The following is a 60,948-nucleotide window of genomic DNA, read 5'->3' as shown; positions in this document are numbered from 1 at the left end:
ATGATTCTATGGTTATTACACCAGGTATTGGTACTGTTGGCAGTGTGGGCAGGTGCCAAGTCGTGCTGGAAAATTAAATCACCATCTCCATAAAGCTGTCAGCAGAGGGAAGCATGAAGAGCTGGGAAATGTCCTGTAGATGCTGCGCTGACTCTGGACCTGATATAACACAGTGACCGGCACCAGCAGATGACACGGCCCCCAAACCATCACTGACTGCGGACACTTCACACCGGAGCGCAGGGCACTTGGACTGACGCCTCTCCGCTCTCCCTCCAGACTCCGGGACCTTCCAGATGAAATGCAAAATTTACTTCCACCTGATAACAGGACTGTGGACACGGAGCAGCAGACCCGTCCTGGTAAAGACTTAGGAAACCTTTGCGGGTGTTTTGTGTTGATTCGCTGATTAGAGCGTCACCAGGAGGCGACAAGCTGCAACTAACACCCAATATTCTCATTTTCTGAGACACTAAATTTAGGTTTTTCAGCAACTGTTCCCATAATCAACATTAAAAGAAAAAATGCTGGAAATAGATCCCTCTGTGTGTAATGAATCTATAGAATATACGAGAGACACTTCTTGAATTGAATTACTGAAATAAATTAACTTTTTGATATTCTAATTAGTTGAGAAGGACCAGTATATACACACACAAATTTTTTTTTATTTTTTTTTGTTGTGATAGTCAATGGACAACCTTTTCAATGTGGACAGAGCCTGAAATGACAAAATGAAGGCTTTTTTCACATCCGAACTAAGTATTTCCTTTCTCCTATTCCATCACAGGAACAGGACGGAAAAAAAAACGGAAATGCTGAAGCCATTGCATCAGGGACAATAACGGCACCCAATGAAACCCATTGACTGAGTTCTGTTGGGTTTCCACAAAGGCGTCCGTCTTACCGAAAGAAATAGCGCTGCATGCCGCCCTATTTCTTCCACCATTAATCATTGGAACTGCGACCAAGACCCATAACGAGACCTCTGACGCAGATGTGAACAGAGCCTAATATAGAGAAGAAGAAACAGTCTGGGAAACTTAAATCTGTGCTTTAAAAAGTTACTACAAAGTATATAACACAGAATATCAATGGCTGTAACCCCAGCATCGGTAGATAAAGTTACAACATACAAAAAACACAACAGGCACGAGTACATATGACATTATTTTATTGATCTCCAAGTACCTTTTAAAAAAATTTACAAGACATTATCTGTGGGGTTTTGATCAGCGACCGGTGTGTTCAGGAAAGCTGCTGGATTTATTTATTTTTTGCTAAAGACAATGTACATATTTACAAAGGAAACCTCTAGAAAAAGTGAAAAACATGAATAAAAAAACCTTACACATCCCCTGGATAAAAAGCATTATGTTGAAGATTCATTGAAGTACATTTCAAGGCACTCTGTGACATACTAAGTAGACGAAACGCGTTACACTCAGATACACGTGTAGAATAGATATTTCCCCCACAGACATAGCACAAATGACATTTTCAGCAAAAATTCTGCGGCTAACATAACATACTTTGGCTTTAAATCTGATGTATTCTAACGTACGGATTATAACAAAGCAAAAGAGGTATGTTAAAAAAAAAAAAGTGAGCCATACATATTTTCTATTATCTAAACTAATTTATGTACGTCCAAAAGTTAAAAAAAAAATAAAAAAATTGGAAAATAAAAATGACTGATATGACCACAATGATCGTATTAAGTTAGAGAAAAAAAGAAACTGGTTAAAAGGCCACTAAAAATAAAAATGGAGAGCCACATTGAGTCAATGGGTTGTCAAATGTATTCTAGGAAAAAAAAAAAAGTAACTATAATGACATCCCATTAGATACAAAAATCTGTAAAAAAAACACAAAATTAAAAAAAGAAAAAAATTACACATTTTTTTTTACAGTATACATGAAGAATTTCAATCCAATTTATAAGATTCAAATTTTATTATTTCTCAAAAACAGGTTAAGAAAAATATAATTACCAACGTATCTATTTTTATCTTATTCACATTTAGCTTTAAATTTGATTCAGGAAATAAAAATGTAAAAAAAATAAAAAAAAATAAAAAAAAAAAACATTTTACATTTTTACATGGAAACATGTATTTTTGCTACTTGAATCTAGACCAAAAAAAACAAATAAAATAAGTTGTGTTTTTTTTGCCATAAACAAAAAAGAAAAAAAAAAAAGGTAACATTTAGATTCTTACAATACTTATACATCCATTTACATAATAAAAATTCTCCTTGGGTAGGTTCATCTTTTTTAAGATTTATGTACAGGACCTCTGAAACACAGTAGAGGGATAATTTATATACTGTAAAAATAACCTACTCTATGGACGTGACTCGAACAGAATATCTGCAACCCCCAAAATAAAGCAGTGGAAATTTACAAAGAACATGCAATATATATATTATACTATATAATATTAGAAAACATAATATACACAAAATAGTTTCAATTCACAATTGTATTTAATGAACAGAATTTTACACGAACCTTCTTTGAAAATATTCTACATCTGTGGCGCTGGATACAAATAAGGCCGCTTTCAATAACTTGCAAAAAATGCTTATGACAAATTCCATTTACATTAAAGCACCATTTTTTTTTTTTTTTTTAATACTCTTGTACGGTCATAAGTAGCCCCTTTAATCAAAGGGATATCGCATTTTCATTGTGGCGTTTAGGTTGCACAAGATTTAATTGACGAATTTTGCTGTAAAAAAAAAAAAAAAAAAAAAAAAAAAAAATGGAAACAATTTCTAGAAGTTGAAGTTTGGTACAATGTATCATGATGAACTGGCAACATAACTTTAAACTGCCATGTAGGCCTAAAAAGAATAATGCTCTAGGTTTTTTTTTGTTTTTTTTTTAAGATGGATTGCCCATAATTCAGAAGTTTTAAAACTGCTTTTGGTGCCCATAAAATGCAAAAAAAGTTTTTTTAAGAAATTAAAAACACAAATAAACCAAAAACGCTCCTAAATACTTCATGGTCCCGGATCCTGTGGCAATCCAAAACTATTATGGATTTATTTTTTGGCCCAGGTACATTGTGGAATTGCTTTTTAGCCTACAATTTCGACAGTTTTTTTTATAGGGGGAAAAAAAAAATTTTTTTTTTTATTTTTTCAAATTATCGATAATTTCTAACAAATTAACGTCATGGCGCCTCGCATTCACTAGACATTTTTAATTAGGTTATTTTCAATGAACCTATTTAGCAGATGGTAAAAATAGTGACTTTTTGGAGAAACCACATTTTTATTTGGCACAATTAATAATTAAAAAAAAAATCTTTCAAAAATAAAAAACAAAAATTTTTTTAATTATATTTTATTTACTTTAGAGGGAAACTTTGTTACTTCTATGCCAAGCCTAATGATTTCGGCACAGGGGCACTTCCCACAATGCAACACTGATAAGAGACGAAAATACCGATATATATTTATATTAAAATAACGATCTGTGTTTTTCTAACACCAACTTTATTACAGAAAAAATGACACCGGCCCAAAACAGGAAAAACTAAAATTTGCTGCATTAAAAATGTGGTCCAAAAAAAAAATAATTTTTTTTTCTCCTAAACAAGTTTATAAGATGTACTGGAAGTAATAGGCCTAGGCAACTCTCCTGCACTCATTTTAGAGTTCATTATTTTGTGCTCCAGTCCCAACAAGAGCTGCATTTAGAATTCTGCTGCTTGCCCTGTTGCGATTTATACCGTGACCTCATAGTTAGAACTTTCATCGGAACTCACACAAAGCACTGGTCTCTGGGAAAAAAGGAAACTAGCAAAGTTTTGAGTGCAGCTCTTGTTGTTACTGGAGTAAAAGACACTCAAGACCAGTACGAGACAACTACATGCAGTGTAAATTTAATTTTTAAGCTGCAAAATATTGTTTTAAAAAAAAAAAGTTGAGGATCCCTCTAGGGCGGCGTCTCTCCTAAATTGGAATTGGAGACTATCTACAAAAGTTGACAGATTATTGTGACTAGTCAGATATACAATATCTATATATTTTTTATTGTCCACATTTGGGCAAGACTAAAAATAAATGCTACAGTAATTTTTGCTTTATATCTCATCCCCGCACGTCGCATGTCGGCGGAAGGAGCGCAGAACATACCCTTTAGATGATCGCTGACCCAATGAGACGCAATAACCGTAATTCCTGTAATCAGCAGTAACTGCACCAAGACAAAGAGAGTCTCTAGACATAAATAGATCAATTTAATATAATAAAGAAAAAAAATATATATATATATATAATAATTTGTATTTCTAATTTTCAAAAAGATCCAAAAACAGGCGTAATCTTTTTAAGAAGGTTTGTTAAAATAGCCAGACACGATCATACATTTTATGTACCAACATTGCCTAGATCTTGGCTCGGCGTGCTTTAACCAAAACTCATTCAAAAGCAAATCAATGTGACTGCAGAGCCAATAAAAAAAAAAAAAAAAAAAAAATGTGAAAAATGGTGCGGGGATGGTAAATGGTGGAAATGAATGTTCAAACGTAAACAAAAAAAATGTGAAAAATAAATTTGCAGATGGTTCCGCTCTTCTTGCGTTACTAGTGACCTCACAAGATGACGTATGTCTGGTGACCTCAGCACCGGCGTCTGAATGTACATAAGAGCACTGTGATGTGATGGTGGAAATTCTCTTCCCGTTTATTTCAAGGTATCAAAAATACGCAGCTTTGATAGACACGGTTCTGTTACAATCTATAGATGAACTGAACACCGCTACATTATACAAACTACTCTCACTCTCTCCGGGGAGGGGCCGCGTGGGCGCGTCTGGCGGTTACGTCTTGGACAGCCCCTCGGCTTGTAGTCGGGAGACTCCTTTACTGTCATTTTTTTTTTTGTAGGTACCGGTACCACGAAGTATCACAGCGAGGAGAGCGCAGTGATGTCCCCCTTTCCAGCATATATTAGATCAAGGCTTCTTTCCGTCCTCTTCGCACTTTTCCTTGTGAAAGTTTAGTCAATTTTTTCCACTTTCCCGATAATTTTTTCTTCATAAATGGGTAAAATAGATTCATCATCTCGCACTTCCTCGAATACCACTCCACAATCAAACTCATCGCTTACTTTCTTAAAGTAATACCTAGAATAGAAGGAGACAGAGTTAACCTCGATGGTTTCTGTAAAGTGTGACCCCGACTGATCGCTACAGGGTGTGGAGTCCATTGGGCTTTTAGTGCAGAAATATCCTCATTGTCAACGCATGCACCCCATTCATTTTCTACGGCACTGCCGGAGATAGCCAAGTGCTTGTGATCGGTGGGGATCTCAGCGGTCGGACCCCCACTGATCAGCAGGTTATCACCTATCCCGTGGTTAGGGGATAACATTTAATCTTGGAACAACCCCTTAAAATGGGCATAGTATGTGGTAGGGATCGGTGGGTTCCAGCTTATGGACCCCCCAACAATGCCAGTTGGGTAGAAGAAGTGGAGGAAACCTTTAAAGGATAGTTCCACCAATTATAGGGTGCAGCAGACACAAGAGCGGATCCACGGCCCGAGAGCCAACATGAAACCAGAAGAATTATGAATGCAGCTCTGGGCTACATGACGCAACGCAAAATCAGTAGAAAATATTTGTAAACTTTCTAAACATTATAATGGTATGAGTAAGGGGTTATTCCCATCACAGAACACCACTAGGATATGCAATCATTAAGATCGTTGTGATCAGACTGTAGGATCCTCAGCGATCCTGATCTTCCCTGCATAGCCAAGTTGCCAGCCACCGGCTGTGCGGAGAACAGCAGGCCAGCTTCCTTCAAATGAATAGGCCACCGCTGTGCAAGGAAAAACTTTGGAGGGATGGGCAGGGGTCCTGGCAGTCGGACCCGCACCGATGAGAAAAGTAATGGCATTTCTAGTGAAGTCCAGTTGGGAATAACCAAGGTCCCCATGTACAGACTGCCAGTATAAAATCTTTACCTGTAATTTCCTTTCTTCGTAAGCAGCTCCTTGAATTGCCCCAGGGTCACCACTCGACCTTTCACCAGGGTCCTGTAGGGAATTGGTTCTCCACAGAAATAATAAGCCACGACGACATTATCGCCAGGTCCGGAGCTTCTTCCTTCTTTCTTCTGTGGCTTAAGCCTGGCATAGAAATAAACGAGTTGAAGGGTTAATTGGTGGCCAAAAGCGCGTGGTACAAAATGCGGAGGGTAGGCACGACTATTCCAGAGTTTTTGCAGTCTGAAATTGAGCCGAGCGTGAATGTGTATGAGGGGGGGGGGGGGGGGGGTCGGGAGGAAACGATTGTTTGGGCGCCAGCTATAAAAGTGTCTGGGCAGCTTTAGGCAATGCGCCACCTAATCACCGTAACCATATGGAGACCGGGATTAGGATTTAATACCAGGGAAGTAAATAAACCAGACTTTTTGCTGTCAGCCAGTGAGTGCGGGCGTCATGGCTTCTATTACAGGAACGATGACGGATACAGGGTGCCGGGCTTTGCCAGACTGGTGGCCTCTCTCTCTCGCTGTGTAGACATCGGGTCCTGGTAATATTAGGTAGAGAAATGCTGACAGTAGGAAAATGTCGCCGCTCAAAATACGGATCTGCAGATCGTGCCGCTAGTTCACTTGAGCCGGCACCGGGTGTATGCGGGCTCTAGGGCGACATTCAGTGGTGCCAGCCGTCTACCCCTCCCTAGGCTTGACGAGAACTTGTTTATCCAGTTCACTATGGGGTCAATTGTTTTCCTGATTTAAACAGATTTCATAACTGCTTAGGAGACGTCTTTATACAATGAATATTCTTTAATTGATCGTTATTTGTATCATTAATAAAAAAAACTATAATCTTAATAAACCTTAATCTCAATTACTCTTGCAGTTCCCATGCCAAATTTGGCCTGGTGCTGGCACAGAAGTGAGAAAAGCCCACACCTAAAAGGGGTATTACAGGAAGTGATGACATGCCATTCCATCCATGTGACCGCTGCAGCCAATCACCGGCCTCAGCGGTGATGCTGGGAAGACCGGCGCCTCATCGTGGAGGCCGGTGATTGGCTGCAGTGGGCACAGGGATGAAATTGGACGTCATCACTGCCTATAAAAGTAACCAGACTGGTGGATGACACCAGTGCAGCGGTGCTGGATGTACCCGGTGAGGATGACTTATTTGCCTATTTTAGCACACCCCCTGCCTGCCGTCTGTTTTTTTTTTTTTAATGTCCAGGACAACCCCTTTAAATACATAACGTATGCTCACAGACATCAACGCAGGACTGGAAAGTCCACATAAGAGCAGCTAAAAACCCCACACGTGTACAGATCCATCACTAGAAAGAATCTGACACATGAGCTGGAAAATGAACACAAAAACCTTGACTTATTCAAAGTGCGTGGGGGGGGAGTTCTGCGTGACACCCTCGTAGAAGATATTAGACTCTGTTCACATGCAGCGCTGTTTTTGTACGTCAATTTGACGGACATCTAGGCGGGTTCTGACGAAGACCCCATTGTACGTCAGTGGGGTCTGTCAATCCTGCTTTACCTATTGTAGTGTGAACAGAGCCTTACCTGAATCATTCCATCCTGCTATCAAAGGGTTCACCTAGATTTCCATCTTTCAGTTGAACGGCTCAATCATGTCTGACAAGTCCGGTTACTAAGAAGATCGTGCCTAACAACCAGTCTTCAGTTGGCTTGTCAAGAACAATCTCCCTAGCAACCAGTACTCCTCTCAGGGCTGACCTGTCATTAGGGAAGAAGGGGCTAAGAGGCTTTGCTAGCACTTAGGCCACGCTTCTCTCCATGCTCCTCTGACTTCTATATTAACCAGATTTTCCGAGCGGTAACAGAGAAATAAAAATTCCCTCATTTCATCGTGGGATCTGCGTGAAACATTCAGCAGCTAAAGACGTAGAGATGACTTTTTGGAAGGCTGCTGCGTACATCCTACGAGGGAGGAATGTTCCATTATTTGCTATTGTTTCTGTACGGTTGCTTGGATACACTACGCTGGCTGCAGAGGTGATGGGGCTGGGCACCCCCTGGCCCTGTATTTAGATTACTGCTCATGTTTCATCTTCATGTGAGGAAGAAATAAAAGACTGGAGGACGCGGTGATGGCAATGCATCCCTGACGGGACGGTCGAGGCGCACGGCACATCCTAAGAGAAGAGCGGACAGCATGGAAGGGTTAAACCCGCAGCTACAACAACATGGCTCTGCCAGCTGGGCAGCAGGCGAGAAGTGGCAGCGTGTTCTTAAAGGGGAACACACTGCTACTTCCCGCTCTGCCGGGACCCCCCGCAACAAGTGCTTACTTTCCCTGTATGCCATTGAAAGCAATAGGAATCTGTAAAATAGAGGGATGGTCCTAACAGGAGTACAAGTCCCATCATTTTGTCTCTTGTACCTCGGATGAGCACAATGCACTGGAAACCAAACCATAAACATACATCCTACTAATGCAAGCTGTAAAATGTTCAGAACAAAGAAGTCCTGTACGTCGGCCACACAAGGGAAAACTAAGAGGATTAACAATACGGGAGGCAGGACGAGGGGGTAACAAGTAACCGTCAGGAAGACGCACATAAAGGGGCCGCTACGTGAGGACGGGATTTAATCACTAGACAAACTGACACATGAAAAGAAGAGCGGCACATACTGTGACTCTGAGAGGTCCATGTCGGAGACCGCTGGTACCACATTCAGCAGTGGGATATACGGCGGCCTGATAGAGGAGCGCCCCCGCTGGATAACCTCTTGAACATACCTAGAGAACAACCCTCACAGATTAGAAAATGATCTATAACCGGTGACTCTCCAGCTGTTGAAAAACTACAACTCCCAGCATGCACCATATGGAGAGCCGCAGATTGGAGACCCCCGTTCTACAACCAACCATCCCGGCACCAACAGGACCAGCTCTGCTATATCTTTGTGAACATCCCGACCTATAACCCTATCAAATTAAGGCACGATTACGAGATATGAACCAATAGTGGTCAGCTCTAGGGTAGGGAACACACACCCGTATACTTATTTAACCCCTTCTGGAGTCCTTATACACTAATCCATAGAGAACAGGAAAGAAGCAAAACCTGCAGCATTTCTCTCCTGGATTTTTACACCTCAGAGGGAAGGGAGGTCAGCAGCAATCTAGAATATGATCTCTCTCCATCTATGGACTCCCTGAATGCACCAAAGACATATGGAGGTCCAGACTTATTGCTTAGTTGTGCTGTACCTCCAACTATGAACATCCCTATTGTGCAGATCTCAGGCAATTATATCCTGTGGAATTGCAATAAATGTCTGAAATTGAAATACCCCTTTAATGCAAGCTGTATAAACCCATATGCAATGAGCTCCCCCTGGTGGTGACTGCAGGCAGTGATTTGTATCACGCATCTATGGCTGTGTGAAGGGAAGCAGGGGATTTGGAGAACTCTCTCTCTCAAAAGTTTAGAGCTCCGATCACTATAAAGATATTTTGAAATTAATCCGAACAGAATTATCTTGGACCTTGTACATAATATTCAAGGATTGACATCCATGGCTACACAGCACATGCAGGGTGCACAACGATCGAATAAAAGACAACATGGATGACATGGAGAAGGAAGGTACTGAACTTAAAGGAACAGTGTCATCACAAATTATTTTTTTATATGTTAAAGATGTTAGTGCTTTATTAAAAACGTTTATATTCATTTGTGTGTTTGTGTTTTACTTTTTCTTATTTTTACACTTTTTCTTCCCTATGGGGGCTGCCATTTTTTGTTCCATTTCTGTGTGTGTCGATTAACGACACATACAGACATGGAATACGGCAGCCACAGTCCCATAGGGACTGCGAACGGCTCCCGTCCCATTGACTGCAGTGTACGGCGTCTGTGTGGGAACTGCGCATGCGCCGCTCCCACACAGTCCTATTCGAAATTGGCGCCGTCCGGCGCCATTTTCCTGTGGACCGGAAGTCACGGCCGGACAGTATTACTACTACTTCCGGTCGCAGCTTCCGGATTTGTGCACTTGCACCAGCGGCAGCAAACGGAGCGGACGGGCCGGAGGGAGCCGCGGCGGCAGGAGCAGGTAAGAGATTTCAATGTATGTTCGTGTTTGTGTGTGTTTACTACTGTATGTAAACCTACTACGCTGTGTGTTAGCTCAAAAAATGGCGACACACAGCGTAGGAGGTTACACCGTTCAAACCCCTCGTTTATCCCGGCACTAGCCAGGATAAAGGAGGGGGGGATGCTGAGAGCTCACTAGAGCGAGGGCTTTTAACCCAATGTTGCAATGCTGCAATTTTGGGAACAGCTCCATCTAGTGACCAAAAATGGGTAGTATTATAAATTAGAAATAATTTATAATATTACATGGACTCGTGCAAAAAAATAAAAAAAATTTGAACAATGTTTAATCACCCACACACTAAATGTTTAATTTTTTTTAAAAAAAACATGTTTTTCTGGCAACACATTCCCTTTAAAACATATGAACTACAACCCTGCAAATAATAGTCTCCCTACCTGCTTCCTATACAACCTATAATGTAAAGAAGAAAAAAAAAAATACATTCCTCCAGCCCGTCCATAGAAGCGCTAGAGAAATGTTATCAGGGGCCTAAACTTATTTCAACAAGTAATTTCCTGACGCATCCCCAAACCCTTGAAGGAGTTGTCCGGGCGTTTTACATCCTTAGGATAGGCCATCAATGGCAGATCGTTGGGGGACCAACTCCCTTCACCCCCGCCAACCAGCTGAGAGAAGAGGCTGCGGGGTTCTTCATCGTTTATCATGCACAGCGCTGTACACATCCGTAGCGGCTGTACCTGGGATTGCAGCTCCGTACCATTCACTTGAGTGGGATCAGAAACTGCAATCCCAGGCACAGCCGCTACATATGTGTACAGCGCTGTGCCTGTAAACCGGGGAAAGGCCACAGCGACTAATGCAGGTGATCGGCGGGGGTGTTGCGAGTTGGACCCCCACCGATCTGATATCAATGACATATCCCACAGGTAAGTCAGGGCATCCGACATTTCGACAAGACAAATAGGCCAAAAGCCTGATGCTGAACTACTGAGAGATTGTCAGGTGCAAGGTTATCATGTAGGCTTAAATAGTGGCAGTGATTATATATAGGAACCCACCTTATAGCGGTCGCCTTGTCGTGGCAGGCGGGCTTACACAATTTGATTAAAATGTGCGCCACGTTCCTCACTATTGTAAGTAGATTCAGCAGAAATGTATATTTATTTATTGTGATTAGGTGGCATTAGTGCTCGCAGAGTGCGGCGTGTGTGTGTGTGTGTGTGTGTGTGTGTGTGTGTGTGTGTGTGTGTGCGTGCGCGTCTCCTTTAAGAGAACTATTCTATTGCAGACAAAAATCTTCACAGAATAAAATCTTTACATATCTATAGTATAATATACACATACAATTTTATTCTTTCAAGCAAATGCAGATGCCAATTGTCAATAGTGTGTGTCCTGACACTTTCCAATCAGTGTTGAGTTTCAGAAGCCTCATTGACAAGAGGAACGCTAATTTCATACATTACCGATAACAATTAGGGTAATGTTCACACGCACTCCATTACGCCTACAAACATCTGCCCGTTGCTTTCAATGGGTTTTACGGTGTTCTGTTCCCACGAGGTGTCATTTTAAGAGTCGCTGTCAAAAGACGGCACGTAAAGAGACGCCCGCGTCAAAGCAGTGCAGGTCACTTCTTGGGACGTTTTTGGAGCCGTTTTTCATGGACTCCATTGAAAAACAGCTCCAATAACGTCTGTAAAATACGTAGCGAAAAAACGCGAGTACTTGCAAAAACTTCTGAAAATAAGGAGCGGTTTTCAGGCGAAAACAGCTCCGTAATTTCAGACGTATTTTGCTACTGCGTGTGAACATACCCTAACAGAGGAACGGCACAAGTCTTAAGAAAAGGTGCCACAGTATTTGATGGGGAAATACTAGTATTTATTAAGACACGTCAGGAGAGCCGTTCGGTTCATCTTAATGGGGCTGTAATACTCCTGTGGTGTCGGCTGTGAGGAAATTGAAAACTTGCTACCAGGGATCTACACAGATTACAGCCGATCACTGGGGACTCCAGCCGCAGGACACCCCATGGTCAGCTAATCAATAAGGCATCTTATAACAAAGACGGGATGGTCCAATGTGGACGACCCTTTAAAAGTATCCTGTGTTCCCTGCCTGTTGGTTTTATGGGTTGCGATCTATACCTGTAATTGCAGCACCCCCATATAACTGGCGGCTCCGGTACATAACGTTATACAGCAGAATATCGGATAAAGCAGTACGTTTCTGATACCTTTGCTTCACTTGCGCTTTTCCAGCTTTTCTCTCCTCCTCTTCCAGCCGCCGGCGTGCCTCTTCCAGCTGCGTCAGTGGATTGGGGGCAGGATTGGGTGGCATGGTGGGGTCTTGGACAAAGGGGTGAGAGGGCTGCACCACGTTGCGTAGCTGAGCACTGACCCAAGGATGGACCGCGCCAGGTCGTTCTATGGAAAGCGGTCTAGGCACATCATGAGTGGATTGCTTCTTGGCACCTGATGAGCTGTAAGTAGAATTGTAAGAATCCCGTTACCTCAAGGTTATCAGATCCTAAAGCTAAAATGTGAATCAGCAGGTGAATCATAGTTATAACCGGTATCCTATGAAGCTTTATGACTACTGAAGTCCTAGCTCCGCTCACAATGACGTCACAGGTTAAATCTACATGAAATGCTGAGCAGCTTTGCTTTAGTACTGCTTATACTCCAGTCACACACAAAGCTGCAGTCACAAACCTGCTGAAATACATCCCACATTATGCAGATTTTAGGGCATGCCAAAAATCACACCCTCTGCAATGCCAAAGTCTGCAGCAGAAAATACTCTAATGCAGAATTAGTAGAATATTCTGGGGATTTTTTTCCTAAATCGTTAGGGCTTTGGCAAAAGTTTTCAAGAGACCACAAGCAGAACTCTGAACGCAGCTCTGGATGTGACTGAAGGATCAGGTTCGGTGGATCTTCACCCCTCAGGCTGGTCCAGATGGTGACATTTCAGGAGAACTTCCAGGCTGTGAGCCATCACTGACCTATGGACGGTTTTCTTGTGTCTGCTGATCTCTTTCTCCCCCTCCATTATCCACTGCATTATCTTCTGGTGTCGCTCCGCATCGTCCGGAACCACAGGCATCTCGTAGGTGGCACTTTCAAGCTTTCCAGAATCCACTTTCTTTGCATTTCTTTTGGCCAGCATGCTTACTTTACCACTGGAAGAACGGAGATGATGGGATATAAGTGACATGGAAAAATAAAATGCTGGAAATACGGACACAGCAATAAACGCGCGGCCTGTTCTGTAGGTTAAAGATCCACCCCTGGTCAATGTACAGCTAATAAGTCCGCAAAACCTTCCTTTACTTTTCTTGCAATAATCTTTCGTTAAAGGCTATGTAAACCTTGGATGGATTTTTTTTTTCTAAACAGGCCAGTCAGTGTGTTTGGTGTAACTTTATAATTAATTTATATTAAAAAAATTTAGTTTTACTTGTTTAGATACAGCTGCTTTATATAGAGACTGCAGAGCAGCTGTATCTAAACAAGTAAAATGAATTTTAAAGACGAATTAAAAGATTATACCAAATACTGACCTATTAAAAAAATAAAAAAAAAATAAATAATGCCCCTCAAAGCAATGTCTTATACTCCATTCACACCCAGAGCTGCATAAAGAATTCTGCTGGCTGCCAGGGAGCTGTAGCATTTCCGCAATCTGTTTACCGGCTTATTAGGCACAAAGTAATATACCTTAGCGGAGTAAATTATGGAAGCTCATCTAAGCTGACAGAAATCCGCAGCATCTCCAGCCCGAGTCTATCAAGGTATATAGAAATTCTCATAATACCAGTATTCAGACCAGCTCCCAATATCTACAGTAATTTGGTCTGGCACATGAGAAATACAAATACTGCATGCAGCTAGGTGAGAAATACAGCGGAGCCCCGAATATGGGTGTTAACTAAGGAAAGATGGGGTGAGAAATACAGACTGACAACTTTCGACCCGCAGCTACGTGTAAGAGCAAAGACGTTTTATGGAACACCCTTAAATTGTGGCAGACTTAAATGTTCAATTACTTTCTAATATACTTTATGTTATAATTCCTCACTATTTACAAGATATCTGTTAGCAGTCAGTGAATGGTAACATTCTTGTTTACATCCGTGGGATGGAAACCTGTACAGGCATAATACTTCTCACAGCTGAGGGCTTGATACAGTTGTAGGCGGCCTAAACAATCCTCTGTGAGCTAAACACAGCAGCACAAAACCCTTTCCTGTCCTAAGGATTTCGCTACAATGTATCAAGGCAGGTAATATGTACCAGCCTGGCGTTTACGGCCCAGTTCCGGTTTTTTGGCACTGATTTTGACGTGGAATCCGCGTCGGGATCAGCCACATGCTCTTTCTTGCTGCGGTTCCGTCTCTGCCTCCCATTGGTTTCAACTGGGAGGTCAGAGAAAGATGCAGAGAAAAAACGCAGTGAAAACCACGGCAAGGAAGCGCAGGTGGGTCAAAATCTGCCTCAATTTCTTTAGGAATTTTGAGTCAGATTTTTTCTGCCTGCCAAAAACTTCATGTGAACAGGGCCTAAGTTGCTCAGCTCACAGAGTTTTATCTAGACTGGATACAACTGTAGCAAACCCTCAATATAAGATAAGCTCTGTAGATAAAATAAATGATGCTTTCATTCACAGATAGCAAGCACAGATCTTGAAAATGGTTTTTGGGCAAAAACAATGTGTCATGTAAAAGAATTTCTTCAGGAAAGTCACAATACTTTCCAGATTCCCCAGTGACGTAGAGGCGGGTGCAGGGGAAACCATTTTTCTCATTCGATATTTATGGTGCTTACCTGTAGCCCAAAGAATCCATAGGATTGGGGGCCATTCCCATGCTCTCTGCATAATTGCGGGATTTGGTTGCATAGTTATGAGGGTCTACATTCCATGAGAAGTTGCCTTGCACTCTCTGTGTGGCCTCGGCCTCTATCAGATCTTTAGGTTTCACCCCGCTGTGGTGGTGAACGTGGTGATAGACATGCTTGTGGTGATGCATGTTGGACGCTTCTAATTTTGACCCGGACTTGGCGGAGTGCTTGCCGTGTCCAGTTTGCATTGTTCCCACAGGAAGGCCTTTGCTCAAGAGACCGTCTGGCGAGCGCGGCTTTGGGGAATGGCGACCAGGGCCTGGAGATTGGCATCCCGGTGTTTTCATGACACGTTGCACATGTTCGTCTAGAATGGATTCTGGATTTTCCTCGTGAGCGTCTCTGATCTGCATCCCAGCGCAACCCGTTTCAGAATATCGAGACCCGAAATGATGCACAGGCTGGCTTGAAGGCAATTTGTGGCTAACCATTGAAGGTGCAGAGGAGACGTCGGCATCATCCCCTTCTTCTTCCTATGACGGGAAAGGAAATGCAAGGAAAGATTTATATTAACACAGAATCCGATATCTTTACCAAAACTAAATATTCTATTAATCCCCCACAATGCACCTGACAATAAAACAGCATCTTGTGAGGACCCCTGAATGTGATGCACAATTATCTAAATATTGCATTCAAGGTGGCGAATCTTCAGTATTACACAGGGCTCTGTTCACATACACGCCTAACATTTCCATAGGGCCACATGTATGGTAAAATTGCCCTCTTAGCTTAGACTGGGTTGGTATACGTCTTATTGGTGTATAGAATAGGGCTGTAGACTACGCTGTATTTTTTACATTGGATTACAGCTACAAAAAAACAATATCAATAACTAAACTATATCCGTTTTCCTTTTTAGTTCGGAGTCCTATGGGTGTCGTATGGCCCTGTATAGTATATATTGTGGCATATGTTGGAGACTTCTGTCAGAGATCTATGTTGGAAGATTTAACCGCTATGTGAACAGAGCCCAATCCATAAACATCGTGTAATGAAAAGTTCTGCAACTTCCTTTATGGATTCTATGAACGCCTGTTATTTTGTGGGATTAGTTTGATGGTTTTATAGAAAGAAAAAAAATCTCTCAACGCATTATAAAAGTTCTGAAACTTCCTAATACACTTTCAGTATTAATTCCTTACCATTTTGAAGATCTCTGCTTGCAGTCATTAATTGTGAACATTTGTGTTATCAGAGGCTGAAACCCGTACAAACCTAAGGCCTCGTTCACATCTGTGTCGAGTTCCGTTCATGGGTTTCGTCAGACATCTCCGTCAGAGGAACCCAAGAACGGAAAGCCAAATGGAACCCATAGCTTCCGTCTGCATTACCGTTGATTTGAATGGTAATGCTTCCGAAGCAAATGGTTTCCGTTTGGTAAGGCTTCCGGTTTGTTTGTTTTCTGGCAACAATAGCATCGACTACGCTATTGTTCCAGCAAAAAAAAAAAACGAAACAGAATGGAAACCATTTGCAACGGAACCATTACCATTGAAATGAACGGTAATGCAGACTGAAGCTATGGGTTCCATTTGGATTTTCGTTCTTGGGTTCCTCTGACGAAACCGATGAACGGAACCCGACACAGATGTGAACGAGGCCTACTATGACTCAAGCTGCTACAATTGTATCCAATCTCTGGTATCTTGGAAGCTAAAACACCTGGATGCCAGGTGGCTACAATGTATCAGAGGTAAAAAACTCAGCACAGGATAAAGATTTATTTAGTTGACATATTTAGCACAGTATCAAAAAAAAAAAAACAAAAAAAAAAAACACATCGGCTGTGGGAATTATACAATCAGGACAGGCTTTTCGGCTTCTGAATATAAACCAGATGTATGTTAGAAAGTTGCACTATACAAGAATTAAGCTTTATTTTCCTAAAAAACAAACAAAAAAACGCTTTTGAAGAATGTCCGTTGCTAAATACAACTTCACCACTAGGTGGCGTCGTTGCAATACAAATTTACGGCATCAATCTGACCTTGTTGAACGAGTATTTTTTATTTAGTCTAATTGTTTGGGTCTAAACAATAAGGAAAGAGGGGGGGGGGGGAGCACAAAAGAGAACAATATTTATATGTCTGCAGACCGGTAACTGCATATTTAAGATTGCATAATACTGATTGAGCCTCGTGCACATCTGAAGAGGTTGTGTACCATGTAAATAATATATGAGCGCAGCCTTCACTATGCGATGTTAAAGGGCACCCCATCCAGCAGCGACAGAAAAGAGAAGGCCGTGTTCATACTAAGAGAACTGCTGTAATGCAGATGGAGCCACACAAGACTCCGCGGGTAGACCGGGCAGTTGGTACCAAATTATTCCTTGGCGTGTATAAAGTCTAAATATACGGCATTTATAATGTACGGGGACAAGTTGGCATTTAAAGCAACACTCACAGCTCTCACGCGTTTCAGTCGCTCCTCCAATTTCTGTTCCGCCTCACGGTCTCGGAGAACTCCCTCCAGGCGACTGATGAGCTCAGCAGCAAATTTTTCAGGATCGACGTGAATATCCTTTGGTATGTGATATGTACGCTGGGGAGACAATAAAAGGGTACACTGAACGGATCTGAACTATTGTCAATAAGGCTTCACCCCGAAACAAAGTTACAAACGCAATAGGAAGAGAAAAGCAAACGATGCCTGATAAGTGTGCGGACAAGCAAGTGGCCATGAACGAGCATGCCCCCTGAGTGGTGGACCCCCAACTATGACATCGATATGTCCTAATAGGGGTTAATCCGATGAGTTTCACTGTTGATTTTCGCTGCTTCTGGTCTTGTGAAAATCCACATTATAGGGCAGGTTCGGCGCTCCAGATCATCAGGCGCTCCAGATCCCGGATTAAAGGGATATCCTTGTTGTCCTACACCCCGACCCCCAATCCCCGACACTGCAGCAATCAATGTCCGCAGCAACCAATACAGACATGTGAAAACACCAAGAGGAGTCCGAATGTTCAAGCAGCTTTGTCAAGAACGAAATCTATTAACGAGGGGTGGGACAAATGATGTAAACGAATCCCAGAACGCACCAATCAGGCGTCGGACGACGAGTTATCGGATCTCCTGGAAAAGTTCCCTGCTTGTTGTAACATCAGCAGATTAATCCCCGGGTGCGGCTAAATTAGTGGTTACAGCTCTTTATAAACCTGTTCCCACACAAGACACGGCGCTGGTGAGGAGATTCTGATTTGCATGACTTTAATCAGGAAACCGGCAGCAAAGCTGAGGCCGGATCTGTCAGGATCAATTACCGGAGACCACGATATTTATTTATGATCACATCCTCTCCTGGAAACACGGGCTAATGCATTATACACGCCACAAATGAGGGACTAGAAGGGAGGGATTCATCAGCCGCCGTACGCGTTGGTTCTGCGGTGCAAACAAGGATTCTATGTAATCGGACAAGGAAAGGTAATCGTCAACTGCTGGACATAGACCAGAGACGGACCAATCCTCATACCAGGGTGCGGAGGATCAGCTGATCGCGTTATTAATAGGGAAAGTGGCTCCTGTCCCGTGCAGCATTACATAGCGCCAATCTGAATCAATGGGATGAGGCAAATCCTCCAGAGCCGAACGTCATAGTGGATTAGAGGGAGGTCCCGAGCAGGCGCCCCCTTCTATTACATCCATATGTCCTTTAAAAAGGAGTGGTCTTAGGACGACAACAACGGGCCATATTTTCATCATGGCGGAGGGGGGGGGTCTCCCCTGTAATAACGGAACAAGCGCATTCATGCATTACATGGAGAGCATTCGAGTGACCACTGCAGGGTAAAAGTATGACTAGACCATAACCGCTGACCACCAGGGGGCGAGAGAGGACTGACCTGCACTGACCGTTCTTCGTTAGAAGACGCCTGTGTGGGGCGGCTTCCATCAGCTAGGGGAGAGTTTCTACAAAGAACGGTTCTAAGGGCATGTTCACACGCAAAATCAAATGCTGCTGCAAATGACAAAGATGTTTCAAGGGAATTACAGCCCAAAACAGTTTTTTTTAAGGCTTTCTTTTGCAGTTTTGGGAGCGGTTTTTCAATTGACCCGATGAAAAACAGCTCCAGAAACAGCTCAAGTAGCGACAAACTACTTTTCATGGGCCGTTTTCTTAAAACAGCGGCGTAAAAAAACAACCCTGCATCTGAACTAAACGCAGTTTTTCCCATTGAATTCAATGGGCAGATGTTTGTAGGTGTTTAGCTAGTGTTTTTCACGTCACGCAACACGCCTGAAAACTCTGCGCGTGAACATACCGTAAATCTGGCGAACACCCCACTGAGCTCAATGAATGCTACCCACATGTTCTCCCCGCAGTAGCGGTCCACGCCCTTTTTGCAGCGGGTTTCTGCTCCGACCAATACAGAGGGGGTGTCCTAACGGGACGCATGGAAAGGAATAACCCCTTTACGGAAGATCTGTACGGTGGGGCACACATTCATGAAGCCTCGACAAACTCAACAACTCCCATCATGTAAACACCAGGACGTCTCTCTGTCCTTGTATGACAAACAAATCACCAACCTCTTACTGACTGGGGTTAGTGCACAGGTTTGCGTTCCAGTAAATGAACGACACCCAACAAGACGGAGACAAGATACCGGTCACGTGACTACAGAACGTGAGGATGGGCATCGCTCCAGATCTTTAATCGAGGAGGGGGCTGCTGAGTAACTGAGGGGGCAGGTTCTCCTTCCATTACTTACTGGAATGTGAGGTAGTGGCACACGTCCATTGGCTTTGGCACTTTCTTGCATTTCTCGGCGATGGTGCTTCCGTAGTCTATATGGTGGAATCCCATCGCTGTAATAGAGAGGAAACAAATCATCAATGTACGTCCACTCCCGAGAGGGGCAGAAAGGTCCGAAATAAACTCCTCCCAGACACAAAAACTAAAAAAAATGTCATAAAATAAATGAAGCCTAAATTAGCAGCGATGGAAGATACGGACTGCGGCACTTACACACTGCTGTCTGTTAGAGACATGGTATCTGCATCGCTTGACATGCTCTGCTGTTCGCTGTCGTTGGCGCTCGTGGCGGGTGCCATCGCATACCCAGAGTTGACATAGTAAGGGTTAACCGGCTCCCTCCACGTACCCGGCCTATTAGAAGTAAAAAAAAACAAATATATATCACAATCAGGTACATGTAACCATATGTACATTCTGTCTCGAGCGCTCTTTTAAAGGGGTATTCCTGCCATCACCAAGAGTACAACTCCTCCGCACCATGTATAGTGTGTCCTAATGTCACGTCCCATAAACAGCCGCTGATGGTCCCAAATATATAGAACTTCACGGGAAATATCTCTATCAGTGGTCCCCAACCTGAGGCTCTGCAAAACTACAACTCCTATCATGTCCGGGCAGCTGCAGGCCGGGAGTTGTAGTCTTTCAGCAGCCGCAGGTTGGGGGACCGGTGACGTTACACAGAAGAGAAGACGTGGGATCTCAGGAGATGTACAGGACGTTTACATTACTCATGGTCTATACTTTGTATCTTCACTTTCTCATCTCGACGTCATGGAAGTTTCCAGTCCGGATCACACGGAACCAACTGAAGATTCACCACAACAAGGAGCCATTTGATAGAACGAGACGAATATTTGGGGTGTTATTGATGAACGCAGCACTGTGGATGCCCAGATCTGCAGCGGGCACAGCGCCGAGTCCAGGACAAGTTCACACAGGCAGGTTTTGGGACACTTTTCTGTTGCAGTTTTATTTTTCTTGTAGAAATGCAGCAGCACCAGGATTGCATGGGATTTTTATAGGGAACATTCATTCTCTCTCGCATTTCTGCTGCATGTTCCCTCATCGACAACAATGGAAAAACGCAACAAAGAAAAGGGATTACAATCCTACAAATATTCAGGCCAGGGCTCCAAGGCGACTATTGGTTAGAGAACAGACAACCCCCCTCCAGATACCCTCTAAGGACATATGGACACCATAGAGGGGACCCCCGCTGAGCCAGAACAGCTCTATAGGACGTGAGGCATCCTTGAATCAAACACCCCAGTATAAAGGTCCCCTTTTACACCACCCAATATCGGCCGTAAAAACGGCCGCCGATCATCAAGACAGGTCATTGATCGGCGCTCGTTACCAACATCGCCCGCCGCCATACATTACCATCGTGTCGGCAGCGCGTATCCCCGTTTGCTGCAGACAACGATATTTTCGGCTGCATAAACGATACCATCAGCTGACGATCAAACATTTGCCCGATCTTTGGCCCGTGTAAAATGGCCTCAACGTAGATATCGCTAAAGATAAATGGTCACATATCCCCATCCGAATCTCATGAAACACCGGCACAATTGCAGTCAGTGATTGGTCGGAGCGGTCATGCGTCAGGTACAGATTATTTACCAGCGGGGTGACCACAGAACCGTCAGCACAGGAGCGGCGGGTGATTTTAAAGATGGTGGTGGGGGGGGGGGGGGTTGTGTGAATGTTATTCTTAGTGATTTCCTGGGATTTGGGAATGTCAGGGAGTACATAGATTTTAGGTTGTGGGAGCGGGTGCAATATAAAGCCTCTTGCCCATGCGCAAATGCATTTTGTCTTGTAATACGGTTCACAAAACAGTCCCTGACTCTTCCTCTTGTATGGAGACGATTTCACATTTGGCGGATTGCGGTCTTCTACACAAGTAATTGATGCCGGGTGACATCCCCTAATGGAAACCATGATTACAGTGACCCCCACCCTTCTTGCCTGTACTTTGCCTGTGTCAGTCCTCACTGCAGTTTTGTCATTCTAATCATGAGTAAGGGAGATCATAATGAACAGTGCTAAATGTCTAACCCAAATTATAAGAGGATATATTAAAGGGGGAAAAATAAAAAAAAATAAAACCTTCCATCTTTTTCTAATTTACAAGTTTTCAACCTCAGACAGAGAAACACATCTGGAATATTTTAAAAAAGGCGATTTTCATTACGGTGAATAATATTGGCCTGGTGGCGCGCGGGGCCGTGTAGGAGAGCAGAAGTGGACGGAGCGTACGTTCCTGCACCTATCTCATCCTATGGAGTAGAAAGTCCCGTCCATGGAGGAAACTTACATTATACAATGTGGAAGTCCAGTAGAGAAGGAACTTCTGTAAACTTCTAGGAGAACGTCATTGCCCAGAAACCAGACTGCAGTACGAATTACGGTTGCTATGGACAACTACTCCACTGTCTGCATTAGGTCCACTGAATGTCGTTAAAGGGGTTATCCAGGCATGGGGCGGTTTTTCATGCTGATGAACTATCCACAGGTCATTAGTTTTTGATCAGTGGGGGTCCGTCCACCGACCCTGCCCGTTTCGGGCACCGGTAGTTATGCAGTGCTCGGTGCGGGAAGCAGATGGCTCCGGTCACAGTATAGTAAATAGGAGCAGAGCTGCAGTAACCCAGCACGGCCACTATACTGTGACCGGAGCCATCTGCTTCCCGCAGTGACCACTGCATAACTACCGGTGCCCGGAACGGCTGATCGTTGCGGGGTTCCATTGACTGACCCCTACGGTGTATAGGCCATCAGCATGAAAAACCACCCCATGCCTGGACACATCATAAAAGGTCTACGATGGTGGTCCCACCTCTTGGACTCTGACCTATTGGGAGAATAAGGGGCCAATGGTGGCCAAGAAAGGAATGAGAAGGCGTAAAATGCGCAATGCTCTCTTCATTAAAACCTGTGGGCGTTACAGAAACGTTTGAGCGCATTGGCCTATAGGGCACATTACTGTGGTTGCGATACTTCAATGACCTTTCTGGGAGGGAATAACGCTAAGGCTTCGTTCCCATCTGCACCGGGACTCCGTTCATGGGTTCCATTGGAGGGGTCCGTCAGGGGAACCCTTGAACGGAATCCAAACTGAGACAAACGGAAACCGTAGGTTTCCGTTTGAATCACCATTGATGTCAATGGTGACGGAGCCGGTGCAAATGGTTTCCTTTAGTCACCATCGTGTAAGGTTTCCATCGTTTTGACTAAATCAATACCGTAAACTAAACCAGATATATGGGATCCCGGCCTAAGTAAACGACCACCCTAAATAATCCCATATATAACATCTTGGCGACATCCATCGTACATGTGGCCTACCAGTTTCCAACAACTGATCCCCTCCTGCTATATCCTGGCTCGGCGATAACTCAGATCCCAGCCCTTTAACCCCTCAGATGACGTGTTCAATAGAGACTGTGGCATCGGAGAGGTTAGATATAGGGAGAGGGATCCCTCGGTCACCCGATCGACTATTGGAAAAAGGTGAGGTATAAACCAAAACATGAAGACCGCTTTTAAAAGGGGCCGGTGGAGCAGCAGATGTTCTACACACATATCAATGATGGATAAAGCGGTGAGCGGTATTTTATAAAAGGAACCAAATCATAATTATGCAAAAAGAAAAAAAACTAAAAAAAAAAACAAAATCACAAAACCGCCATCAATATAATGACTTCAGACGGCTGTGAATTCTGCAGCAGCGTTGGAAGTACAAGGGAGGGAAAAGTCAGTCTTTCAGCAGATGTATCTCACAGGGGGCGCCCAGTAACCTGATCTGACGGTCTCTTCCTGACGACTGCGGTGCTGGTGGAAATGAGCGCCGGGCCGGGAAACGCGCTGCGTAAAGCTGCCTTTGTGTAAATAAAACTTAATGACTTCCCAGCCTTGTCACGTCGCTCGGGGCTGTCACCCGGCAGAATGGTACCGCGGTAATTATTCTTAATGATAATTCCCGTTCCCTGACTGCGCGGCTACATATTCGCTGCTTTCTGTAACAGATGATGGAAAAGGCCTCTCTCTCCTGCTCTCCACTCGTTCTGGCCACGCTGTTCTGTCCTGTCAGCTCAGCTGGAGGGGAGGAATTTACAAATGGATCCAGTATGACTATAAACTGTTTACGCAAGCCGTACCCCCCCCCCCCAACCAAGAGATCAGCCCACTCCAAAGATACATTTACACAAAGCGGCTGAAGTGAAACGCGCTTTGTGCCTCGTTCATGTAATGAAACCCGAGCACAGGAGGCAGCGCCCTACAGACCGACCACCAGCTACTTACATACCTGTACTATAGAGTAACACTATACATGCAAGAATATGGTCAGCTAAGGCGCTGTTCACACTGGCATCATGGCGTCCATTTATATAGAAGGCAATGACAGTGACGTCATACTGTGGGCCCTTTTAACTTATAATGGAGTCTGTTGGGATTGTTTTGGCGCCGGGAACAGCGCTGCATTCTGTGCTATTCTTGCCGTCAAGTGAAGGAAACTCCAACGGGATATCCTAGCGCAGATGTAAACATGGCCGAAGAGTGGGGAAATGTGGTATTACAAACCAATGAATGGCAGACTATATAATACACGGCTGGCTCCAGGTCGCCAGTGCCGCTCTTTGTTAGTGGCTCCCAACTCGAGCAAGAGACGACATCCATAATGCCCTAACAGGACATATGTACAAGGGTGGGGGGGGGGGAGGGTCTCTTTAAGACAACCCATCGTTTCTCGTACCAAAAAGGGTCGGTATTGACCAATGGAAATCCGGCCCATCGGTAGGAACACTTCTTGTTCAGATGTCACGGGTGATATAGAAAATGTGTCCATATTGTGGGAATCCATTTTTGGATAATCCGCCCACACCCCTCAAATATTGGACGGCTAAATGCTCGTTCGACAGTTATGCCTCCCTACACGCTGAGCTCAACCAATGTGTATTCAACGGGGAGAGGGGAAAAAGCGTCTGCCAGACTCCTCCAGCAACAGCTTTTCTCCTGCGGAAACAGAGGATCGGCATGTTAAAATCCAATAGGCCCGTTCCTTCTTTCGCCTGCTGCCTGACATCTGCCTTCGGGGGGAGGGTTTGGAGACCTCCACTGATATTAGTCAGCAGTTCCCGTTGAAATGAGCAAGTTCGACTTTTCTCTAATGAGCATGGGTTAACCCTACTGATGCCTTAGTCCTTTCCTTCAGCCAGTGAACAGCAACCTCTCCTATCTCTGCTTGCTTCAATCTGTCAAAAATGTGCATATTACTGCATGTCTTTAATGGGGTTTCCAATGTGGACAATCGCTATTAGCTTCTCTAGATAAGTTGATGACCGGATGCAACCCAGCGATCAGCGGTAATGCGTAGCAATTATTAATTATCCCTGCAGCACCACCACAGGTGAAACGAAGCATTACACAGTAGCCATAGAAGTCAATGGGCTGTCTATGTAATGCACAGATGTTTCGGGTCCTCCAGAACGAGAGATGGTGGTCATGAATAATTACCTTACCGCTACATAAAAAGACCTCTAAAAATGTGTTTCCTAAACCAGACACCCCCTTTAAATGGAATAGTGCAAACCTACACAGAAAAGAACAAGCCTGACCGTTCCATATAGAGCGGAGCTTAAAGGGTAACTAAACATTTGACAAACCTGACACGCCATAGTGACGTGAGAAAGTTTGATCGGTGGGGGTCCGAGCACCGAGACCCCCACCAATCACTAAAACGAAAAATCGGCAGAAGTGCTCGTGTGAGCGCTCAGCTGCTTCGTATCTTTTCGGCTTTTTCCGGAAATCAACGTACCGGAGTACAGAATCAATAGAAAGTCTATGAGCCCGGACTCCGATACATCGGCTTTCCGGAGAAAGTCGAACAGAAACGAAGCGGGTGAGCGCTCACACGAGCACTTCTGCCGCTTCATTCTAGCGATTGGTGGGGGTCTCAGTGCTCGGACCCCCACCAATCCAAACTTCTGACACGTCAGGTTTGTCAAACGTTTAGTTACCCTTTAAAAGAAAACTGTATGGCCGATCCCTTACTCCTATGGGCTATAATGAGAGTCCTGGACACCATATGTAAACATGTCATCAGCTTAGAGACTTCTGAAGCGGAATGAAAAGAGCTCTGTGAAAAAAAATCCCCCAAAAAAAAATCTAAGGAAGCTTCTCCAGCAGCGACCGCACGGCAGGCAGCGCTGTAAAGTAGAGGTATAAATATAGTAAATAGCAAAACTTTGTTCCGTTACTTCATGTCAGACGGAAAAATTAGCAAGCTGTCATTTCTGGAGGGACCAACTTTCCACGAAAAACAATAATAACGAAAGGTCAGCTGATTACCCCGTATTTGTGTAAAGCGAGCGAATTTCCTTGCACAAAAAAAAAATAAAATTGCTGGAAATTGTGAATCACGCCGGGGAACACTTTGAAGTTGTGTCTTGTAAGGGAGTCAAAAAAAAAGAAAGAAAAAGGAACGCAGCCGCATCAGCAAAACAGAATCACCGTGGAAACGAACGCACATTCTCACATGGGTCTCGCTGTACATAAAGCCTCCGTATATGTTCCCGGCCCTTTGATGTGTGATGAGGTCACACGGATCATAACTTCTACGGTCAGCGGCTTATAAAAGTAAACATTAGCGAACGGCAGGCCCCTGGCGTCAGCTCCGCGTATGTACTGAATCCATACAAGCAAAACAAACCACAGCGACGCTCTGTCTTCCCAGCTGCATGACAAGCTCCGGAGTCTACGACGCGTACGCCAGAGGGGGGTCCGGGACGACGAACCGCAGGTAGAGACGGGAAAAATAATACTGCAATGTGTAACCTAAAGCAATCTATTCCTCCCTGGTATCAGCCATTCCAGGCGGAGGTAAATCGGACGGTAGGGCAGGAGAATGCAAGCGATTGATGCCAGTTATCAGCCACGAAACCTCCCGGCCACCCTCCCTGGTCAAACGTTTTTTCTTTACATGTATTAGGCTGTGCGCGCGTCTAACCCAAAATGTCTGAAAATACGGAGCGTTTTTCAAGGGAAAACCGCTCCTGATTTTCAGACATTTTTTAAGCCACTCGCGTTTTTCTCAATACAGTCAATGAAAAACGGCTCCAAAAACGTCCCAAGAAGTGAACTGCACTTTTTTCGCAGCCGTTTTTCAAAACGGCCACGTAAAAAAAAAAAAAACGCCCGTCGGAACAGAACGACGTTTTTCCCATTGAAATCAATGGGCAGATGTTTGGAGGCGTTCTGCTTCCGATTTTTCAGCCGTTTTTCGTCTGTTTACGGCCCGAAAATAAGCTGTGTGGACATACCCTTATGCTTCTTATTTCAGCCTCCAAATTACAGTGTGAACGTAGCCTTAGGCCAGATTCACAAGAATGAGTGCAAACTCTAACGGGAAAAACAGCCGCTTTTCACGTCCGAGTTGCCCCCGTGCGGGACCCGTTTTCACAGATCCCCATAAACTTGAGTCTATGGAGGGATCCGTGAAAAACGGACGAAAACAGGACACGTTCTATTTTTCAACATACCCTTCACACGGTCCATTAAAACAACGGCCTTGTGAACAACCCCATTGAAATACACGTGCCCGTGTGACAATCGTTGTTTTAACGGTCGTCACACAGACGTATACTACGGTCATGCACGGACTGTGGAAACTCCCATAGAAATGCATTGGGCCGCAATTCTCCCGTGGACTTTTGGGGGAATTGCGGCCGCAAAATCACATTCGTGTGCATGGGGCCTAAGGGTTAGTACAAGTTTTCGCCCTGTGAACATAAACAAGACTTTTCTCATTCAATAACAGCAAGCAGAGATCTTCAAAATGATGAGGAATTGAAATACAAATTTATTAAGACTGGTGTTTCTTAATGGACAGAAAATTATGAGTAAACTTAATTTATTAAGAGACAAAAACCTCAATAAATGTGTTGCATCATTCGGCCGTGCGCCACAATTGTGTCGCAATGACCGCGGATTTGCGTCATACATTCACCCATCGTCGGCAAAATAAACAAAAAAACACACCCCTGACCTGATGCAGAGCAGCGTCAGGACCTTATATGAGACGCAGCACTTCAACGTCATCAGTGCCACGTCACATACAACGTCCTGATGCTGCCTGGCGTCCCTGATGCTGCCTGGCGTCCCTGATGCTGCCTGGCGTCCCTGATGCTGCCTGGCGTCAGGTTCTTGTATGAGCGACGCTAGAATGAAGAAGCCGGAAAAGGGAGAAGATGAGTGCAGGGGCCAGCATGCGTTTTTTTTTTATTATTTTATTAAAATATTGTAACGGAAGGGGTAGGGGAGATTTTGTCTGGTCAGAGGGTGGCAAGGTAGCAGCCCAGCGCGGGCATCTACCTTGCTACTCCCGCAGATTTCCACTATAATTTACGCATGTTTTCTGGCATGAATAAGAAGTCTGTCAGGGGGCGGTGGTCACGTCACTTACTCTGAGGCCACGCCCCCATTGCACAAAAGTGTCAAAAAAATTTGGAAGTTGCAATTTGCGACTTTTGGGCCATTTTGCGACTTTTCTACACCAGAAAATTGGCACAGAAAGGTTAATAAATTACCCCCAAAGTATTTTAGAAAGTTACAGAACTTTTCATTATACAACAATTAAAGGGGTATTCCAGCCACGAACATTTATCACTTGTGCTCGGCTGTTTACGTCTCCCATGGAATCTCTTCCTCACACCGCAGCTATGCGATTGAGGTGGGGGGGGGGAGGGGCAGAGGACGACCCCCCACTGTTCTGGCATTTGGTGGGGTACGCCGTACCGTCACAATCTATACAGCGAATAGATGATAAACGTCGTGGTAATTCGTTTGTTTACGGATTCTGATTTCTTGACTGCCTTCGTTTGCATCACAGCTTTCAAAATTTCTCCTAGTTGCCCTTGGAAACAGTCAGCGGTAAAGCTCAACCTCACTGCCAAGCACGACCTAACATCTTAGCTCTGTAAGGGCTAAAATATTGCGAAAATCCGGTCCTCTGAACTCCCACAATGCACTGGTCACAGGAAACCACCAGGAAGCCCAGAAACCATCATGTGGAACAATGGAAGCAAATCCGTATCTGCACGGTGACAATTCATAAAGATTTTAACTGTGAAATATAAATTGTTCTATTTTAAGGGGTTTTACGGCTTAATGTAAAGAACGCTAAACAAGTTCGTGAGGTCTACAACTTTCTAATACACTTGGTGTGTCAACATATTTGCTTTCTGTCAGTGAAGAACAACACTTGTTTACATTCAGAGGTTGCAAACCTGTACATAGCTAGTCCTGCTCTCAGAGCATTGTCTAGACTGAATACAATTGTAACAAACCCTCAGCTGTGAGCTAAACACAGCAGCAGCTTCACTAATCTCTCTAGGGCCTTGTTCATACCGCATTGAAAAACAAACAAACCACGATGCGTAAAAAACGGCAGCTTTTCTGTAAAGCGCTTATTAAAATACAGGCGTTTTTGGCGCTTAACTAGGACTATCCTTGAGTATGGGGAACTAGCCGCGTTAGCACGTTTCAGGCTTTTTTTTTTTATGCGACACGGTTAATAAACGCGCACATGAAAGAACGGGTCGTATTCACTAACAATGCTCTTTCATGTTGATGTCAATGGGAAGCTTAAATCATGCGTCTTTGATGTGTTTTTTTGGCAAGTAACACACAACGAATAAATGCCATGTGATCAGGGCCTAGTGGTTCGCTACAATGTATCAGTCTGGAGTCCAGGCTGTTTAGCTCAGAGCACTAACTAGACGGATACAATTGTATCCACTTCTCAGCTGAGAGCAGGACCAGCCATGTACAGGTTTTCTGAATGTAAACAAGTGTGTTCTCATTCACTGACAGCAAATATCTCAAAAATGGTAGAAAATGAGTATTATAAATATAGTGATTAGGCATTAGCAATAGAAAACCCCTTGAACCCCTTAAAGACCAGGCCAATTTGAGTTTTTCATTTTCGTTTTTCCCTCCCCGCCTTCCAAAAGCCATAACTATTCTATTTCTTCTTCGTCATGGCCGTATGAGGTCTTGTTTTTTGCAGAACAAGTTGTAGATTTTCAAAGCACCATTTATTGTACCGCATAATGTACTGGGAATCTGCAAAAAAATATTTGTGGGGTGAAATGGGCAAAAAAAAAAAAACAGCGATTACACCATTTTTGGGGGGGGGGGGGGGGTTTTGTTTTTACGGCGTCCACCAGGCGGTAAAAACTACATATTCAACTTATTTTACAGGTTGATACGATTACAGCGATACCAAATTGATGTGTTTTGTTTTAGGTTTTACCACTTTTAAAAAAATATATAAAACTATTTGCTAAAAAAAATAAAAAATGTTTTGTGTCGCCGTATTCTGAGAGCCATAACTTATTTCTCCATCAATTTAGCGATGTGAGGGCTCAAAGAGGCTCGGTCACCACATTATAAGTGGCCTATCTTGTGATCGGCGCTGTAATGTAGATTACAGCAGTGTTTTTTATTTAGAAAAACGATCAATTTTGACAGAGTTATGACCGCTTTATGCCCAACTGGGCGTGTTTTACTTTTTGACCAAGTGGGCGTTGTGGAGAGAAGTGTATGACGCTGACCAATCAGCGTCATACACTTCTCTCCATTCATTTAACCCCTTAATGACCAGCCTATTTTAGACCTTAATGACAAAGCCATTTTTTACGTTTTTGAATCGTCGCATTCCAAGAGCTATAACGTTTTTATTTTTGCGTCGACATAGCTGTATAAGGTCTTGTTTTTTGCGGGACAAGTATTTTTTAATAGCACGATTTTGGGGGGACATATTTTTTATTGATTAACTTGTATTAACTCTTTTTTTGGGGGGGGGGAATAGAAAAAAATCTGAAATTTCGCCACTCTTTTTTGAGTCCTAAATCTACGCCGTTTACCGTGTGGTATAAATAACACAATAACTTTATTCAGTGGGTTGTTACGATTGCAACTATGCCAAATTTGTAGTTTTGTATGTTTTACTACTTTTACACAGTAAAAACACTTTTTTCAAAATTATTTGTTTTTGTACCTCCATATTTGAAGAGCCGTAACGTTTTTATTTTTTCGCCGATGCAGTTGTATGAGGGCTTTTTTTTTGCGGGACGACTTGTAGTTTTTATTGGTACCATTTTGGAGTAGATGCGACTTTTTGATCACTTTTTAATCACATTTTTTTAAAGTCAGGATTCACAGAAAACAGCAAATTTTCCGTCGTTTTTTATTTAATTTTTTACGACGTTCACCGTGCGGGTTAAGTAATGTAATAGCTTTATAGTCGGGGTCGTTACGGACGCGGCGACACCAAATATGTGTAACTTTTTAACTGTATTTTGGTTTTTTAATAGTAAAAACAGTTTGTAAGGAGAAAAGCTGGGTTTTTCATTTTTCTTTCACATTTTTTTTTAATTAACTTTATTAAACTTTTTTTTTTACTTATTTACTAGTCCCACGAGGGGACTATAATATGCGATCCTCCGATCGCTATTATAATACACTGCAATACTTTTGTATTGCAGTGTATTATGCCAGTCCGTTTAAAACGGACAGGCATCTGCTAGGTCATGCCTCCGGCATGATCTAGCAGGCATTCATTGCAGGCAGACCTGGGGGCCTTTATTAGGCCCCCGGCTGCCATGGGAGACACAGACACTCGGCGATCGTATCGCCGGGTGCCAGTGGGATGAGCGGGAGCTCCATCCCTCTCTCCAAAACCACTCAGATGCGGTGCTCGCTATTGTGCACCGCATCTGAGGGGTTAAACGGGCGAGATCGATACTAATATCGATCTCACCCGGCAGAGCAGGGACGCCCCCAGCCGTCAGCTACCTCTGGCAGCTGAGAGCAGGGAGATTTGACAGCTCCCTGCTGTTTACTTATTCCGATGCCGCGACGTAAAAAGTCTATGGGCCGGTCACTAACGGGTTAAACTCTTTAAATTTTGCGGGAGAAGCTGTAGTTTTCATCTATACCATTTTGGGGTACATGCGACTTTTTGATCACATTTTATTCCTTTTCTTTGGAGAGCTAAGGTGAACAAAAAACAGCAATTTGCATGTTTTATATATATTTTTTTTTCTACGTCGTTCACTGAGGGGGTTAAATAACGCTATATTGTGATAGTTCGGAATTTTACAGACGCGGCGATACCAGTTATGTTAACTTCTTTTTTTAGCATTGATTTAGGGGGGGGGGGGGGGATGGGAAATTTTTTTTTTTTTACTTTACATTTTTTATTTGGAGAATTATAAAAATCTTCATTTATCTGTTTTTTACTTTTTTCTTTAGTAGTCCCTCTAAAGGGACTTGAAGCAGTGATCGTTGGATGGCTTTCATGATATACTGCAATAATAATGTATTGCAGTATATCGTGATTATAACAGTCTCCTTTGAAGCCCTGCCGGGTCGCCCCCCTGATTCTAACAATTTAAGTGCCGCGCTCGCAATTGACCGCGGCATTTAAGGTGTTAAACGAGCGGAATCAAAGTGAACTCTGACTCCGCCCATTGCCGTGAGGTGTCGCCTGTGTAACGCAGCCGTCACCCGCTGCGTATAGAGTGAGCCCAGCCCGGGAGCCCGCCCCATACTTCCCCTTAGCGGCTGCCGCGTACCAGTACGTGACATGTCGTTTAGGGGTTAAGTTAGACGGTCAGGCTGAACTAAAAAGAGGCAGTGACCTAAACAATGGATCATGTAACAGAACGCTCCCTGTGGGCTGCATGCGGATGCTTTGCATTTTTTCATTAATAATCTATTGCCGACCGGGAATAATAAAGGCTGTGATTGAGTCGCGCACCTGCCACTTCGTGTTACACGTCCGCAGCGCATTTTGTTGCTGTGATTTTTCTTACAAAGGAGTCTTGCTTTGCTTTGGGGGATGCGAGGAAAAAAAAAAACCTCATCATGTAAGCAGAGGAATGAACTTCTAGTACAAAGTCAATGTCAGCACAATCTATAGACGGACCTGGAATCACATTGTCATCGCCACAGTCAAGTAACAGCTGATCGCAACCGCAGGACTAATGCCGACCCCGGATATAAGACATGATACGACTGCAAATGCTGAGCTCAGATATCACATAGAAGAAACTGAGTGCCATCTTTACCGGGCGGGCTTAAGGGACGATGACCAGTAACCGTTCTTATTGGCGACATTTTTTTGTTTTCGGACAGGCCTTTCCGTCACATGAAGCATCGCTTTACGCCGTCTTTGTAGGAACCACTGCCCTCCGATCGTCGATACATAGCAGAACGGCAGACAGAATAGTGTAGAATTTGGAGGACCAGTCAATAAAACTTCCATAGACCAGAATAGGAACAACCCCAAAGCTTCGACACCAGTAGCAATTTCCAAGCCGCATTGGCAACCTGTCTCCTCGGATTTGTTCAGCAATGTTAGACTGGATTCACACATGCAGTTTTTTTTGAGCCAAAGCCAAAAGTGTATCCGAAAGGAAAGACGAGTTTAAAGGTAGAGATTTATACATTTTCTCTCCTGCAGTTAAATCGAAAACTGCGCGTGTGAATCCAGCCTTATAATGGCGTCTTTTACATCATTAAACAGCACATAGACACAACTATATGCAACCAACATAATAAACTGTCCCAGAATTGTAGCGTATATAACCAGCTTCAGGCTTCATACACACGGCAAAACCAGAGCCTGCACAGCGGCGCATGTAGTCACCACGGCTCTATATAGCGAAAGTATTAACCCCAAGGAGCAACGCTACTATTAGGAGAGATTACCTCCGGTAATGCAACATCTGATGGGACAAGAAACCATTCTCCCCATATGAAATGGAGGCAAACAAATGCAGTATGGGTCCAAAGATCTCTATGGGTGCCATATTATTGATCTGTAAAATAGCAGTGGGCATGAGTCCTTACACAGTAATGCCTCAGGCACATGACTGTGTGCAGGCCGGGTCCCGTCCGTGATCCGTGGAAAGATAGGGCATGTCCTATCTTTTCACGGATGGGAAAGTCGGGTCCGTGATTCACCCGCTAAAGGGAATGGTTCAGTGAAAACTATCGAGTGCCACTCTGACGCCGTTAAAAATATCCCGGTCGTGTGCAATGGGCATAACGCCTGCCTTCTGCGCAGTATAGATCCTTATACCAGAAAGCAGAGATCTTGAAAGTGGTGAGGATCCGAAATACCTGAAAGTTACAGAACTGTCCCTAACTTCTAGTCGCATCACCTGACAAAATCTGCAAGCAGCGGCGAGAGATAAAGTGTCAGACGGGGGGACCCATTGCAAAGGTGACCTCGTGCAGCTCCTGCAGAATGCAGCAAATTGCCCGTCCTGTCTGACGCTGCATTTCCCACCACTGAGTGTACATTTTGGCACTATAAAGTGTACCTTCAGTTGCGATCTCCTGCCGGACGTGAGATCAGGCGTGAAGAGGCAGTGAAGAGGCGGGGCGGTACAGTTGCCATGATAAACGTAAGATGCCTGGAAGAATATCGCACACTGGCCCTCATAATTGGACTAGGTCGGGTGCGCGATACCCTCCGGGCATCGTACGGTTGTCACGGGATGCCATACAGGATAAGTCAGAACATGATCAGGTAACATTGGCCGTACCTGAACTCTCTCCCGTCACTCCGCCTTCTCGCTGGTGCTGTACAATGCGATGCAGCTTCTAAGATCAGTTTCTGGTTGAGTATGTTTGAGCAAACAGATTCTCTTTCACAGTCATCGTCCGCTGCTTGGTCACACTTCCATTCCTCGTCTTCATTAAGAGTAGGTAAATATCCCGGTGGACCCTTCCCTGTCCCAGACCCTGAGCTGTGGTCACTGTAAACCTTAGGGCTTTCCCCACCGATTGTTGTGTATTCTAAATAGATATCAGACTTAAGGAACACGGGGTAAGTATTGTCTTCCATCATCGACTGTATCTCCATTTGGGCCTGGTCAAACATGTCCGGCTCGATTTGCTGCCGCAAAACACAATCCTTAATAAAACTTTTAGTTGCTGGTTTGATCTGCCGGGAAACGATGGCGTTATTGTCCAGAATGTATTTTTTATAGATCGCTTTGGCCAGTTTGAGCCTTTTATCCACCTTGAAGTCACTAGGCTCCAGCTTCCGGAAGCCGCTGCAAGCAAACCAGAAATCCAGCAAATCGCCACAATTTTCCTGCTGCAAAAAAGTTCTGAACAAGTTAATCCCATCCTGGTCATCCAGCAGAGAGTGCAGCGATTCAGCCCATTTTAAATACGGCGGCGTTGGAGAAGCACTGCCCTCGGGTTCGTAACCTAGATCGAGGTCCGGCCGCCTCGGCGTCGCCGTTGAAGTCTCGTTTCGGATCCCTTCGCTTTTTGCAGAGTAACAGCTGTGGGTGAACGGCCTTGGATCTGCTGTAACCAGTTCTCCTTCCTCTCCAGGGACCGGTGGTCTTGGTGCATCCTCAGTAAAGCTTCCCCCTAGATCCAAAGGGAAACCTTTCCCCTGGACACTCATCTTGACGGTGTCTAATTACAATATTAGGATGAATAAGTGGATTTAATATGAGCTCATTTCGAGACAAAGGTCCCCGATAAACATCAGCCTCCTGCAAAACAAGAAAATGATGTATGAGAGTAAAGTCAAGATTACAGAGCACGACAAATACAACTTAAAGACTTAAAGTTGCAGGAGACATGAATGCATAACAGAGTACTGCTGGATGTGGATTACAGGAACATGTCCTTGAGGGGCGGGGCATGAAAACCGATAATCTATTTGGTGTTTTTTGGCTCCCTGGCATGCCCCGCCCCCTCAGGCCCTGCATTAGGCACAGTACAGTGTATCACTTTGTCAAGAGTGTTCCTTTAACCCCTTCCCGACATTTGACGTACATGTACGTCATGGAAAGCATTGACTTCCCGCAAAATGCCGTACATGTACGTCAAACGTTTGGCACCGGCTCAGAAGCTGAGTCGGTGCCATCATCGTCGGATCTCAGCTGTATCTTACAGCTGACATCCGACTGTAACGGCGGGGACCGAAATTAGCTTCGATCCCCGCCATTAACCCCTTAAGTGCAGCGCTCAAACGCGATCGCTGCACTTAAGGTGTTTGCAGCTCATCGGAACCCCAGTAATGAAATTGCCGGGGTTCCGGTGGCTGCAATGGCAACCGGAGGCCTAATACTGGCCTCCCGGTCTGCCTAGCACCGAAGCCGGTCAAGATCCGCCCGGCGGCGGAGCCTGATCGGCTTCCGTAGCTGCCGGCAAGATGGCGCCGGGTCAGGAGCTGATCCGGCGTCATCAGCGGTGGAAGTCAGCTGTACTGTACAGCTGACATCCACCTGTAACGGCAGGAACCGGAGCTAGCTCCGATCCCTGCCATTAACCCCTTCGATGCAGCAATCGAAAGCGATTGCTGCATCGTAGCGGTTACTAGCAGATCGCCAGCCCGGACAGGCAATCGGGACTGGCGACTGCTGTTATGGCAACAGGAGACACAATGGTCTCCTGCTCTGCCATTACGGAAGCCGATTTAGGCCCCGCCGGGAGGCGAAGCCTAAACGGCTTGCTGTCAGTGAATGACTGACAGATCTAATACATTGCACTACATAGGTAGTGCAATGTATTAGAAAAAAAAAAATCTGACCGTTGGACCTTCAAGTCCCCTAGTGGGACTTGAGAAAAAGTGTAAAAAAAGTATAAAAAAGTGTAAAAAAAAGTGCAAAAAATAAAAGTTTGAAAACAATAAAAGTTTCAAGTAATCAAATAAAACACAATCCCCCTTTTACTCTTATCAAGTCCTTTATTATTGAAAAATAATAATAAACCATATGTATTTGGTATCGCCACGACCGTAACGACCGGAGGTATCAAAATATTCTATTATTTATTGCACGCGGTGAACAGCGTAAAAAAAACCCGTAAAAAACGTTACCAGAGTTTCTGTTTTTTTAGTCACTTTGCCCTACAAATGTTAGAATAAAAAGTGATCAAAAAGTCGCACGTATCCAAAAATGGTACCTATAAAAACTATAGCTCGTCCCGCAAAAAACAAGCCCTCATACACGTCCGTCGACAAAAAAAATTAAAAAGTTATGGTTCTCACAACTTGGCGACAGAAAAAATACATTCTTTTTACAAAAGTAATTTTATTGTGCAAAAAGTTGTAAAACATGAAAAAGTTCTATAAATTCGGTATCGCCGGAATCGTACTGACCCGCAGAATAAAGTTAACATGTAGTTTATAACGCATGGTGAACGCTGTATAAAAAAAACGAAAAAAGCTGTGCCAGAATTGCGTTTTTTTGTTTACCTGGCATCCCAAAAAATAGGATAAAAGGTGATCAAAAAGTCGCATGTACCCCAAAATGGTACCAATAATAACTACAGCTCATCCCGCAACAAACCAGCCCTCATACCGCTACGTCTATGAAAAATAAAATTAGTTATGGCTCCAATAAGTCAGGAAATAAAAAAATATGCAGTTGTGCCCGAGGGGAACATTTCTTCAGTTTCAAGAGGCGATTTATCAAGGACCTAAAATTAGGGAACCAGGAAGGGGAGGGCCCAAACATATCCGCTGGAAGCGACGGTGCCCGTATTATACCAGGACAACACTTCCTAGCAAAATTCCTCAAACTACAAAGGTGCAGAGTGTGGACCAAAAGGGGGATAAGAAATGACACCATTTATCAGTGCGACACTGGCCTGTGCGGAAAGGATTGCTTCACAGCGTAACACACATCTATGGATTATTATTATTTTTTTATACCACCTGACTATGCCCCTTATATACTCCGCCCGGCTTACATGTACCCCCACATTATAAAACACCAGCAATACTCAAACAAATATAGTACCAAGCAAAATCCGCTCTCCAAAAGCCAAATGGTGCTCCCTCCGCTCTGAACCCTACAGCGTGCCCAAACAGCAGTTTCCTTCAACATATATGGCATCGTCATACCCGGGAGAACCCTTTTAACAATTTTTGTGGTGTGTGTCTCCAGCGTCATAAGCTGGGCATGACATATTTGCCACTGAATGGTATATCTAGGGAAAAATATACATTTTTAATTTGCACCATCCACAGCGCATTCATTTATGGAAAAGACCTGTGGGTTGAAAATGCTCACTACACCCCTTAATCAATGACTTGAGGGGTGCAGTTCCATAGTGGGGGTCACTTATCAGGGGTTTCTTTTTATTATTTCACATCTGAGCCTCTGCAGTTGTGAACCAATACTTTGTAAATCGCCAAATTAGGCCTCCACTCCGCATGGTACTCTTCACTTCTGAGCCCTGTCATATGTCCAGACAAAAGATTAGTGCCCCATGTAGGGTGTTTCTAAAACCGGGAAACACCGCATAATAATTAGAGGGCTGTCTTGTTATGGTGGCACAAGCCGGGCACCACATATTGGCATATCTATGGAAAAAAATCCCATTTTCACTCTGCAACATTGAGCGCACACAAATTTCTACAAAACACCTGCAGGGTTAACATGCTCACTACACCCCTAGGTAAATGCATTGAGGGGTGTAGTTTCCAAAATGGGGTCACTTCTGGGGGGTTTCCACTGTTTTGGGCCCACAGGTGCCCAGAAACCAATCCAGCAACATCTGCACTCCAAATGGCGGTCCTTCCCATCTGAGCCCTGCGGTTTGCCCAGACAGCAGTTTATGACCACATATGGCGTATTGCCGTACTCGGGAGAAATTGCTTTACAAATGTTGGGTTCTTTTTTTCCTTTATTTGTTGAGAAAATGAAAAAATTTGCGCTAAAGCTACGTCTTATTGAAGAAAAAGGACTGTTTTTATTTTCACTGCCTAATTCTAATAAATTCTATGAAACATCTGTGGGGTCAAAATGCTCACTACACACCTAGATGAATTCCTCAAGAGGTGTAGTTTCCTAAATGGAGTCCCTTTTTGGGCGTTTTCATTGTTTTGTCCCCTCAGGGGCTTTGCAAATGTGACATGGCCTGCGCAAACCATTCCTGCTAAATGTGATCTCAAAAAGCCAAATAGTGCTCTTTCCCTTCTAAGCCCTGCCGTGTGTCTAAACAGCCGTTTATTACCACATGTGGGGTATTGTTTTACTCGGGAGAAATTGCTTTACAAATTTTGTGGTGCTTTTTCTCCTTCAGTCCTTCTGGAAATGAGAAAAAATTAGCTAAACCTACATTTTATTTTAAAAAATGTAGATTTTCATTTTCACAGCCTACTTGCAAAAATTTCTGCAAAAAACCTGTGGGGTCAAAATGCTCACTATACCCCTAGATAATTTCCTCAAGGGGTATAGTTTCCAAAATGGGGTCACTTGTTTGGGGTTTCCACGGTTTTGTCACCTCAGGGGCTTTGTAAATTTGACATGGCCTCCGCAAACCATTCCTGCTAAATGTGAACTCCAAAAGCCAAATAGCGCTCTTTCCCTTCTCAGCCACGCCGTGTCTCCAAACAACCGTTTATTACCACATGTGGGGTATTGTTTTACTCGGGAGAAATTGCTTTACAAATTTTGCGGTGCTTTTTCTCCTTTAGTCCTTGTGGAAATGAGAAAAAAAATCGCTAAACCTACATTTTCTTTGAAGAAATGTTGATTTTCATTTTCACGGCCTACTTCCAATAATTTCTGTAAAAAACCTGTGCGGTCAAAATGCTCACTACACCCCTAGATAATTTCCTTGAGGTGTCTAGTTTCCCAGATGGGGTCACTTTTGGTTGATTTTGACTGTTTTGGCACCGCAAGAGCCCTTCAAACCTGACATGGTGCCTAAAATATATTCTAACAAAAATAAGGCCCCAAAATCCACCAGGTGCTCCTTTGCTTCTGAGGCCGGTGCTTCAGTCCAGTAGCACGCTACGGCCACATGTGGGATATTTCCTAAAACTGCAGAAACTGGGCAACAAATATTGAGTTGCATTTCTCTGGTAAAACCTTCTGTTTTATAAAAAAAATTGTATTAAAAATGTATTTCTGCAGAAAAATATGAAATTTGTAAATTTCACCTCTACTTTGCTTTAATTCCTGTGAAATGTGTAAAGGGTTAAGAAACTTTCTAAATGCTGTTTTGAATACTTTGAGGGGTGAAGTTTTTAAAATGGGGTGACTTTTTTGGGGTTTCTAATATATAAGGCCCTCAAAGCCACTTCACAACTGAACTGGCCCCTGTAAATATAGCCTTTTGAAATTTTCTTGAAAATGTGAGAAATTGCTGCTAAAGTTCTAAGCCTTGTGAGGTCATAGAAAAATAAAAGGATGTTCAAAAAACGATGCCAATCTAAAGTAGACATATGGGTGATGTTAATTAGCAACAATTTTGTGTGGTATAACTGCCTGTCTTACAAGCAGATACATTTAAATTGAGAAAAATGCTAATTTTTGCAATTTTTCGCTAATTTTTGGTGTTTTTCACAATTAAATACTGAACATATCGAGCAAATTTTGCCAGTAACATAAAGTCCAATGTGTCACGAGAAAACAATCTCAGAATCGCTTGGATAGGTGAAAGCATTCCGGAGTTATTACCACATAAAGTGACATGTCAGATTTGAAAAATGAGGCTCTGTCAGGAAGGTCAAAAGTGGCTAAAGAGGGAAGGGGTTAATTTCCATCGTAGACACTGGCTCCTTCATGATCAGTATTTAGTTGGGATGCGGATTGCTTTACAGCCCTTCTTCAGATCAATAAGAGGTAAACAGTAACTGAGGAGGCAGCAGAAGACAAGCAATTATATAGCAGCCAACAAGGTTAAAGGGTAACTAAAAGTTCAAACTTCTGACATGTCAGAAGATTTGATTGTTGGGGGTCCGAGCACTGAGACCCCCGCCAATCGCTAAAACGAATCGGCCGAAGTGCTCGTGTGAACGCTCAGTCGTTTCTGTTCGGCTTTTTCCGGAAAGCCAATGTAGCGGAATACGGGCCGATAGAATTTCTATTGGGTCCGTAGATTGCTACATCGATTTCCAGAAAAAGCCGAACATGCTCTTAACTAAAGCCAACACTATCTGCCGATGAATAACACAGCTGCCTCCTGCTACACCCGATAAAGAAAGTGCCGTCAGCAAAAACTAAACTATAATGCACAAAATCCAGTGATGGGGGAGTACAGGGTGCTTGGTAAAGCGTAAGGGCCCCAAGTTCTAGCAGTTAAAGGGGTTGTATATCTTGGCCAATTCCTTTTTGTTAGCAGGGTCCCCTGACAAAGCTGATCAGAGTAAATCCCGCTGCTGGGACCAAAAGCGATCAGCTGTGACCTATTAAAAAAAAAAAAAAAAAAAAAAAAAGCTTGGCAGCAATTGTTCAATTCCCCTGCAGTGCCGCCAATGGGGAAACAAAGAATTACACAGTACTCATTAAAATCAATGGGTTGTCCGGCTAACGCATGAACCAGAGGGAGAGAAGGTCTTTGTAGCCACTTCCTACTCTGGCCAATAGGTGAGGTCTATAGCGTTTTCCAAAGGAATCAACAGAACAAAACCCAAAAAGTAAGGCTTCAGGAGCAAAGTTCTACATGTATTGGCTCCCAAGCTCCTGGGATGAGTCCAGTAGAGGAGCTTCTACCACTAAGGCCATGAGTTCGAACCTTTGCCTAATCATGTAATCACTCCCCCCTTATTAATATTCCTTCTACCAAATAGAAATGCTAAAGCCCCTTTCATCCAAAACCTAATTTGCAGCCAGTCACTGGTATCGTCACATCAGGCTACATTCACTACATTATTTTTTTTCAATGTAATTGATGCGTGAAACACGGACATGACGCGGATGTGCTGTCCGTGGTTTTCACTCACCCATTGACTTCAATGGGCGACTAGGTGGGTGAAAACAACGCACCAATATAAGACATGCAGTGAGTTTGACACAACGGACTCCCTGCCTGAAAACTCCTGCATGTCTGAATAGCCCCATTGAAATCAATGGGGCCGTGTGTTGTGCGTTGTTTCAGCACACGGACAAGAATGACGGTCGCCTGAATGAGCCCTTACAAGAGACGAGCTGTTCTCACCGACTCATAAAATGATCCAGAACTTTGAACTAGAGGGACGGAGATGAGAGACGCAGATAACAAGAAGTCGTAAACATTTCTCCTAACAAAATACGTGATGACATAAAAACCTGAGACTGATCTAACCCGCTGCTATCTAAACGAATCACAAGCACAATGTACACACACACAATCAAGCCACGTCAAGGAGGCAGAGATGACACGGAGCGGTTATAGGATGTCATTTATGTCACCATACACTTTGATACATATTTTTTTCCCCCATATAAAAACTTTATATAAAACGCCATTAATCGGCTTGTCCAAGATAAAAACAAAACCATGACTGCTGTCGTACCAAAACAGCGCCACACCTGTCCACAGGTTGTGTGTGGTATTACAGCTCTGTTACATTGAAGTGAATGAGGCTGAGATGCAATACCATGCTCAACCTGTGGACAGGTGTGGCGCTGTTTTTGGAAGCTGCCATCTTTATCTAATCCCTGACAACCCCTTTAACCAGTTCAACACAGGAAAAAAAAAATTTTATTTTTTTTACTGCAACGTTATTCACAATCGTATTTATTATTTATTTTCCCTGGCTTCCCTTCAGATACTAGGTCTGTTTCCCTCTATATTTACTCAATCATAAAAAAAAAACCGGCTTCAAAAACTGGATGTACATGTATGTTATTAGTTAAAATGCCAAAAACAATCACGTAATCCCGTCCGGAACATCAATCAGACATCTGCACTTCATATACAGAGATTATTTTCACTAGGAATGAAACTGTGAAAATGACTCCTAACATATAAAAGTAAATCCCTACAATCCCCCATAATCCGGCTTCTCTTCCAATCACAATTTACCAACTACTGCCATGATGATGATGATTGGGGCCGGAGGCTTCACCGTGACATTTGCGGCTGGTGATTTGAGCGCAGGTTGCTGTCCCATAGAAAACATTGCTGTTCGGGTATGTTCACAAAGGCTACTTTCAGCCATTTTTCAAGCCGTGAACATTCCCGAAAAATCGGAAGACCGCCTACAAACATCTGCCCATTGATTTCAATGGGAAATACGGCGTTCTGTTCCAACGGGATATTATTTTACGCCTCATTTTCAAATAACGGCGCGTAAAAAGAAGTGCATTTCACTTCTTGAGCCATTTTACATTGACAATAAGGCTATGTTCACATGGAGTATTTTGCCGAGTTTTTTGAAGCGGAAACCGCGTCGCAAAACTCGGCAAAAACGGCCCAAAACCGCCTCCCATTGATTTCAATGGGAGGCGTCGGCTGCTTTTTCCCGAGAGCAGTAAAACTGCCTCACGGGAAAAAGAAGCGACATGCCCTATCTTCGGGCGTTTACGCCTCTGACCTCCCATTGACTTCAATGGGAGGCAGAGAAAGCGTATTTCACGGTGTTTTATGCCCGCGGCGCTCAATGGTCGCGGGCGAAAAACGGCGCGAAAAACTGCGTGCAGGGAGAGGAAAATCTGCCTCAAAGTTCCAAACGGAATTTTGAGGCACATATTCCTCCCCCAAAATACTCCGTGTGAACATAGCCTAAAACAGCTCCAAAAACGGATGAAAATAAGGAGCTGTTTTACCTTGAAAACAGCTCCGTATTTTCAGCAGTTTTTTGTGTGTGAACACACCCTTGGTAATGTGGTGACATTATGACCGGAAATATATCTTATTAAAGGGGTTTTTCTACCAGAAACGTGATGGCAGATCGCTGGGAAAGGTCATAGTTTACTGATCGGTGGAGGTCCGACTGCAGTGGGTATACCCGAATGGGTATTATAGTCCGTTTTTGTGCTACGCAAGCCCATGGTTTCTTTGCATCCCTCCTATTCAAGCTGTGCGGCCACGGTTCTGATAGGTGTACGAGCACCCTAATGCTCCGTGTCACCCAGTTTTAAAGCAACGGTAGCACAACAGTCTCCATAACTGCACAACAACCCAGCACACATCAATACGATCATTTTGTAAAACTAACAAATTAAAAAGATACAAAAGAATAAAAATATATACTATGTCTTCCAGGATTTACTGCACAGAACACTTAAGGCCAAGTTCACACGGGGCGGATACGGTAAGCAATAGCACGCAGCAAATCCACCCTGTGCACTGCAGGGAAATCCGGGGGAAAAAAATGCACCAAACTGTGGTGCAGTTTTTCGCCCAGAACGTCCGCCGTGGAAAACTACAGCACTTGGCGGGCCTGCTGGGATTGATGTTTTATCCCAGGAGACCTGTGATTGGCTGCAGCGGCAGTCACATGGGATTTGCGGCGCAAAGAAACGCAACTGCTACAACACAAAGACATAAAAAACGAGGTGACAGAACTTCCCAATACAATGGATTCCAATAAAACAAGAAACAGCAAAGAAGGATCAGATCCTCAGGATTCCTACTTGAAAATCGATGGCTAGCTCTTCGGGAGAGAAGGTACTCCGGATTTATCCTGCACGGTATGTATAAGATTACATTCACAAGCGGCAGGTTTGGTGCAAGGAGAAATCTATTCCATACGTCTGAGTGGGGACGATTCTGCAGCGTGTGAATGGATTTCTGCAAGTCCTAATCTGATGAATGGGAAAGTTGGAGATATTTCTGTATCGTGTGAACATATCCTTAGGGAAGGGGTTTAAGGACCCACCTATTGAGTTCAGCAGGTATGAAGATAATTATCGGGAGGTCGGTCTGAGCTGCAAATATTACGCGATGAAATGAAACAGTTTCCCATCACGTCGGCTAAAACCTGCGATGATACAATTATTGCTATGACCGTGTTCTGACTATACGTCTAAAACGGCCATAGACTTTGCAAGTATAGGAATATACAGCTGCCTACGTCCTGCTGCATGTAATCCAGAAACGAGGTGTGAACCTAGCCTTAAAGGGGTAGTCCAGCTAAAATCACGACAATGGTCACGTCTGCAGCATTTCTTTCAGCCAGTCATACACTAGAGATATTGGACAGCCAAAAAGATGAAGACCAATTTCTTCCAACTATTGGCGACTTATCACGACACGAATGATTATGTCAGACACCAACCGGAGGCAGATAATGATCTGCCATAACACATTTTTTTGGGCCCTGGTGGGGTGCAGTGAAGGCCAATTATCAGGCAAACGAGCGCTCAAAGAGCACTTGTTCCCGGTCATTGGCCTCAGTAGACAGGGCAACGATCAGCCGAGCAAACATTAATCGTCTGATTGTCGGCTGCTCATCTCCCTGTGTAAACAACGCGCTGCCGACATGATAATGTAGGAGGACGAGCGCTCGGAGTAAGGAGCGCTCGTCCCCACACATAGCTCCTTGTGACAGGAGCAAACGAGCGCCAAGCTGTCTTGCTGATCGGCGCTCGTTTACACGGCCCACGTCAGACCGTCTCAGAGGATCCCAATTCATACCAAATGACAGATTTGCAAGTCAATAGAAGAGCCGACCAGGTCACAGATCAATCGGCGATTTGTCGCTCTCCGAAACAACCACCTTTAGGGCTTGTCCACACGTAAGGGAATCGCTGCAGACAATTTGTGTAGCAATTGCGCAGAAGCTAGAAGGATTTTGCATTTTTTACTGGAGAAAATAGCACGGATTTGGTTGCGTTTATCTCAATGTTGGGGGATGGTGACATCTCTGACGCGGCAACTTAGGTCGGTTCCTGCTGCGGAAAGTGGTCAGACGCGGTACGAAAAATACACATCGCAGGTCAATTTCTGCTTGGAAACGTTACGCAGCGCGTGGATGAGATTTGTTACATCTCGCCCACTTCGCTGCTACTGTTTTTCCGCTCCGTTTTTTTTACGTCTGCAATTCCGCTACGTGTGAACGAGCCCTTACAGGCAGGCCGTCTGAAATCCCTAATGCATGGTAAATGATGCGATAGAACACTATTACTATGTGATCTCCCCGCACAGGACCTCAGACCAGAACTGTCAATCATTCTGCACCCCCCACCCTAGTACGTCATAGAAAACATGTTTTTCTTGTGGACAACCCCTTTAAAAATTCACCCGCCATGTTGTTACTCTCCATTAACCCTTTGGTCGCATGTAAACAATGCAGCAGTGAGCGACGGGTTGTCCAAACTGTTGTCACATGACCCCCAACATCCAATAGCTCTAGAGCGGTACCCGTCACCCCATGCTCCATTGTTGACATTTTTGATACAGAATAACCGGCGAGTGATACAATGTAACAAATCAGCATATTAATATAATCACATAATAACGGAGCAATTAACCCTTTAAGGCACAGGTTCACTTCAAGAGCCGAAATAAGATCTACACCAGCAGCCGAGAGTAACGACATGACTTATTCCACCAGGGAATGCTGGGAGATGTCGTTTTACAACAACTGGAATCCAACGCTATAGGCTTTATTTAAAGGAATTCTCCACTATATACAATGGAGACGCGATTACCCGGATAATGTGAACAATCCCTTTAAGGCTGGAGCCACGTGGGTCAGGACGGCCGGTGCCAGGGTATAATAGTCACATGACGCATTTTTGGCGCAATTGATATTTCATTTTTATGGCCTGTAGTCGTCATCAGTTCTGACATGTACAAAGCGCGGTCATAGCACAACGGCGTAAAATTTCTAATCGACCCTTGGCGGCCAAACAGATGTCACGCTGCGGCCGTATCAAAACTATGACCTATGGGAAAAGTCACTACGGCTGTAAGATGGCGCAAAACTGGCAGCGCTAAAATTCTGACAACGATGACATGAAACTTACGGTAATATGGCTCCAACCGCAACAGTGGCGCAAAATTTACATAGAATTTTCAGGGAAAGTCGCTACGACGTGACGCAAGATTTACGTTGCGTTTTACGGAAAAGTTACGCAGTGCTAAAGCCGCATCATGTAACTTGGGTCATAGGGTCGCCACCTATTGGATACATGCAAAAAAAATAAACGGGGTGTCTGCCTCTGGATTAACCCCCGCACCAGCTAGAGAGGCCCGGGGAGGGATCGGGGCAGCAGGGCCTGGGAGCCGCAGACACTAGAGGACGGTGGATCTCCGGCCTGTCCTGTGCTCCACAGCCGAGCTCCACACTCCGCGGCCTCCAGCGCTCGCTTGCGAAGTTTCCTCCCAGCAGGATGACCCCCCTGGGCTCCCGTCACACTCACCTCCGTGTAAACAAGCCGGCTCTCCTCCCGGGATAGTGCGCCGGGCCCTCGTCTTCCTCCGCTCCAGCGCCACCCATCAAGCTTCCAGCGGCGGCGACCACTGAGGGAGACAGAGGCGAAAACAAAGCGAACGCAGCGGGCCGGCAGCCATGCCCCGGCGAGCTCCTGTTGGTGAGTGCGCTGTGTGTGAGGCAGAGCGAGTGAGCTGCTTGGACGTGCGCGCCCCCGCGTCACTCCTAGGGGAGGAGCGGAGGCGCGCACGGCGGACGTAGAGTGAGGCGCGCTGCCGACGACGCGCGTCTTCCCGCCACTGGCGCGTTCCCTGACTGGAAAACCTGCCCCCAGAAGCCATTATCATCACTGGTCCTGTCACACGACTCTTCTGAGGAGAATTTTAGGGAATAAAGCCTCTGCGGCCATTATCCTACATCACCTGCTCTGAATTATAACTTTTATTTTTCACACATCCCCATTATCGTAACCAGTCGGTCGTTTCGCCTTATTCGCCATTCCACCGATTCGCCCGTTCAGAAAATACAATGAGAGAATTGATTCACTTATTATTGGCTTTCAGTAAATTCAAATAAATTTATTGGCCCAATGCGTCATACGTAACTAGAGATGAGGCGAAACCTATCAATGTGGTTGAGCTAATTTGCGCGGCCGCAACGGCAGATGAAAAAAATAAGCATCTGCTGGATTTTTGGTCGCAAATCTCAAGCGACTTTTTCAGCACAGAGTTCAATGTAATTCGAATGTGACTGATATCCGACTCGAAACCAAATCTCACACTAAAATAGTTGCGCAACTTCAATGTAACATCAAGTCGCAGACAAATCGGACACATTTTATGGCACAAAGTGGCGCGCAACCAAAGTCGTCGTGTAGCGCTAACCTAATACTACATTGCCAGAGAAGGCTTCCCTCCGGCAAATATCATTTGTCGTTGGCGAAAATGAATCGTCCAAAAATAAAAATGATCATTTATTGGACTGTAAGCCTCTGTTCGCCTCTGCATCGCGGTTTCCATTTATAATGGAAACCACCACGAGGTGCTGGATCTGTCTACGACAGATACCAATGGTGCAAATAACTTTTAATGGGGTCCGTCATGTTGCCGTCGTTTTGACAGGAAGGAATAACGCTGCGTGATATTATATTTTTTCCATCAAATCTGAAGGGATCGGCGGTGGAGACTCCGACACAGATGTGAACAGAGCCGAACATGTAAACGGATGTCCTCGGACTTGTCCCACTGCATTGTCACTAGTATAATCCAATATGAGAATCATTCATAATACATCCGATCATTGTTCGGTGCTCCTATAAACAATGGCAGCCAAATAATTCCCCCGTTATCCTTGGTAGCCAGAGAGCCCAAAACACAATACCAGGTATAGAGTTCCCCATGAAAAGTGCCAGACATAGAGTACCCCTATAAACAGTACAAGCCAGAGGGCACAACAATATACAGTATCAGCCAAAGAGTGCCCCATTAACAGTGCCAGGCAGAGAGTACCCCATAAAAAATAAAATCTAGAGGTCACAACTATATACAGTATTAGCCAAAGAGTGCCAGATACTAGTCAGAGGGTACCACCATATACAGTATCAGAAAAAGAGTGCCCCCCCATAAACCGTACCAACCAGAGGGTACCACTATATACAGTATCACAGAAAGAGTGCCCCCATAAATATTACCAGCCAGAGGGTACCACTATATACAGTATCAGAGAAAGAGTGCCCCCCATAAACCGCACCAGCCACAGGTCACCAGTATATACAGTATCAGCCAACTAGTGCCCCCATAAACATTACCAGCCAGAGGGTACCACTATATACAGTATCAGAGAAAGAGTGCCCCCCATAAACCGTACTAGCCAGAGGTCACTACTATATACAGTATCAGTCACTGAGTGCCCCCATAAACAGTGCCAGCCAGAGGTCACCACTTTATATAGTATCAATCACGGAGTGCCCCCATAAACAGTACCAGCCAGAGCATACCACTATATACAGTATCGCAGAAAGAGTGCCCCCATAAACAGTACCAGCCAGAGGTCACCACTATATACAGTATCACAGAAAGAGTGCCCCCATAAACCATACCAGCCAGAGGTCACCAACTATATACAGTATCAGCCAATGAGTGCCCCCATAAACAGTACCAGAGGGTACTACCTAAACAGTATCAGTCAAAGAGTAGCCCCATATTAGTGGCACACAGTTTCCCCATGATCAGTGTTTACCATAGAGTGCCCCCAATAAATGGTGTCAACTAGAAAGTACAACTATATGGACTACCAGCCATATTATTCCTTCTAAAAATAGTGCCAGGCAGAGAACACCATATAAACAGTGCCAGGCAGAGAACACCATATAAACAGTGCCAGGCAGAGAACACCATATAAACAGTGCCAGGCAGAGAACACCATATAAACAGTCCAGGCAGAGAACACCATATAAACAGTGCCAGGCAGAGAACACCATATAAACAGTGCCAGACAGAGAACACCATATAAACAGTACCAGCCAGAGAACACCATATAAACAGTGCCAGGCAGAGAACACCATATAAACAGTGCCAGGCAGAGAACACCATATAAACAGTGCCAGGCAGAGAACACCATATAAACAGTGCCAGACAGAGAACACCATATAAACAGTGCCAGGCAGAGAACACCATATAAACAGTGCCAGGCAGAGAACACCATATAAACAGTGCCAGGCAGAGAACACCATATAAACAGTGCCAGGCAGAGAACACCATATAAACAGTGCCAGGCAGAGAACACCATATAAACAGTGTCAGCCACATAACACCATATAAACAGGGCCAGCCAGAGAACACCATATAAACAGTGCCAGGCAGAGAACACCATATAAACAGTACCAGGCAGAGAACACCATATAAACAGTGCCAGGCAGAGAACACCATATAAACAGTGCCAGGCAGAGAACACCATATAAACAGTGCCAGGCAGAGAACACCATATAAACAGTGCCAGGCAGAGAACACCATATAAACAGTGCCAGGCAGAGAACACCATATAAACAGTGCCAGGCAGAGAACACCATATAAACAGTGCCAGGCAGAGAACACCATATAAACAGTGCCAGGCAGAGAACACCATATAAACAGTGCCAGGCAGAGAACACCATATAAACAGTGCCAGGCAGAGAACACCATATAAACAGTGCCAGGGAGATAGTGCACCCTAACAGTACCAGTACATAATGGAAGAAAATAAATATATATATACTGAGCTCCTCTCGTGTCACCGTCTCTCTCCCAGCAGGTGGCCTGTAAGTACCCAAATAGTGACCGATCTCATGTCATTTCCACTCCTGGCGCTGGTCTCTACTAGCCGCAGGCTATCATTGCATGCTGGGAGTTGTAGTTGTATAATAGCAGTGTCCCTGTTTTGAGGACCTGTTATATATGTAATTCCCTGACTGTTCGTTTTGCCGTTAGACACTAAACCAGTAAGGATTGCCTATCCGACCAGTTCGTTCAGAGACGAGGGCCAAGGGAAATTCAATGTGTTGACGTCAGCGAGCGGCGTGTACGCAGATCTTTACCTCATGAACGCCGGTAAGTGTTACACTCATAATTCCCTTTTGTTACGATATTAAGTGTCCGCTTTATCCTGTGAGGAATGTCTGTTTTCTATGCTGACATTTTTGCTATTGTTCTTTGTATTATGTTCCTGTCTTTCCCTTTTTTTGCACTGTAATATACCTGGGTAGACCTACGTAATATAATATCACAATAAACTTGATTTTATTGTTACTATATACTCTAATTATTGCTCAGAATGGTCGTCTGAATTACCAGGCCATCAATATGTGGTTAATCGGGGTCAGACTTCCGGGACCCTCACCGATCAGCTGTTTTGAAGGGGCTGCATCGCAGGAGTGCAGCTTCCCCTTAATTTCTACTTCTCACACCTTTTATCGCCGACACACTTGTAGCAGCGGTTCACAGTGTAAGCGGTAGAAATGTAGGAGAAGCAGCGCTCGTACTGCGGCCCCTTCAAAACAGATGATTGGCGGGGGTGCCGGGAGTCGGACCCCGACCGATCACATATTGATGGCCTATCCCCGATACAGGGGAATTTCACCTACATCCATTTTTTTTCTATGTTTTATAGTCAAGTAAGAAGATGGCGGGGGATCCTGTGAGCGGGATGTTGGAATAGTCCTAGAGAGGAGAGGGGTTATCCAGTTCTAGACATATGAAACTTAAAGCGGGTTTCCCACTTAAATGGTCACTAACCTTTCAACAATTGTTGCATAAATCAATTTTACAAGTGAATATAAGAAACTTTGTAATATATCTTATTAGTGTTATATCTCACCCCAGTGCTTCGTTCACAGCTACACTTCTCATTACTGTGGTATAATCTCCTCCATGCTGCTTCTAGTAAGTGTTATATCACATCCCAGTGCTTTGTTTAGAGCTACACTGCTCATTACTGTGGTATAATCTTCTCCATGCTGCTTCTAGTAAGTGTTATATCTCACCCTAGTGCTGGATTCTCAGATACACGCTCATTACTGCTGTATAATGTCCTCTACGCTGCTTCTAGTTAGTGTTATATCTCACCCCAGTGCTGGAATCACAGCTACACTGCTCATTACTGCTGTATAATGTCCTCCATGCTGCTGCTGCTGCTTCTAGTAAGTGTTATATCTCACCCTAGTGCTGGAATCACAGCTACACTGCTCATTACTGCTGTATAATGTCCTCCATGCTGCTGCTGCTTCTAGTAAGTGTTATATCTCACCCTAGTGCTGGATTCTCAGATACACGCTCATTACTGCTGTATAATGTCCTCTATGCTGCTTCTAGTTAGTGTTATATCTCACCCCAGTGCTGGAATCACAGCTACACTGCTCATTACTGCTGTATAATGTCCTCCATGCTGCTGCTGCTTCTGGTAAGTGTTATATCTCACCCTAGTGCTGGATTCTCAGATACACGCTCATTACTGCTGTATAATGTCCTCTATGCTGCTTCTAGTTAGTTTTATATCTCACCCTAGTGCTGGAATCACAGCTACACTGCTCATTACTGCTGTATAATGTCCTCCATGCTGCTGCTGCTTCTAGTAAGTGTTATATCTCACCCCAGTGCTGCATTCAAGACTACACTGCTCATTACTGCTGTATAATGTCCTCTACGCTGCTTCTAGTTAGTGTTATATCTTACCCCAGTGCTGGAATCACAGCTACACTGATCATTACTGCTGTATAATGTCCTCTATGCTGCTGCAGCTTCTAGTAAGTGTTATAACTCACCCTAGTGCTTCTCAGCTACACGCTCATTACTGCTGTATAATGTCCTCTATGCTGCTTCTAGTTAGTGTTATATCTTACCCCAGTGCTGGAATCACAGCTATACTGCTCATTACTGCTGTATAATGTCCTCCATGCTGCTGCTACTTCTAGTAAGTGTTATATCTCACCCTAGTGCTGGATTCTCAGATACACGCTCATTACTGCTGTATAATGTCCTCCATGCTGCTGCTGCTTCTAGTAAGTGTAAGGCTGGGTTCACACAACCTATTTTCAGACGTAAACGAGTCGTATTATGCCTCGTTTTACGCCTGAAAATAGGGCTACAATACGTCGGCAAACATCTGCCCATTCATTTGAATGGGTTTGCCGACGTACTGTGCAGATGACCTGTCATTTACGCGTCGTCGTTTGACAGCTGTCAAACGACGACGCGTAAATTGACTGCCTCGGCAAAGAAGTGCAGGGCACTTCTTTGCCACGTAATTTGAGCCGTTCTTCATTGAACTCAATGAAGAGCAGCTCAAGATATACGAGCGTCACAGACACCTCGTATATTACGAGGAGGAGCATTTACGGCTGAAACGACGCAGCTGTTTTCTTCTGAAAACAGGCTGTCATTTCAGCCGTAAATGACAGCTAGCGTGTGAACATACCCTTATATCTCACCCTAGTGCTGGATTCTCAGATACACGCTTATTACTGCTGTATAATGTCCACTTTGTTGCTTCTAGTTAGTGTTATATCTCACTCCAGTGCTGGAATCACAGCTACACTGCTCATTACTGCTGTATAATGTCCTCCATGCTGCTGTTGCTTCTAGTAAGTGTTATATCTCACCCTAGTGCTGGATTCTCAGCTACACGCTCATTATTGCTGCATAATGTCCTCCATGCTGCTGCAGCTTCTAGTAAGTGTTATATCTCAACCCAGTGCTGGAATCACAGCTACACAGTCATTGCTGCAGAGGAGAAAACTGCTAAAAACTGCAGAATTCAAGTTATTTAATGGCAGAAATAGTGTTATTCCTCGTGTACACACATATGACAACTTATTCTGAAAAGTCACTTGAAAGGTTAGATACACTTTAAGATATTTATAGTCCACCGCTGGGATCCACACCTATCAGGAGACGGGGTCCCGTGGGCGAGCCTACTCGGCTATCCATAACTCCAATAGATTTCAATGATAAGTTTGGTCTCCTCTTTCTAAAGGGCCATTGCCAGCCGTCTTGCCTTGCAGAATGGAAGTAATGGGACCCCCGACTATCAGACACAACAAATGTCATAAATGTCTGACGTCCCATTGTATAGTGGCAAAATCTGCAATTTTCCAATATACTTTGGGGGAGATTTATAAAAACTGATGCAACGGAAAAGTGGCAACCAATCAGAATCCACCTTTCATTTTTCAGGGGCCACCTAATTGGTTGCGATGGGCAACTACTCCATATTTCCTTTGCAACAGTTTTGATAAATGTCCCTCTTTTGTGTTTCAAGTCTTTACCATCTTCAAGACCTGTTCATGCTGTCAGTGAAAGAAAACATTCTTTACATTGAGAGGCTACAAACCTATCCTGGCCTAGTCCTGCTCACACAGCTGCAGTTTGTTACAATGTATCAGTGTAAGTGCGAGCTATCAGCATGGATGCCAGAACAGAATAGGATAGAGATTTGTGCTGCTTCTGGATTTAGCTTACGGTGGACTTCCTACACTGATACATTGTAACAAACCCTCAGTTCTGTGAGCACCTGTATTACTGGCTCTATGCTGCATACAGTACTACCGGCCAACACTGCATGTATAAGAGAGATAAGATAGCTGTGTAAGCCCCTTATCAGCACCCTCATAGGTACAGAACATGTTATAAGCGCACCCCTTCATTTTTTTATCCATACTGATACAGTCCCTTTGAAAACCAAGGAAAGGAATGGATGCAGTTTCTGTCTATAACATGATTAGAGGTTACATCCAAGATAAATAAGAGATTTCTGAGACGTTTTTGTACATGTCTCTCCAACTCTTGCAGCCGCCCAGATGCCACAAGCTCCGGCTTTGGCAGGATTTGCCAGGTTACATCACCAGGGCACCAGCCCAACAATGCAGGGTGGCAATCACGCAGGAAGTCAAGTCTTAAAGCTGTTACAAGCCGTGCCAAACCTCACCGGGAACTCTGAATAGGAAATGCAAACCTATGTAAGTGTCTACATCAGGTAACTTAGCCAATACAATTCAAAGTAAAAATGGGTGTGGGGTGGCATGAAATATTTTTTGTGCCATCTTACTTTTTCCTGTGCTTTGATATATGGTGAACATGCAGCCCTATATATTGCAGCCATGCTACTGGGCTGCATGTCAATTCTTCAGTCTATTTATCCAGGACATGGAGCTATAAGTGTTAACACAATAGTGCTGGACATATAATCAGGGGGTACCATAGAGGTTGCCTCGCCACGAAGGCCCATAAAGAAGCTGGTAATGCCCTATGGCCACTAAGTTATGAACTTAGATGCAATAGATAACAGGTGGATCCTGCGTGTAAGAGACACGCAGGACCCGTCGACACCGAACCCGTCAGGTCCGCGGGAATGACGGATTCAGTGAATAGCGCTAGATACAGCTGCTCGGGTAGGGAGAATACAGAGCAGCTGTATCTAAATAGGTAAAAAAATAAATAAATAAAAACTATTTACAAAGTTACACAAAACACACTGATACATATTTTCATTAAAAAATAAATTTATATTTGTCATTCAAGGGCTTACATATCCTGAAATTAATTCTGCTAGTAGCCACCACAAGGGTGAGCTTACTACATGCTCTTCATACATTGAACTCAATAATAATACAGTATGCAGTAAGCTCCCCCTAGTGGTGGCTGAAGGCAGCCAGAATTGTAATATTTAACTCTACGGCTATACAGGGGATTTGGAGCTGTGTATCTAAAAACGGAGCCCCCACCATGTATTTTGGACCTATTTTAATAAAAGAAAATATATATATATAATGGTTCTTAAGGGTTGACATTCACTTAAAGGCTTTAGCTGAAATTCACGGCTGGTGGCGCAGTGAACAATTCACCTTGGATGCAGCTGTGGGTACTTAAGGACAGGGTTGAGAACGTGTGCTCACGTTATCAGTACAATAAATATTCTTATCATACCCATTCCCAACATCAAACAGAATTAAAGAACAAAGATAATATTGCGCATAGTTTTATGACAATATAAAGGGCTTGGAATGTCTGCCCGATGAATGGACAAGTACCGTATAGTGAAGAACAAACATCGAAGAGCCAGTAATGGGGTATGTGGTCAGGGCAGTCTGACCCGGTAACTTCCCTGAAGTCTACAGACCATATCAGCTTCATTTCATTTGTGGTGCCAGTAATAAAGTACCGTAAGTATCCAGCGCAGTCGACAGGGTGATGAAAAAAAACGCCTTCCCTGAAGGGATGCTACGCTGCTCATTGATCCACCTTGGCGGTGAGACGAACATCTGTTAGGACTTGTGATCAGACATCTGCTTTTTACTTTCTCAACGCAAGGTTCAGGCTCAAATTCAGCAATTTTGTGAAGTAAATGAAAGGATGTGAACACTTTTGCAATTTTTATATATATATTCTTCCACTGCATATTTTCCGTCCGCAATTCGGGACGGAAAACACGCAGCAATTGCGTTACGTGGGGACAAGCCCTTAGGCCTTTCTTTATATATTTCTTCTGCTGAGGTTCCGTTTCTGGTTTTGGCTTAAAAAATACATGCAAAATCTGCACTGTGGGAACAAGGCCGTAGGGCGTCGCTTGGTCGACATCGGAGAACTAGAGTTTACAAGAGTTTTCTTACTTGACTAACAAAATCCTTGACCCTCCAAAGCGGCTATTTTGTTGGCCAGGGTAAGAAAATCACTGATGTCCATCTGCTCTCTGGTGCCTACCAAACAGCATGAGGGTATGTTCACACGTAAACGGCCCGAACAACGGCTGAAAAATCGCAAGCAGAACGCCTCCAAACATCGGCCCATTGATTTCAATGGGAAAAACAGCGTTCTCCTCTGACGGGGCGTTTTGAAAAACGGCCGTGTAAAAAAACGGCCGCGAACAAGAAGTGCATGGAGCCGTTTTTCATAGACTCTACAGAAAAACAGCTACAAAAACAGCCATTTAAAATACTGCGTAAAACGCGACTTTGATTAAAAAACGTCTGAAAATCAGAAGCTGTTTTCCCTTGAAACCAGCTCCGTATTTTCAGACGTTTTTGAGTTTGTGGGTGTCAGGACATGCCATATACATCCCACATAATATCACCATATAGTGCCCAAATAATATGCAATATCAACAAATCAATTCCCAAATAATCTCACTTCTGGGGTTCCCGTCCTCAGCTAAACTAGGGCCCTGGGCAGTGGCTCAGGATCCCACCCCCTTAAAATGTTCCCTGCATTTTCCCTATACATAATACATACGGATAAAATGACCGGTAAGAAGCAGAAGCTGCCGCTCACACTTGCCGTTTCCGTTGATCCTTCTTCTTAGAGCAGATTTAGTAGGACAGCAGGTGCTGGGCGCAGATCCTTTCCATCTGACATGACAGAGCAGTTCATTGTGAACATCTGGAGATGTGGTCGGATCGCTGCCGCATACCAGGGCATTACCAGCACAATAAACCAGGCTTACTGCGCGCACATGATACATGACAAACCCTCTGCCGGGCGATGCTGCTGCTGCTGATGACAAACGTTTGCTGCATGCCCCTTATATTTGTGATCAGAGCGTTCCTCCAGCAGGGATACACGTAGACACTATGTCTTACAGGCTGATGATGGCCAACCTCACCTAAATGCCTACAAGTGCCATTAAATGCCTGCAAGGAGATGATTCTGCAACGGAAACCCCTTGTTTTCCTATTACTATCTCTCTATGGGCGTTGATCTTGAATCTTATATTTCCAGGACCTTCTCCTACTTCCGTTTCTTAGTTATATCAGTTTTTGGAAAAACGCTGGGTGACAATTCCTTAAAGAGAAATTTGTTTCGATATGCAGTAATACGAGGGAGGAGGATGTATTATTTCATGACTAGGCCGATTTGCTGGGATCTGAGAAACACGCTGCGGAAAAAAATGCTCAGAAATTGACCTGCGGTGCGGAATTTTATTCTGCAGCATGTCAGTTGTATTTGCCTAAACGCTGATTATTTGTGGCGGGTTTTCCCCATTGAATTCAATGGGGGAGCTAAATCCCGCAACAAATTGCAGTTGTTTTGTTTTTTGCGGCGATCCCGCCGCAAAAAAACGCAATTCAGAAAAAAAAAAAGCTTGATACTTACCCAGAAGTCTGTGTTCCTTCCTCCAGCGCGGCCTCATGGGATGATGTTTCAATCACATGCTGTAGTGGCGGTCACATGGAATGAAACGTCATCCCAGGAGGCCGGCCTTGGTGACGTCAGAAGGCCGGCCTCCTGGGATGACGCACCATCCCATGTGACCGCCGCTGCAGCCAATCACAGGCTGTACTGGTCTCCTGGGTTGAAACGTCACCCCAGGAGGCCGGCCTTCTGACGTCACCCAGTTTTCTGCAGCAGACATTCCGGTTGAAAAACGGCACCACAGTTTGGTGCGGTTTTTCGCCCGGAATTCCCTGCGGCGCACAGGGCAGATACGCTGCGTGCTTTTACGCAGCGTTTCCGCCCCATGTGAACTCAGCCTTGTGGGGAAAATGTTCTATGGAATGTCACATGGGAATGTCTGTTTAGTTTGTATGTCGGGAAAGCTCCCAACGTACACGTTAAATGTATCCATGGGGCTCCATTAGCCCAACAGAGGACAAAAGGGTATCCTATTGGCCGCCGTCGAGCTGGTATATGTGAGTTTACCTTTTTTTTGAAGGATGGAATAGTGTCGGTATATGTTTCGTTTAACATGGGAGTCTATGGGTGACGCGTGACACTGTATGACATACGGCACAGGTATAATTCATGGGCTTTTCAATAGCTTGTTATGACATATACGTTTAACGTATACCTTCATAGTCTATTGTGACGGATACATTAAATAAATACCTACTAGCGGCCTCGTCACTCATGAACTATATTAATATCGGTTTAACAGATACGTCATGAATGCCTATAATCCTAGTTCATGACGTATCCGTTTAGCGGACACCATTAAAGTCTATGGTGACGGATGCCACTCTCAGGCATCCATCACAGCCTATGTTTAACGGTTACGTCAGGATCTTCTTCCTGCGTACGCTTTAAACGTACGCCAAAAACGTCATGCGAACATAACCTAAGAGTGACCCCTAAATCCCGAAGATATCATTACCGTGAAGAGACTTCCTCATGATGCCATTCATAAAGTTGGCCATGGACGTCAAGATTTTTGCATTTGACGTAGCCAAGATTGAGCCTCCATGAAGATAATTGTTGCATCTGAGGTAACGAGACAATCCGATTTAATCAACTGAAACTTTTGTCTGAAAATTTCTCGGATGTGTGTTCAAATATTGACTTCACTTGTTTGTGCCTTCCTTGTGTTGACGCGTATCCCTATATGGGAGAGATCTATATCTCTGTTCATCCTGAGCCTCCTAATTCATGAACAGAATGTCAGAGCTACAGTAAAGACTGACACAAAGGCATAACAATAGGAGAAATGGAGAGAAGGGGAATGTGACTTTGTACAGCCATGCATATGTGACATTTAGGGTCTCTGGAAAGCTGTGTGACAGCCCTTACGGTCATTGCAATAGCTGACATCACTGTGTAGAGGAGCAAGATAACCCGGACACGACTGAAGAGATCTCAGGGTTATTACACAATTATCCTGTGTAGTCGTCATTCATTTGCTCTCGGTATAAAAACACATTGGGATGGGCGACCATTCTTTCTACATAGCCAGAATAGCTCCGGACGCTGCCCCCTCCCTGTCATGTGTCAGCCACAACCACGGACAGTAGGAGGAGATGTCAATAAGGTGGAAGAAGGATTAAGTCAAGTAGCACAATACAAAAATATGAACCGCCAGGACAAAGGAATCATGCGTTACCGCTATGAAGCCACGACTCAGGACGTTAATCCTGGTGACAGAGACTCTTGATGATGGAACTTGTCGCTGTCCATTAAGGTGACGGCTTCTTTGACTGTTTTGACAATTAAGACAGTAACAGAAATCCTCCTTTATGAAGCTCGAAAAGAAAACCTGTGTGAAAGCCCCTGTGTTTGTTCTACCCTGGGTAATTGGCTTGAGGGTAGAGATGAGTGAATCAATGAAAATTCACATTTACCCCTATTTGTTTGCAGTCACGGGCGTATTTGCATCTGTACATGTTTTTTTTGACCAATCTTTCTTGTGTATGGTATAAATTATATAGATAGATACATAAATTAATATTAGATAGATAGATAGATAGATAGATAGATAGATAGATAGTGTAATGATGGGGGTAGGGAAACAGACAGTGAGCCCTAATCTACCCGCCACTCTGTCCCTGCCTACTTGCAACGACCCGCCCTAGGCGACGGGGTACAACTGGGCGACGGTCCCTACGCTCAGTAGGTGCACGACAGACAAACGGACAAGGGGACACAAGCAAAAGGAAATGGGGCAGTTGCCCACGGCAACACCGTGAGCAACAAGAGAGGTGAACGAGCCGAGTCAAACCAGGAATGTACGAGGTACCAAACGCAGAGCAGAAGAGTAGTCAGTAAGCCAGGGTCAGTATGGAGCAGGATCAAATAGTCAGAAGCTGTAGCTGGGCCAGGAAACCAGCAGAGAAGAATCACAAGCAAAGGAGGAACAGGAAAGGCAGGTATAAATAGACAGAGGGCGGAACTAGCTCCATCTGGCCAGGCTGCGATAGGCTCTCCCACTCCTAAGCCTGCCATCCTGAGTGGTGGAAGATGGAGTCAGTCTCAGAGACCTAGAAGCAGGTGCAGACTGATTACCCATGGGCGTATACACAGAAGTGCCTGGCAGATCCTTTACAATCAGATAGATGATAGATAGATAGATAGATAGATAGATAGATAGATAGATAGAGAGATAGATAGATAGATAGATAGATAGATAGATAGATAGATAGATAGATAGATAGATAGATAGATAGATAGATAGATAGATAGATAGATAGATAGATAGATAGATAGATAGATAGATAGAATCCCTGGATGGAAATCATAATTTTCTCCTTGACGCATTGCGCTCAATCTAATTTCCCGATATTTATATCTGATACATTTACAGAATCCTGACACAAAACATAAGAGCACATTCTGTGCGAGGTTCGTCATGGGGAAGATCCACTGCCCTCACTCATTCCGGTGAATTTGTGGGCTCCTGGTAACACCAGACTAAATAGATACATTGATTGGCACCCCTGCTGTACATGGCCTGCACCCCGAGCTCCACTGCACCCTGCACATACAGACCTTCTCTATCCTAATAATAAATACAATTCTGCTCAGGAGGTTTGTGCTGCGACAGATCTTTTTTATATTTTCCTTTTCCCCGATGAGCTCATCCAGAAATGACTGTACGGTGCAAGCTGTGCTGTATAGAGTGGGAAACCAGGGCCAATGTGATTAGGGTTTGACTATCAGCCTCTAGAAAATCCCAGATCCCCCAGTCCCTCCGGTCCCCACTGGCATGCTCACGGCCAAAAGAAAATGCAGAATGTCTATTTTAATATGATGTCATTTCCGATTTTTCCATCAGGCTAAACAAATGATGAT

The 60,948-nt window shown here is 44.2% G+C and overlaps 1 protein-coding gene across 2 annotated transcripts; it reads right to left on the bottom strand.

Moving 5' to 3' along the window:
- Positions 1-2,127: 2,127 nt before the first annotated feature.
- AXIN1 (axin 1) lies at positions 2,128-47,103 on the bottom strand. Of its 2 annotated transcripts, XM_075830676.1 has the most exons (11): positions 46,917-47,103; positions 34,407-35,375; positions 19,993-20,133; positions 19,736-19,832; positions 17,425-17,562; positions 14,941-15,488; positions 13,119-13,295; positions 12,348-12,593; positions 8,673-8,780; positions 5,985-6,149; positions 2,128-5,140 (listed from the first exon to the last, which is right to left on the bottom strand). In XM_075830676.1, the coding sequence occupies exons 2-11, from the start codon at positions 35,282-35,284 to the stop codon at positions 5,014-5,016; spliced, it is 2,625 nt and encodes an 874-aa protein (XP_075686791.1). In that variant the 5' UTR covers positions 35,285-35,375; positions 46,917-47,103; the 3' UTR covers positions 2,128-5,013. The 2 variants fall into 2 exon arrangements, with proteins under 2 accessions (XP_075686791.1, XP_075686792.1); XM_075830677.1 differs by lacking the exon at positions 8,673-8,780.
- Positions 47,104-60,948: the final 13,845 nt, after the last annotated feature.

This window comes from Rhinoderma darwinii, chromosome 6, assembly GCF_050947455.1.
Source record: "Rhinoderma darwinii isolate aRhiDar2 chromosome 6, aRhiDar2.hap1, whole genome shotgun sequence".
Taxonomy (NCBI): Eukaryota; Metazoa; Chordata; class Amphibia; order Anura; family Rhinodermatidae; genus Rhinoderma; species Rhinoderma darwinii.
The sequence above is the reverse complement of the archived record's forward strand: the minus strand, read 5'-3'. Positions and strand labels throughout refer to the sequence as shown.

Coding starts and splice junctions, on each gene's coding strand:
- AXIN1 (XM_075830676.1), bottom strand. CDS start 35,284: ATGAGTGTCCAGGGGAAAGGTTTCCCTTTGGATCTAGGGGGAAGCTTT. Junction 15,489..17,424: donor GACTGAAACGCGTGAGAGCT/GTGAGTGTTGCT, acceptor TTCCCGTCATAG/GAAGAAGAAGGGGATGATGC. Junction 8,781..12,347: donor AAAGCGCAAGTGAAGCAAAG/GTATCAGAAACG, acceptor GTTGTTCTCTAG/GTATGTTCAAGAGGTTATCC.